We start from the raw sequence: 72,089 nt of genomic DNA on the forward strand, positions 1-72,089 counted from the left end.
GCATTTCTGGCTGAATTAGGAAAGTATTTCTTATAGAACTCTGTCCGGAAAACCTCCCAAGGAATCGCAGCACCATCGGGCTGCAGGATACGTCGTGTTCCCTGCCACCAAGATTGAGCTTCACCTTGCAACTGATAAGTTCCAAATTCAACCCATTACTCCTCAGGAACCTGCTGAGCCTGCAACGCCCTTTCCATAACCTGAATCCAATTATCTGCATTAGTGGGATTTGAGGTTCCCCTAAAAGTCAGAGGGTGTACTTTCAGAAATGTAGCAAGTGTCATTGGACCATCCTCATCATTATTATTCCCATGATTACCCTGATTTATCTGATTTCCCAGTATCTCGGCTGTCCCCTGCATAGCTGCAGCCATATTTTCCAGGGTAGCCATAAAATCTACTAGATCAGTCCCTGTGGGGGCAGGAGTAATGGTGCCAATCCTATCTCCAACTCGCCCGCGACCACGTTCGCGAGTTGACATCTGGTCCCTATACACACCAAAAAAGTGATATTAAGTTGTCAGTCTCAATATCGCAGGTCTAATGCTTTAAGCTCCAAATGCATGCTCACAAACGTTTATGCCATATATATCAGTTAGATATCCTAATAGCACATAAATACATATACAGAGAATGCACAGAAGTACAATCAGTCTGTTTTTCAAGCTCTATAGGAACGAACTACTCTGATACCATAATGTAACACCCTACCACACTAAACTTTACGCTTAAGTCGTAAAACAGAGATGGTGTGGTATTACGACCTCTAAAATAAAATGAGTACATATAATAGTAGAGGAATTACAATATGCTAGGAGCATTGAAGAATAGAGGAAACAAAAATCACGAAATAAAAGCGCAACGCTCAAGGAACGAGTTAACTTGCGTGCTAAGAAAACCATAACTATTAAACATAAGATAAGAGAAGTAGGAATAGAGTGCCAAAGATAGAAAATAACAAGTTCCTAACTCAGCCTGCGAAGTCAGGACTAGCCGGAGAATATTTACACATATATACATACATATCCAAAACCCAAAAGTACATATACACAATCCTGCCTCTCCATAAACCTCTGAGAGAATCAAAAGGAACAAGTTATGCAGAGAAAAAGCTAAGTACATATATATACATCACTGTACAACAAAACTACCCAGTAACCACTCCGCTTCAAGAGTCCAGACGCCTAACGAGATGCCTCTCGACCTGTATCTGAAAAACAACAACATAGTATGGAATGAGAACCAGAGGTTCTCAGTATGGTAAAGGTGCCACACACATAATATATAAGGTCCTGGGAATGGCAGAGGCAATCCCAGAACGCCGACACTCAGATTATAGAGCTTAAAGTATTAAACAGGAGCCATAAAAGGTGGTTTTCTAAGAATATTTAAACCTAACTTAACTTAACCTTAAATCTAAATCCCATACTGCCATTCCTCCATACCTCCAACTCCATCATGCATTTCACAGACAGATAAACAGATAAAGGCAAGCACAAGAAGGTTACAAATACTGCAGGTAACAAATACACATTTAACATGGCAAGTACATTTAGGCACATCCAATTAAAGCACAAGCAAGTAATTCAAGCAATATGCATATGATGCATGCCTGTCCTATGGCTGATGAGGCTCATCTGTCGGTTATCCAGCCAACCCGACAAGTCTGAAAATACTTAGACTGTCCCCCGACGTGCATCCCCAAGAGTCTATGCATAGTTTTTTCTCAAATAATCAATATTGCTCAATGGGGGTTACATTCCTGGGAATTTATATAGTGCCTGGTCACACTTACGTCGTAAGGTCAACAGAGAATCAAGTTTTCTACCTGGTACACGTGGTGGCAAGCCACGTCACTTAATCCAGGGAACCTCGTATCTCAGATCATTAAATCATTCAAGCCAAATTTCATACATAATCTTTCATCAGAATATCCAGTCAAGCATCATATATGACTTATCCATAACATCTCATAATCAATTCATCACTTTTCAACTTTACTTCACCTTCAAGTTATCCTCATTTCCTAGCTTCATCTAATTATCAAGTTTAACACTATTATTTATGACCAATGGAATGGAAATAGAGGTTTAGTAATTTGAAATAGGTTTTAAAAACCTTAAAATCATGTTTGCTGGAAAAGGTGCCACGCGTACGCGTGGGATTGTAAAAATGCAGCTCGCGCGCGCGTCCCTCGTCATGCGTACGCGTAGGTGAAATCTTCATGTCACGCGTACGCACAGGGCTACTCTCGTCATGAAACCAAAATTTCCATTCCACGCGTACGCGTGGGCGTATTTCTTTAAAAAAAAACAACATCAGTTACACCAAAGAGCTGTAACCTTACAATTTTCAACTGCATCACCACATATTTGTCACCCAAACTTCCGACGAGCATAATTCAATCATTTTAAATCGTTTTCCTTCCATTCTTTGAACGGCATAAACTTCATGAATCTAATTTTCATTTTAAAATAAGTTGGAAGCAAATTGAGGGTCCAGAAGCCAAGTTATACCTCGCCGAATTTTGGCCAAAACCAACTTTTTGTAAAAAACTTGCAAAACCTCTTTTCTCATTCAAACAATTCTCATGCTCTCATTACATTCACCTGCACATACTAACATCAACAAATCCTATTTCCTCAACACCATATCCACCATAAACATCATACTTCACACCCACAATTATCACATATACACAAGCCAAAACCACCATCAACAATTGTATATATACAAGCCAAGTCTCACAACCAAACTAATAATAAAACTCAACCATTCATCAACCACTATATATATATATATATATATATATATATATATATATATATATATATATATATATATATATATATATATATCAGAAAAGTTTTCAGATTATATCCTTGATAAACCTCAGTTGCAGAGGTTCCTTGGATGCCTCAATTATGTTTCAGAATTCATCCCAAATCTTAACAACCTCATTAAGCCTCTTCATGATAGGCTTAAGAAAAATCCTCCACCTTGGACAGAAAAATATTCTGATATTATCAGGTTCCTTAAAACCAAAGTCCGCAATCTTCCTTGTCTTTACTTACCTATTCCTCATGCATTCAAAATAGTGAAAACAGATGCATCAGATTTAGGATATGGCGGTATCCTAAAACAAAAATTGCATGATAAAGAATGTATCATTGCATTTACATCCAAACATTGGAATAGTACTCAACAAAAATATTCCACTATCAAAAAAGAAATTTTAGCCATTGTTTTATGCATCACAAAATTTCAATCTGATTTACTCAATCAAAAATTTTTAGTCCGAGTTGATTGTAAATCGGCTAAAGATGTTTTACAAAATGATGTTAAAAATCTTGCATCAAAACAAGTTTTTGCCAGGTGGCAAGCTATTTTAAGCGTCTTTGATTTTGATATTGAGCACATCAAGGGCAACTCAAACTCTCTCCCTGACTTTCTCACACGCAGATGTCCCGATGTGGATCAAGGAGGGAAAGGGGAAGAAGGAGTGGACAAGGTTAGTATGGATGCAGTATGATAGATGCAAGAGCAGGAAAGTAAATATGAAGTTAGATGCGGCGGTAGTCCGCACGCATATGCTTGTTAGTATGAAGTTAGATGTGGCGGTAGTCCGCACACATATGCAGCTGCAGAAATGTAAATATGAAGACTCGAAAATAAAGAACTGATTGAAAGTTTTATTGAATGATTGAAATAAAAGAAGAGGGAAGAAGAAGAGCTGGAGAGCTTACAAGGGAACTTTCAGAGTCTCTCTCTCTAACTTCTCTCTATCATATGTAAACTGAAGGGTTCTTTTGGAGGAAACTCAGATCTAACTAAATTTCCATCTTTAACCTTCCAAGTTGAAATAACATTTGCTGTAAGCAAGTTTTCTTTGTTCTTAAAAGGATAAACAAGATTATTTTTTGATGGAATAAGCATGAAACCATTCAAAGAAGGGAATATGCATCTTAACTTCTTTTAGAAAATTGTAATATTTTTCTTTGAATAATGCAATTTGAGTAGCTGTATGCGTACGTAAATACCACTTTCTGTGGAGGTCATATTCCTCAGAATCGAGATTTTTACGTAAAGCTTCTCTGTCTATGATAAATTCTGTGCTACTCATTGGGAATTATTTACTGAAGAATATTGAGCACCCTACATAGATGAGTATGTTGGAGATTGAATGGAAGATTCTATCTCAACATCATCATCTGAATGCTTATCATCGGTTTGATAAACTGCTTGAGAAATGTTTGAATTATTTTGTAATCCAGAAATATTGATTTCAGAGTGTACAGGTCTTGAGAATTTTGAAAACTGAGATTGAGAAGTTACGGAAAAAGACCTTCTTGCTGAAGCAAAATCATTAGATGTCCCTGCTTCAGACCTAGAGGAAAAAGAATTTCGTCTGTCGAAGAAAATTTCTACTTTCCCTGATTCATCCTGTTTTATTTCTCGCAAGAGAGGTGCTTGTCTAGGTTGTGTAGGGATAGCTCTGTCAATAGACCATGACTGGGGGAGATCAATTTTATCCCACCTTATGAGCCTTGGAATCATGACATTTGCCTTTGTCATGTCAGTGACAAACAAAGTAGTTTCACAATCTTGGGATTTAAGAAGGACCCTAGAATTACAAGTATTCATAACCTTGTATTGAATCCTATAGATTAAAGCGGCCGGAATGGATCCTTCCTTCATGTTAAGACCATGAATTCGGATGTTCAGGAAGAGGGAGTCAAGGATGTTAGTGTCTAACAAGCTGACCGTTTTGTTAGGAAAATAGTTGAAATAAACTGGACCATGTCCAAGACTTGTTTCAACTGTTCCAATAAGGGAGTCTTGGAAATCATTGTGTCTAATATCTCGAAGACACATGAGGATGGAAGCATTCAAGCCTTCTCGGATGAGAGGTTTGACGGCAACTTGGACACACCCTATGTGAAGATATCTGTAGTGACGGGCATATTCTCTGACAGATGCTTTGGTTAAGAGATGGAATTCCTCACCGGAATCTGGTCCCAGAGGAATATTATTTTCAGCGGTTTTGATGATATAGTCTGATTTTCTTTTGTTGTCGTCAGGGACATAAAGCTCATCTTGGGGGATTTTGGGTATCTCTCAGTTATCGATGGCTTGATTGATATCTTCGAAGCAAACTTCTTCTTCAAAGATATTGTGTTTGGGAGAAAGTTCATCAGGCCTAGCCACTTTCTCAGTAAGGGGATTGGAGGAAGAATGGATTGGAGAGGTGGAGGAGGAAGATGGAGAAGAAAAAGAAAGTCGTCTAGAAAGAGAACGGAAGAGTTTAGACATATTTTCATAAAATCTGATATCATTGCCCTCCTTTGGTTCAGAAAGAACATAAACATTATCACTAAACTATCACTCAAATTTTTGGATCTGGGGTCTTAACTCTTTTTTTTTTTTTTTTTTTTGCAATCTCTAAATCCATAGCCACCAGGAGTTCTTACGTTTGGATCTTATCACTTTCGAGAACATCATCAAATTAGCTTTACTGCCCATCAACAAGGGTCTTACTGCTACAGTTCCTTTAAGTGATAAAATTAAACAGCCTATACTTCCAGATTTAAAGAGTGGTTGTTTTGACATATACAAGAAATATAAGAACATGAACAGTAAGAATAAGAACATGAACAGTAAAAAATGGTTTCCAGATCCATGAACCTCAGAGATAGTTTAATGATAATATTAATATTCCTACTTCCCCATCAGGCTCTGATACCAGATGTCCCGATGTGGATCAAGGAGGGAAAGGGGAAGAAGGAGTGGACAAGGTTAGTATGGATGCAGTATGATAGATGCAAGAGCAGGAAAGTAAATATGAAGTTAGATGCGGCGGTAGTCCGCACGCATATGCTTGTTAGTATGAAGTTAGATGTGGCGGTAGTCCGCACACATATGCAGCTGCAGAAATGTAAATATGAAGACTCGAAAATAAAGAACTGATTGAAAGTTTTATTGAATGATTGAAATAAAAGAAGAGGGAAGAAGAAGAGCTGGAGAGCTTACAAGGGAACTCTCAGAGTCTCTCTCTCTAACTTCTCTCTATCATATGTAAACTGAAGGGTGCCTCTCAATGAATGCAAGGCTTCCTTTTATAATTGGAGATTCTACTGTTTCTACAGTACATGTGCACATTACCGATACTATTTCTACAGTACAGGTTAACTATGGATTTTTTTTTTATTACATGGATTTTTGAAGATTAAAGACTAATCTTCTCCTAGGTCGATTCCAAAGCAGTCGTCTTCATTCTGGTTATAACTGCTTGAGGATTCTGCTGAGGAAGTGTGATCATCTTTGTGTTCTTTGTCTCCTTCAATCATCTGCATGATTTGCTGAAGATGTTTTGTTAGAGTTTCTTTCGATTGAGCTCCTGCGAGGGTTGCAGCAATTTGGGCTTTTTGATTGAGGAACAGGGCAGTTTCTGGATCTGAAATCTTTTGACTCTCAGGATTGGATTTGAACCATTCTCTGACCTTCTCTGGGTAGGCCATTGAGGCATCAAATTGAGACCACCATTTGACATAGCCATGCCTTTGTAGGATTGGAAATGATTTGGGGTGGTTTGGTTTTGCATATATATATATATATATATATATATATATATATATATATATATATATATATATATACACACAACAAAACCATCAAGCCTACAACCAATATGCATGTAATCTATAAAATCATCAACTTAACCATATCTCATTACTCATATCTCATTAAAATGTCCACATAATAACCATCTTTACTACACAATCAAACCACATCTTAGATATCAAGTATACTAAGCATTATACCATTCCGTTACAATTCAGCTTATCCTATGGTCATCTAGCCTAAGTTTTTACAAAATATTATATATTAAATGCAAGAAACCTAAACCATACCTTGGCAGATTTCCACGTAACGACCAAAGCTATTTATTCAAAATCAAGGCAGCCCCTCAAAATTCAACTAATCAGCTTCCTCTAAGTTCCAGTATTCACAATTTCAAGCTCCAAATATTTATTCACAACCTAATACACATTTATAACACATATATATCCAATTTAATGATCAAAGCTCAAATTCAATGAAATTAAAATAGAATTATCATATCCTCACCTTACCCAAGCTTCACATAAGCAAGAGTGAACGTTTTCCTCAAGCTAATTGGATGCTAAAACATCAGAAATCAAAGAAATTCAACCTTTCTATTCATAATTCAAAAATTGGGGAAAAGAAGAGGCTGAGGTGAAATAACAAGTTACCTATGAAATTGTTCCAGTAGAAACGTAGAACTCGACACAGTGAACACATGGCCGCAAACGGTGCGGCGATTGGAGCTCGGACGGAGAAGTTTCGGGAGTGTTTTCTTCTCCCTGGAGCTTTCACGCTGCTGCAGGTGAAATGAAGAAGAAATGGGCTTTCGGGCTCATTTAATGTGTCGGTCCGGTTGACTGGACTGACAGCCCGGTTTGGGTTCGGTTTAACCGGTTCGGTCCGTTCGGTCCAATCTTTGACCATTTTCTTCGAAATTAGTGTCAAAATTCTCGTTTCGATGAGTTCTATCCTAATTTGATATAATATTCACATTTCTAATCTTCCTTATTAAAAACTAATTTATTGACTAATTACCTAGTAATTTAACCGGGATTTACATTTTACCTGAAGTACAGAATAGAGAGGGAGAAAGGGATATATAAAATAATAAGATAATAAATTGAATTAATTAAGTTCAATTATTTCATTGCTTTATATATTATTTTTGAAATAATTTAATATTTATCTCGATCAAATTAAATAATAAATTAGTTATAATTAATTTGGTTTAATGAATAAAAAATTTTAAAATAATTTGATATTTACTCTAATTAAATTAAATATTTGAAGTTATAATTAATGTAATTTAATGAATCAAATAAAATATTAAATGATGAAATATTTATACTAATCAAATCAAATTACATAATTAATTAGTTATAATTAATACAATTGAATGAATCAAACATATTAAATTGAAAAATAATTTAGTTAATTTGTGTCTTAAGAACACATTTTAAAAATATTTATTTTTCAACAATTTTTATAAAATATTTTTTATAATATTTTTAACCTATGATCTAAAGACACAATTATAATAACCCATTAAAAAGTACTTAATTAATTAGTTAATACAAATAATTAGTGTAATTAATTTAGTTCAATAAATTAAAAGAAATAAATGTAAAAAGAAGAAATAAAGAGAAAGTGAAATTATAAAGAAATAAAGAGAAAGTGAAATTATAAAAATGTATAGTCATTAAAAAGCAATAAAAAAGTTTCTTTTAGTTTTTTATTTATTAATTATTAATTTATTATAATTAATTTCACAACATTTATTATACGTTATTCATCTTACAAATTAATACAATTATTTAATTGATATCAATTATCGATAATTAATTTTAATTGATATAACTCATTTCGCTATACTTTCTAAATAAATAATTAAAAATTCACGTCTCAATTTTTTGTTAAAGTATAATAATAAAATAAATTACATAAATTGAGTAGATACAAATCTGAAAATTATAAAATTTTATTAACAACTCAAATAAATTAGTACCATAAAACTAAATTTAATGTCTATTTTAAAAATAATTACTGACCTTTTATTCCTTTAATTATTAATAATTTAAATAAAGTAATACCCTGTAACTTATTTTATTATTTATTTTAAGTAATTACTAACATTCTATTTTTCTAATTATTTTCTTGTCTTATTTATCATTTATGCTTTCAATAAATTATATTAATAAACAAATAAACTAAACTAACTCCGGTTAAACTTGGACTATTCAACAATTCAACATAATATTTTTAATTTGCGATTAACTACTAACGATAGAAAATAAAAAATTTAGAGTAATTCAATATTATGAATATTGTAAGACCTAGAAATTTTAGAAGATCTTATTAAGAGCTAATTTGGACTTATTTATCATTAAGTATTTTAATCCTAAAATTATTCTATTAAAGATAATTAAAACAAATTCTGATTAATTGAGTTTAAAATAATTTAAGGTTTTATCTGATTTTATAATTATTGAATTATTTTCTATATTTAAATTATAAAATTTAGCAAATGTAAAATAATAAGAATTTTATATGAATTATTTTAAATAATTTAGATTTTTGGAATTTAATACTTTAATTTTTATAAACAAAGAAAATTAATTATATTACCTTATATTTTAAATTAGCATACTTAATTAAAAGCAAGTTAACAAATTGAAAATTAAATAATATTTTTAAAATAATTTAAAGGAATTAATTTAGAAGTTAATTTAATACAATATCTCTTAGTTTTATTAAAATTTAACAAAATCTTAATTTACCTAAAAATTCATAATTTCATATTTGTCCCAAATTAAACCATAATCCTAAAATCAAACACACAAAACCCTAACCCCTTCTAACCCAACCCTCCACCGCCACACTCCTAGCTTTCCCCAATACTCTCCAGTACTCAACGTAGCTTCACAAGAAAAACCAAAAGAAAAAAAAGAAAGGGAAAAAGAGGAAAGGGGTTGCGATCAGAAGAAGGGAAGGGAGAAGGGAACGTTGCTGCCGTTTAGCCTGTCCCTGCCGCCGTCGTGCTGCCACCGGACCGCCGATCACGTCGCGCAGTGTTTAAGAAGAGAGAGAGACAAGCGCCATGAGGGAGCTGCCGCCGTGGAGAAGCCGTCACGTTTCTGCCGCTGGGAACACCTCTGCCGCCCGAGATCCGCTGCCGTCGCCGGAAAAAGCACTGCCGGTAAGGGTTTTAAGCTTGGCTTCTATTCTTTTGGATTCCGGGAACCTTTATCTTCACTGCATGTTTATTTCAGTAATCTGCCGCCGCTGCTTGTTGTTCTGAACTGTTGCACCATCATTACCGCCGTTCGGGTCACTGGGAACGTGGCAGTGATCACCGAAACCACCATCGGAGTTACCATTATTTCAGTTCAGTCGTTTGCCCTTGTTTGGGTAAGAAATGCGTCCCAAAACCTATAAATTAGTATTTCTGTTTTAATTTAGTTGAGGATCTGAGGTCTTGGTGTCATAGGATCGAGTTACGGGTCTTGATTGCTGAGTTCTATGGCTGTTGCATACAACATTAAGGTGCTGCGTCATCATCGGAGCTGCTATTGCTCTGTTTTCTCAATTATTCGTAAGCCCAGTAAGTCGTTTCATGTTCCAAACTCTTTTAGTTGCTGTTCTGTTATAGATTATTGAGTTTTACACGACATTAATGTTTTGGGATTGAGCTAAGGCTGTGGCTGCTGCGGGGACGGTCGATATTAATGTTGTTGCTATGGGATAAGAATAAAAATGCAGTTTGTCACGTAGTTGAATTGCAAACGAGGTAGGGGTTTTCTTAAAATTCATTTTATCTTACAGAGTTGTTATAAATAGATATTAATGTGAGAAACATATGTCTGTGATTATGATTGTCTTATAAATGTGGTTGTTTGCTGGACTGAATGACTGATTGCTTGATTGCTTGAGTAGTTTGTGATTGCTGAAAAGAAATTAGTTTGAAAGGTTATTTAGTTGATTATTATGAAAAATGGCTTTCTTGGTTTTGAAGCTATTTTTGATAATGTAAACGAATCGGCTTTGGAAATGATTTAGAATATGAAACTGAATTAATTTTGGAAATGGTTTAATTTTGAGTTAATCTGACTTTATAAATGACTTTATAAATGATTTAGTATTTGAGCTGGTTTGATTTTAAAAAGAGATTTATTATTGGCACTGATTCGCTTTGAAAACAATTTGATATTGGAACTAGTTGAATTTTGGAAATGGTTGAGAAAAGGTTTGAGAAATGTTTGGATGGGACCCGAAAAGGGTGGCAGAATCCGAGTTTTAGAGGAGATGCTGCCGAAATTTTATAAAATTAGAAGTTTCATTTGAAGTAGTTATTTTAAAAGGTTTAATTTTAAGCATTATATGATTTAAGATTACTTCATTTATCAAAGGAAAAGTTATGTTTTGGATTGAGAATTGTTAGTGAACGAAATGGAAAGAAGGATGATGAGGATTTCTTTGAAATATGGCTTTTGAATGAATTTGGAAATGAGATTTGGATTGATGAATGATTATGATGTTGAGAATATTGAGATATGATCTTTGAATTATTCATATGGCTTATGGATTTTGAAATATCTGAGATACGAGGTTCCCTGGATTAAGTGTCGTGGCTTGCCACCACGTGTACTAGGTTGAAAACTCGATACTCTGTTGACCCTACGACGTAAGTGTGACCGGGCACTATATAAATTCTCGGAAATGTTACCCCCATTGAGCAATATTGATTATTTGAGAAAAAACTATGCATAGACTCTTGGAGATGCACGTCGGGGGACAGTCTAAGGATAATTCAGACTTGTCGGGTTGGCTGGATAACCGACAGATGAGCCTCATCAGCCATAGGACAGGCATGCATCATATGCATTTGTATGCTTTGCTTGGGTTTGAACTTGTTTTGGTTTGCCTAATTGCTAAACTGTTCTTAACTGCTACTTGAACTATTTGCTGTAACTGCTACCTACTTGTGCTTTCCTTGTCTGTCTTGCTTGTGTTTGTCCTGGCGTGCTACATTTGAGAATGAACTTTGGTGCTGAATTAATGATTGTGTTGTTTGATTGCGTGGTTAGTTTCTGATTGAGATTTTCTTATAAGAAAGGAAAGGTTTCGGATTTCTGAAAGATTAAACATTGTTTCTTTGAAAAGGTTTTTGAATGATTTCCTATTGGTTTTTTTTAAAAGATTCATAAGGCTATGATAATCACTGAGCTTGAAAATAGTTTTCTTATTAAATATCTTCTTATGACAACTTTGAAACTCCGTGGTGAGACCGTGTGGTTAGGTTCTCACCCCCCTACAGCTTTACTTTTTCAGGAACCAGATGAGAAAGCATTATGGAGAGTTATACTGCGTTTGTTTTATATATGTTGTTGTATTAATTAGATTATTTTCTTCCCTCGTCTTTGTTATTACAAGTTTGTAAGAGGGATAGGAGTTGTATGTTTTATATGTATATTATATTATGAGTTATCATGTAAGGAGTCTTGTATATGAATCTATGCCTGCTTGTATTTTCTTAAAATAAAGTATTTATTTTCGGTTTTAAAAGAAATCAGCGATACAGTGTCGAGTCACAGGCTCCTATTTAAGTATTTAGTATGTAAAGTAGTCGTTATACTTCTTGTTATCAGAGTAGCGCATCCGGAAGCGTGACTTCTGATAGTGAGGGTGTTACATTATGGTATCAGAGTGGTCTTTCATATAGAGCCTGGGGAAGGGACTGATTATGCTTCAATTGCATACTCTGAGAGTCTGTCATGTAGTAGGTCTTGTTTGAATAACAAGAATTAGAGCTTTATGCACATGACGGTCTATTGATTAATGCCATTAGTCTTGCATTGCATAATTCCTGGTATTAAGTTTGGCCGGATTAACACTAGTGAATTATGTATATGTAAGCATTAATGGGTTATCATATGTGATATGCGAGTCATAGATAATGCGAGTTGCGGGTTTTGGGAACGCTAGAAACTAAGTTCTAGAGATTAGTTCCATTTCGACGTATAATCTTTATTCGTGTTTGACATTATCTTTTTTTTATCAGTTATATTGGAATCCCTAGTTCTTGATTCTTTTCTTGAAATATGTTTTGGATATTTTTCTTCCATATCTTGTCATTCATATATATCCTTGCTTGATTATGTTCCTAATTGTTGCTTGAATCTTTAAGGAACATTCAACCTTAACATTATTCATAAATTTGGTATTTGTTGATTTGATCTCGAATTAGTTTTGGTGTAACGTATGATCCTTGATTCCTAAATCGTTTGAAATCTTAAGAGTCGCGATTTGTAGTAAACTAATTATGCGATTTAGTTCTCCTGTTTCGTGTTCTGCAACTATTGTGTGATTATAATCTTTGGTTTTGTGTTTCTTCGTAAAAATGATAAAAGCTGACCTTGTTTTGATAAAATGTATCAATTCTAGTAGTTTTCTTCTACAACTCTTATCTTGGAATCTCTTTTGAAAATAGTTCTATTTTAGTCCTTTTCTGTTTGATTCTGATTGTAACCATTATCTGAATTCTAAATACACAACCTTTGATTTTATAAATACTTCCTCACAAAAATGAATAATTTCTTTATATAGTTACAACATGTTTCTATCTAAAAGTACTACTTAGTCTTTATTTATTTTTACAAGAATACCTTACCTTAGATTTTCTCATTTGAATATAATTTGATCCTTTTTGCAACATTATTCGAATTTTTATGCATATATATACTTAATTACGTATTTACGAACTCTTCAAACCTTCTAAAGCAAGATTTCTGCTTTTATTCCAATTAATTTTCATTTAATAAACTTCATATAAATTATTTTAATTTGAATTTGATTTAGCATAACATAATATTTACCTTTGTTTAGTTTTTTTTTTTGAAAAATATTGTATTTATATACTTTCTTTAGAAAAAGATAAACCAATTCCTTTAGGTTCAATTTGAAGTTGTTCTAAATTGTTGTACACTCTTTCCTATTATTGTCGATGTTGAAACTCCTTTACGAGAAATAAAACAGGATGAATCAGGGAAAGTAGAGATTTTCTTTGATAGACGAAACTCTTTTTCCTCTAGATCTGAAGCAGGAACATCTAACGATTTTGCTTCAGCAAGAAGATCTTTTTCAGTGACTTCTCAATCCCAGTTTTCAAAAATCTCGAGACCCATAAATTCTGAAATTCATATTTCGGGATTACAAAATAATTCAAACATTTCTCAAGCCGTTTACCAAACCGATGATGATGATGTTGAAATACAATCTTCTCATCAATCTCCAACATACTCTTCTATGAATGATGGTACCCATGAGTAGCACAGAATTTGTTATAAATAGAGAAGCTTTACGTAAAACCCTTTACTCTGAGGAGTATGACCTCCCCAGATAATGATATTTACGTACTTAACCTCAGACGGGATAATACCCTATGATGAGTTAAGTTATGGTCAATTCATTTCTTTCATCCAAAAAGTTGCTTTGAAGATTTGTCAAGATGATAAAATACAAAGGCAACTTGCTCATGAGAAAACCCAAAATCGTATTGGTCTAGAAACTTTTTGTGAACAATTTGGTCTTCCTGCTTGTCATCCAAGAAAACCTAAAAGACCATCCAATTGAAAAGTTTTTAAACCTAATCCTGAGAAGAATTTCAGAAAAAACAGAAAAGGTTTCCAAAACCCCAAAAATGAGAAAAGTTTTCAAAATAATTTTCAAAAATACCCACAGAAAAATCCTATTATTTGCTATACATGTAAAAAACCAGGACATGTTAGCAAATATTGTAGGTTAAAAAGAAAGATTAATAATCTGAACCTTGATCCTCATATTGAAGATCAGATTAACAATATTTTAATTGAAAGTTCTGATGATGACTCTGGACGAGAATCCTCGGATGATATCAACAATATCCAGGTAGATGATATTGAATCATCCCCAGATTCTGATGTCAAGCAGATTAGTGTCTTATCCAAAGATCAAGATCTCTTGTTTGATGCTATAGAGGCTATTGGCGATCCAGAACAAAAGAAAAATTTTCTTTTGAAATTAAAAAGATCTTTACAAAAGGAGAAAAAACCCAAAAATTTGGTCCTTAGCAACAAATATGATGTCAAACCCATTTTCAAAAAATTAGAAAAACAAGTTATTCGTCCCATAACCATTCAGGACCTCCAGACTGAGGTTAACAATCTTAAAAGGGAAATCCAGGAAATCAAAAGAAATCAAGACAATCATCAACTCATTCTCTCGTAATTAATACAAGAGGAAGAATCTGGTGATGAAGAACTTGATTCTCTTTTAAACCAGACTAAGTGTTCTAAGGAACAAGAAAATAGAATCTCTAACAACAACGAGGGAAAAGAAATTTTGAGAATAATAAATGTATTCTCTTTTATAAAGCATCGTGTCCATATCCGAGTTGTTGTTAAAGATTTTGTTTTCAACACTATTGCACTCTTTGACTCAAGTGCATATTCAAACTGTATTAAGGAAGGTCTGATCCCCACAAAATATTTCAAAAAGTCTACTGAACGCCTTAGCTCAATAACGGGTGAAAGGCTAAGAATCAATTTCAAACTAACCGATGTTTTTGTAGAAAAGGGTAATCTCCGAATTCCCACCGAATTTATCATAGCAAAGAATATAAAAAATGATGTAGTCTTGGGGACACCTTTCATAATCCTTTTGTTTCCTTATCTGGCAGATTTTCCTGGACTAACCTCTTTTGTGGGAGGACAAATAACTTTCTTTGAGTTCCTAGACTCGCCAAAGCAGAGATCTCTAAACCTAATTGAATCCAAAACCAAACAGATCTGCTTTTTAAAAGAAGAAATCTCTTTCAAAACCCTTGAATCAACGCTTTCTCAACCAAAGATTCAAGATAAGATAAAAAATCTTTCATATCAAATTGAAAAGTCTATCTGTTCTGATTTGCCTCATGCCTTCTGGAATAGGAAAGAACACATTGTTGATCTTCCCTATGAAAAAGATTTCAAGGAATCAAAAATCCCTACAAAAGCTCACCCTATTCAGATGAATGAGCAGCTTTTGCAGCATTGTCAAAAAGAAATTAAAGATCTTTTGGATAAAGGATTGATTCGTCCTAGCAAGAGTCCATGGTCCTGTTCTGCATTTTATGTTAATAAACAAGTTGAAATAGAATGATGAACTCCTAGACTTGTCATCAATTACAAACCTTTGAACCAAGCTTTGCAATTGATTCGTTATCCTATCCCAAACAAAAAGGATTTGCTTAATAGATTAAACTCAGCAAATATTTTTTCAAAATTTGATATGAAATCCGATTTTTGGAAGATCCAAATCACAGAATCAGACCGATATAAAATAGTATTTACAGTTCCATTTGGTCAATATGAATAGAATGTAATGCCTTTTGGTCTGAAAAATGCCCCATCTAAATTTCAAAAAATTATGAACGATATTTTTAACCCATACTCAAACTTTGCAATCGTTTATATTGATGATGTTTTAATCTTTTTCCAAACTTTACATGAACATTTCAAGCATGTTAAAACTTTTTTGTACATCATCCAAAAAAATCGTCTTGCTGTCTCTAAGTCAAAAATTGTTCTCTTCCAAACAAAAATCCATTTTCTTGGTCATATGATTTTTCAAGGAACTATAACCCCAATTGAAAGATCAATTTTGTTTGCAGAAAAGTTTTCAGATTATATCCTTGATAAACCTCAGCTCCAGAGGTTCCTAGGATGTCTCAATTATGTCTCAGATTTCATCCCAAATCTTAACAATCTCATTAAGTCTCTCCATGATAGGCCTAAGAAAAATCCTCCACCATGAACAGACAAACATTCTGATATTATCAGATTTCTTAAAACCAAAGTCCACAATCTTCCTTGTCTTTACTTACATGTTCCTCATGCATTCAAGATAGTGGAAACAGATGCATCAGATTTAGGATATGGGGGTATCCTAAAACAAAAATTGCATGATAAAAAATGTATCATTGTATTTACATCCAAACATTGGAATAGTACTCAACAAAAATATTCCACTGTCAAAAAAGAAATTTTAGCCATTGTTTTATGCATCACAAAATTTTAATCTGACTTACTCAATCAAAATTTTTAGTCCGAGTTGACTGTAAATCGGCCAAAGATATTTTACAAAATGATGTCAAAAATCTTGCATCAAAACAAGTGTTTGCCAGGTGGCAAGCTATATTAAGCGTTTTTTTATTTTGATTGAGCTCCTACAAGGGCTGCAGCTATTTGAGCTTTCTGATTCAAAAACGAAGCTGTTTCTGGATCTGAAATCTTCTGACTATGTGGATTGGTTTTGAACCATTCTCTGATCTTATCTAGATAGGCCATTGATGAATCAAATTGAGACCACCATTTTACGTAACCATGCCTTTGTAGGATTGGAAGTGATTTGCAGTGGTCTGATTTTGCATATTTGTATTGCCAGGAAAATACCCATGCCAGTGAAAATATTGAGAAAAATTTTAACATTACTTTAACACATGTTTCCTGACTGTTAAATTTTGATTGAAAAAGTTTAAACCCTTCATCTGTTGGTGAGGGTAGAATTTCTGGAATTGGCCCAAAGAAGTCCCACCATTGGTAGAACCAATTTGGAAAAATATAATTGGTTTTTCTTTTAAAATAGATTAACCATGAATGTCTGTACTAAATATTTTGAAACCAAAATACTTTAGTCCAGGCTTCCATGTAGTCCCAATAATTAAAACATATTGGGTCATAATTTTGAGAAAATTTTTGAATTTTGTTTAGATTGTTCCCAAATTATTTTGGGGACAAAATTCTGAGGATTTGGATAGTTGAAGGGGTTATAAATGCAGGATTGGTTTTGTCCTTGTAGTGTTTAATAGATACTGAGTCAGTATCTATTAAGATGAATTCGTAAAATTAGCGGATTTTGTTGGGTGCCAAAGGCCTGAATGAAATCCAGTAGGGAAAATCTTTGGGATGGCTTTGTTTGATGAGCTATCCCAGAATTTAGGCTCCATATGGATAATGTTTGAGGTTTTGTTTGTGGACATGTAATTAGTTTGGGCTTTTTGTGTTTTGGTAGTGGTTGAGGATGTTTGGGGTGTTTGGACAATAGCCTTTTCTTTTCCTAGTTGTATGACTGTTTTATGATTGGCCATTTGGGATATCAGTTGAGCTAAGTCAATTTCTTCATTTGACTCACTACAAATGTCAGCCCAAAATTTTTTGTTGAGTTTAGTGAGACCCTAGTCTTGTAAGGCCAAGATGGTTTCGATTGGGAAGGCATAGTCTGCCTTAGTTTGTTTGGCTTGGTTGTTTGTTGGTTCAATGGATTGTTAAGTGGGTTGTTGGGTAGATGACCCAGATTGTTGAGTAGGCTGTTGGGTAGATGACCCTGTTGGGGTGCTGGACCCAGATCTTCTGATTGGCCCGGGTAGGGCTAGGCGAACGCCTCTGCCTCTTGCTGAGGCTAAAGTTGCCTTTTTAGGCATCGTCTTTTTGCTTGTCTCCATGCAAATATTCACGTGTGAGAAAGTCAGAGAGAGAGTTTGAGTTGCTCTTGATGTGCTCAATATCAAAATAAAGAATGCTTAATATAGCTTGCCACCTGGAAAACACTTGTTTTGATGCAAGATTTTTGACATCATTTTGTAAAACATCTTTGGCCGATTTACAGTCAACTCGGACTAAAAATTTTTTAATGAGTAAGTCAGATTGAAATTTTGTGATGCATAAAACAATGGCTAAAATTTATTTTTTTTGACAGTGGAATATTTTTGTTGACTACTATTCCAATATTTGGATGTAAATACAATGATACATTCTTTATCATGCAATTTTTGTTTTAGGATACCCCCATATCCTAAATCTGATGCATCTGTTTCCACTATCTTGAATGCATGAGGAACAGGTAAGTAAAGACAAGGAAGATTACGGACTTTGGTTTTAAGAAATCTGATAATATCAGAATGTTTGTCTGTCCATGGTGGAGGATTTTTCTTAAGCCTATCATGGAGAGGCTTAATGAGATTGTTAAGATTTGGGATGAAATCCGAGACATAATTGAGACATCCTAGGAACCTCTGGAGCTGAGGTTTATCAAGGATATGATCTGAAAACTTTTCTGCAAACAAAATTGATCTTTCAATTGGGGTTATAGTTCCTTGGAAAATCATATGACCAAGAAAACGGATTTTTATTTGGAAGAGAACAATTTTTGACTTAGAGACAGCAAGACCATTTTTTGGATGATGTACATAAAAGTTTTAACATGCTTGAAATGTTCATGTAAAGTTTGGGAAAAGATTAAAACATCATCAATATAAACGATTGCAAAGTTTGAGTATGGGTTGAAAATATCGTTCATAATTTTTTGAAATTCAGATGGGGCATTTTTCAGACCAAAAGGCATTACATTCCATTCATATTGACCAAATAGAACTGTAAATGCTATTTTATATCGGTCTGATTCTGTAATTTGGATCTGCCAAAAACCGGATTTCATATCAAATTTTGAAAAAATATTTGCTGAGTTTAATCTATTAAGCAAATCCTTTTTGTTTGGGATATGATAACGAATCCATTGCAAAGCTTGGTTCAAAGGTTTGTAATTGATGACAAGTCTAGGAGTTCTTCGTTCTATTTCAGCTTGTTTATTAACATAAAACGCAGAACAGGACCATGGACTCTTGCTAGGACGAATCAATCCTTTATCCAAAAGATCTTTAATTTCTTTTTGACAATGCTGCAAAAGCTGCTTATTCATCTGAATAGGACGAGCTTTTGTAGGAATTTTTGATTCCTTGAAATCTTTTTCATAGGGAAGATCGACAATGTGTTCTTTCCTATTCCAGAAGGCATGAGGCAAATCAGAACAGATAGACTTTTCAATTTGATTTGAAAGATTTTTTATCTTATCTTGAATCTTTGGTTGAGAAAGCTGTGATTCAAGGGTTTTGAAAGAGATTTCTTCTTTTAAAAAGCAGATCTGTTTGGTTTTGGATTCAATTAGGTTTAGGGATCTCTACTTTGGCGAGTCTAGGAACTCAAAGAAAGTTACTTGTCCTCCCACAAAAGAGGTTAGTCCAGGAAAATCTGCCAAATAAGGAAACAAAAGGATTATGAAAGGTGTCCCCAAGACTACATTATTTTTGATATTCTTTGCTATGATAAATTCGGTGGGAACTCGGAGATTACCCTTTTCTGCAAAAATATCGGTTAGTTTGAAATTGATACTTAGCCTTTCACCCGTTATTGAGCTAAGGCGTTCAGTAGACTTTTCGAAATACTTTGTGGGGATCAAATCTTTCTTAATACAATTTGAATCTGCACCTGAGTCAAAGAGTGCAATGGTGTTGAAAACAAAATATTTAACGACAATTCAGATATGGACACAATGCTTCATAAAAGAGAATACATTTATTATTCTCAAAATTTCTTTTCCCTCGTTGTCGTTAGAGATTTTATTTTCTTGTTTCTTAGAACACTCAGTCTGGTTTAAAAGAGAATCAAGTTCTTTATCACCAGATTCTTCCTCTTGTATTAATTGCGAGAGAATGAGTTTATGATTGTCTTGATTTCTTTTGATTTCCTGGATTTCCCTTTTAAGACTGTTAACCTCAGTCTGGAGGTCCTGAATGGTTATGGGATGAATAACTTGTTTTTCTAATTTTTTGAAAATAGGTTTGACATCATATTTGTTGCTAAGGACCAAATTTTTGGGTTTTTTCTCTTTTTGTAAAGATATTTTTAATTTCAAAAGAAAATTTTTCTTTTATTCTGGATCGCCAATAGCCTCTATAGCATCAAACAAGAGATCTTGATCTTTGGATAAGACACTAATCTACTTGACATCGGAATCTGAGGATGATTCAATATCATCTACTTGGATATTGTCTTGATCTTTGGATAAGACACTAATCTGCTTGACATCGGAATCTGAGGATAATTCAATATCATCTACTTGGATATTGTTGATATCATCCGAGGATTCTCGTCCAGAGTCATCATCAGAGCTTTCAATTAAAAGATTGTTAATCTGATCTTCAATCTGAGGATCAAGGTTCAGATTATTAATCTTTCTTTTTAACCTACAATATTTGCTAACATGTCATGGTTTTTTACATGTATAGCAAATAATGGGGTTTTTATGTGGGTATTTTTGAAAATTATTTTGAAAACTTTTCTCATTTTTGGGTTTTTGGAAACCTTTTCTGTTTTTTCTAAAATTCTTCTCAGGATTAGGTTTAAAAACTTTTCGATTGGATGGTCTTTTAGATTTCCTTGGATGACAAGCAGGAAGACCAAATTGTTCACAAAAAGTTTCCAAATCAATACGATTTTGGGTTTTCTCACGAGCAAGTTGCCTTTGTATTTTATCATCTAGACAAATCTTCAAAGCAACCTTTTGGATGAAAGAAATGAGTTGACCATAACTTAACTCATCATAGGGTATTATCCCGTCTGGGGTTAAGCTACGAATTTTGTCCCTCACTTTATCTCCCAGGGATTTGGGGAGTCCAGCAAGAAATTTTTCTTTCCAAAAAGGTTGTTGACTATCTTCTTTGGTATAGACTCTAGTAAGAAAGGTGTCCTTATACCATCGAAAGTCAGACAAAGTTTTGCACCGAAGATTGGAAAGCAGCTCAGCAGATCGGTCTTTCTAAAGAGATGGATCCCCTATGAAGTGGCTTGCTATGGTAAAGATTAAGGTGTTGACGGCATCAGGGATAGGTTCCCCGTTATCTCCAATGATGGGTTCGTTTTGGTCATTGAGTTTTATGGCTGAAAAGATAGACTATTTTTGGCCATCAGAAAGGTAGTTATCCCACCATCCTTTGAGTTGGCCGGAGAAACCCGAAACAATAACATTAGCTATTGCTTCCTCTGAGGTCTCATGGGCAGCTTGATAGGTTGTACCTACCATGGTCATATGTTGAAGCATGCTCATGATGTTGTATTCTATTTTACCGTCTATATTCCATTCATAGATGTTATTGGCGTTGAAGTTGACAAAACCTAGTTCTCTTTCTTCGAGAGCTAGATCTGGGGCGGAGACATGATTATAACCATATGCAGAGGGTTTGGTTAGACCCTTCCATTTTGTTAAAGAGTTGGTCATGATTGGGCTGACTTTAAGGGATGATTTGTCCGAATCGTCACTTTGACAAGAGGAAGAATCATTGGAATCATGACCAATGGCATTAATGGCCTTGGATGAGCGGGTCTGAATACGAGATGTAGATTCACTAGAGTTTGTAGGAGTCTCAGGGACGGTATTGAAACGATTTAAAAGTTGGTCAATCTTTTGCATGACTTCTAAATCGCTAGATTGTTATTTTAAAATAGAGGTTTTAAGACTCTGTTTTGCCCTGTTACTCATTTTGAAAGGTTTCAAAAGGGGTTTCTCAATACTTTTAGAAGTAGAGGCTTCAGAAATATTTTTCAAAGAAAAAGTAGATCCTGAGGATGAAAGGTTGTCACCCAAGCATTGTAAAAATCTATTGGTATAATTTGATTGCTCAATGATATTTTTAATATCTTTTGGGGCGACAGCTTCATCTATATTTTTTGATTTAAAAGGAGAGGCCATAATAGGGTTATGTCCTTCCGTATTTGAAATAACAAAAGCTCCTTTTGGGGGAAACACAGATCTGACTAAGTTCCCATCTTTGACTTTCCAAGTTGAAATAATATTTGCTGAAAGCGAAGTTTGTTTACTTTTGAAAGGGTAATCAATATCATTTTTGATGGAATAAGCATGAACCATTCAAAGAAAGGAATATGTATTTTAACCTCATTTAGAAAATTGTAGTATTTTTCTTTGAATGATGAGATTTGAGCAGCTGTATAAGTACGTAAATACCATTCTCTGGGGAGGTCATACTCCTCAAAGTAAAGATTTTTACGTAAAGCTTCTCTATTTATAACAAATTATGTGCTACTCATGGGTACCATCATTCATAGAAGAGTATATTGGATATTGATGAGAAGATTGTATTTCAACATCATCATCACCGGTTTGGTAAACTGCTTGAGAAATGTTTGAATTATTTTGTAATCCTGAAATATGAATTTCAGAATTTATGGGTCTCAAGATTTTTGAAAACTGGGATTGGAAAGTCACTGAAAAGAAACCTTGAGAGAAGTTAGAGAGAGAAGCCCTGAGAGTTTCCTTGTAAGCTCTCCAGCTCTTCTTTTGATTGAGCTCCTGCAAGGGCTGCAGCTATTTGAGCTTTCTGATTCAGAAACGAAGCCATTTCCGGATCTGAAATCTTCTGACTATGTGGATTGGTTTTGAACCATTCTATGACATTATCTGGATAGGCCATTGATGAATCAAATTGAGACCACCATTTTACGTAACCATGCCTTTGTAGGATTGGAAGTATGCGCCTAATAATAAGCGATTAAAATAAAAAAATCTTAAAAAAATAAAAAAATAAAATGTATAAATAAAGATAAAAAATAAAAAATAAATAAATTATGAAAATTGTACCTTAAGCACGAGAGAGAGAGAAAGAGAGGAAGAGAGGGAGGGAGGGAGAGAGAGAGAAAAGAGAGCGAATGAATAAAAAATATTTGATCTTGTATAAATAGATGGTATTGAGAAAAATAAACTAATTAAATTAATTCATATATTTTGTTATCATATTTATTATTTATTAAATAATTTGATATTTACTCTAATGAAATCAAATAATTAATATAATTCACTAAATTAATTAATTGATATAATTAATTATAATTAATCAATTCATATAAATTATAATAAATGGTGATATTTGAATGTCTTATCAAATTAATTAATTGATTTAATTAATTAATTATAATTGATTTGCTTTAACGAATTAAATGAAATAAATAAGGAAATACCTCAAGAGCATGCCACATCAGTTTCATCATTAAGTGTGAAAATTCAATTTTCATATAATAGAAAAAATAAATAGAATAGATAGATAATAAAGATATTTTCTTAAATTAGTATAATTATGCATTATTCATTAAATATTAATTGTAATATTGTAATATAATTATAATAAAGATATTTTTTCAAAATAAATTTACTCACAGAAATATAAATTGGTTATTAATAACCAGTGCCATTATCATATAATTATCATATTATTATTATTATTATTATTATTATTATTATTATTATTATTATTATTATTATTATTATTATTATTATTATTATTATTATTATTTCCGATTGATAATTGATAAGTAGTTTAATAATGTATTAAATATTAATTTTATATAAATATAATAAAGATATTTTTCTAAATTAGTATAATTATAATAAAGATATTTTTATAAAATAAACTTAGAAGAGAAAATAGTGCGTGCATTCATTTTGGCGGGAAAATGGATTCATAAGAAATGGACACCTCACTTCCATTAGTTGGAGGAAAACTCAGTTTTAGCATATTAAGTAGATCATATTTACAGAAAAGAGATCCTAGGATTTGGAATCGAGAAGAGTACCAACGCTTGGAAAACGTTTCATTCTCCGTTTAACAATCTGCCGAATGATGTTTCAAAGAAGGAATTATTTCACTTATTCCATTGGACAGGATGAATCAATGACATCTATTTGGCTCGGAAGCTGAAAAATAGAATTGTGTACATGTTTGCGTTCATACGATATACGACAAAAGGGGGAGCGATGAAGGCCATAACTGAAATGCATCATACAAGAATCAGGGGAAAGATTATCTATGTAGGTGAGGCCAAGTACAGAAGGGCTATGGGAGGCAAGAACACCGGGGTACGTAAGGGAGACCTTGCAAGAACTGAGATGAGAGTAGACAACTTCAGAAGGGTGAAAGCTCTACAAGAATGGAAGAAACTAAGAAGGTAACACACGTAAAGGACACCCAAGGAAATGGTTGGACAAAGAAAGTTGAAGTGCCAGTAGCAAAAGAGAATTTTGATTGGCTGTTGAGGAGTTTAGTAGACGGAACGACAAGAGCCATTGACTTCAAATCACTACGGAGAGCCATTGTTAAGAACTTTCCTCAGGTTGTTGAGGTTAGGGAGCTTGGAGCTTACAAAGTCCTACTAGTGTTTGATTCTATGAAGAATGCGGAGGAAGCGTTTACCTTCAAAATGAATAGCTTCCTACAATTCTTTTACAGTGTCTAGAGATGGGAGGAATCCGAACGTAGTGAGACTAGAAGAGTTTGGTTAGAATGTCATGGAGTGCCTTTACATGTTTGGTCAGTGGAGATGTTTAATATGATCGGCGGCCTATGGGGAGAAGTAGTCAAGTATGACGATGTGATGAAGTCTGCTTTATCTTTCAGTGCTGGCCGAGTGTTAATCGATACATGTGTCTTTGACGTGATTAAGGAATGGATTCATATCACGATGGGCACCAGTGGATTCGATGTATTTGTGAAGGAAATAGGATGTGAAATATATAGAGATGAATGCTTTCTGGAAGATGCAAGTTTAAAATCGATATGTGAAAACGCTAGCTCACATGTCGGCGGAATGGGGTTGACGGCGGTGGTTTGGGATCCGGCGGCTAACCTAATCAGGACAGGAGCCAATGACGGTGGTGACAATAAGGGTACAATGGTCATAACAGACATTTTTTTGAATGAATGCAATCAAAATAATTTAATGGCATTGCAGAGGCAGCTGTTAACGGATCCATCCAAAATTAATGAAATTAATGAGAAGGCTTATTTTGGGGGATTTGATGATTGTTTAGAATGTAAATCTGAGAGGACTGTTATAGAGGTGTGCTTTGACAAAGGAAGTGGGGCCAAACAATTAGAGATACGAGTTCATGATGGGGATGAGACGAAAATGAATGTATAAAAGAGGGAGGCCCATAAAATGTGCAACAAAGCTAGCCATCTATTGGGCCATCTAACTAACGGGCCTGTGGAAGAATGTGGGCTTGAGGGACTGCTGGGTGAGATCCACACGCATGAACAGCGCGCTCTACAGGGTCACGTGCGGTACAGCGGATCAAGTGAGGGCCCTTGTTGCAGCGGATCAGCTCGACCTGGGCCGGGTCAGGTGCGTTCCAGCGGATCTGGGTCTGGGAAGCAGCATGTCCACTCCATCAAGGTAGCACTCTGCGAGCAAAGCAGCGCGACTACTCCTTCAGCAAACATATTAGAGAACCTGGATACGCTTGGTGCAGGTGACTCGCATCCATATACGTTGAGGAGAGCTGCGGAGCGTCGGGCAGGCAGGGAGGTGGAGAAACGAAGCAATGCTTTGGTACTGTGCAACGGTGAAGTAGCGAGCACGGTGGTACGGAATACGACAGGAGGTGTTGATGATGAACTGGAAATGGAGGGATTTATTGGTGAAGCTAGCGGCCGGGCTAAACATGAAGATTAACACATGCTGTGTCAGAAAAAGGGGAGAGCTTTGGCAGATATAGAAGGTGAAGAAGAAGGTGCGGGTCAGGACAATGAGATTTAACGGGTTACAAAGGGTACTGGATCCGAGACAGAAATTGAAAACGCAAAACCAGATGCTGATCTGAGGGTTACGCAGGAAGGGCAGTTAATAGAGAATAAGGAAACGTGGAAGTTAGCAGTGGAGTCAGGTGCGGTTTTTTATGACAATGAAGAAGATATTATAGCAATTATGCAAAGTCAAAATGAAGCTATCGCAACAAAAAGAAAGTTGGCAAAGCATAAGGAGAAAGCTAGGAGGAGCAGGCCCAAACAACATAACAAGGTGTGTAGAAATTTTTTAAAATGATTTATAGTTGCTGGAATATTAAAGGCCTAGGAGAGTATGGAAAGTTGAGTATGGTGAAAGAGTTGAAGAAGAAGTACAGATTGAATATGCTAGGTTTGATTGAAACTAAGAGGGAGGTGGTTACTAAGTTTGATGTAGCACGCTTGTGGGGTTGTGATACGGTAGGTTAGAAATTTGTGGAATCAGTTGGTGCCTCTGGCGGTTTATTTTTAATGTGGGATAATTTATTGTTTAAACAATCGAAATGCTATAAAGGGGATAGTTGGCTGTGTGTTGAAGGCTTGCTGACAAAAAATAATTTTAAATGTGCTTTCTGCTTGGTGTATGGTGCACATGTTCGGAGTGAGAAGCTGGTGATATGGGAGGAATTAAGCTACATTGTGGGTTTATGTCAGGTTCCATTTTGTTTCATGGAAGACTTTAACGAGATAATAAGGTTGGAAGAAAGGAAAGGAGCTGTTAGTTTACCGGCATCTGCGGAGGATTTTAAGGAATGGGTGCAAGATTTACAGCTAGTTGATTTACCGTTAACTGATCGGAAATTCACATGGTTTCGAGGTCGTTCTTGTAGCCGCATCAACAGGATCTTGGTCAGTTTGGAGTGGCTTGAGGAATTCCCAGATACTCGTTTGAAAGGAGGACCAAGAGGCCTATCTGATCATTGCCCATTGATATTAGAAGATTCTAGACTTTGTACGAGTCCGAGACCTTTTCGTACTTTGGATTCCTGGTTTACACATAAAGGGTTTCTGAAGTTGGTGAAGGATGAGTGGAGGAACTTGGGAGATGATATGTTCACAAACAAGCTGAAGGCTTTGACAGTACCGCTAAGGAGATGACATAAGGATAATTTTGGGGACATGGACAGCAGAATTAAGAAATTTAAGGAAGAGATTAAGAAGATTGATGATATGGTTAGTGCTGGTAGTTATGACGGAACAATGGAAGCTAGACGGAAGGCTCTGGTGACTTGTTGTGCGAAGTGGTATGTCAGAAAAGAGATTCATTGGAAGCAGATGTCCCGATCCCAACATGCTAGAGATATGGATAAAAACACTAGGTACTTCCATAACCTAGCGTCGGCGAGAAGGAGGAACAACAAAATTGATTCTCTAGTGATTAATGGAAGATTGGTACGGAATCAGGCCCGAATAAAGACTGCGATTACGGGTTTTTATAAAGAAATGTATAGGCAGGAGTATGCTTCTTTGATTGGGATCCGTGATGGGCTGGTTAAGCAGATTGATGACGAAGAGGCAGCAGTGCTAGAGGAAATGCCATCAACTGAGGAAGTACGAGAGGCAGTTTGGGATTGTGAGTCCAGTAAAGTTCCAGGTAGTGATGGTTATAATATGAACTTCATAAAGAAATGTTGGGGTGAGCTTGGTCAGGAGTTTACTGCAGCTGTGTTGGGTTTTTTTCCGAATGCGAAGCTACCAATAGATACTAATGTTACTTGGGTGGCACTAGCTCCAAAATTTGAGGGGGCCAAGGAAATCAAAGACCTAAGACCGATTAGTATGGTTGGCTATGTGTATAAGGTGATATCCAAAGTGCTGGTAAGAAGAATGCGGTTAGTGATGCCACACCTAGTAGGGGAGACTCAGACTGCGTTTGTAAAGGGCCGCAAAATACATGATGGTGCTCTCATTGCTTGTGAGACAGTCCAATAGTTGAAGCTGCGAAAGAAGCAGGCGGCAATTGTTAAACTAGATTTTCAGAAAGCCTATGACAAAGTGAGATGGAGCTTTGTGGATATAGTGCTACAGAAGATGGGCTTTGGTGTTAGATGGAGGACTTGGGTGAAGGAATGTATGACTATAGCGTCTATGTCGGTGTTGATCATGGGTCACTATCCAAGCCGTTCAAGATGGAGAGAGGGCTCAGACAAGGAGACCCTCTCTCCCCTTTCCCGTTTGTTCTTGTTGTTGACGTTCTGCACAGGATGGTGGGGGAGGCGGTAAGGAATGGACAAATTTCTCCACTGCTGGTGGGAAGGGACAATATAGAATTGTCGCATCTCCAATTTATGGATGACACAATCTTATTCTGTCCGTAGAAAACAGAGACGCTAGTGAATTATAAGAGGCTCCTACGTTGTTTTGAGCTAATGTCTGGTCTGAGTATCAATTTTGATAACTCGAGCCTGATTCCAGTCAATTTTGTTGGGATGTGCCGAGGCGGTATTACCTGTCAGATACTTAGGAATTTCTCTTGGCGCTAATCCTCGACTGATGAAGACCTGGAAACCAATCATAGACAAGGTGGAAGACAAGCTGAGCTTATGAAAAGCTAGATCTCTCAACAAAGCGGGTAAGTTGGTCCTAATAAAATCCATTCTCAATAACCTGTCGGTCTACTACTTGAGCTTGTATAAGATGCCAAGAGCGGTTGCAGAAAAGATAATTGGACTACAGAGAAGGTTCTTGTGGAGTAAAGAAGATGAGAATAATGGTATACCACTGGTAAAATGGGAGGTAGTTCAAGCTCCGAAAAAGCTAGGTGGCTTGGGGGTGTGTGATGCTTTAATTAGAAATGCGTCGCTTCTGTTCAAGTGGTGGTGGCGTTTCTCAAAGGAGGACTGCCCGCGGTGGAAGAAGGTTGTATGCTCTTGTAATCAGTTGGACCCAACTGTAATGTTGTCAAACCAACCTTTGCCATCAAGAGGGGGCCCTTGGAAAGACATTTGCCAGCTTAATATTAAGGAGCAACAGGTAAGAGATATGATGATCAGTGGTTTGTCTATGGAGGTGGAAAACGGCAAGAGCACTCGTTTTTGGGAGGATGCTTGATTACAAGGTGGCTCATTGAAAGATAGTTTTTTGAAACTCTTCTCTGTTTCAAATTAACAAGGATTCGTAAGAGGGGACTGTGGGTTTTAGGATGGGCTAGAGTGGGTATGAAACTTCCAGTGGAGGAGAGAACTACTCCAATGGGAGTTAGAGTTGCTCAATCAACTTCACGACCGGTTACGGGTTGTAAGATTATCGAGTGATAGAGAGGACTCAGTTGTATGGAAATTTGATAAAAAAAAAAAAAGTATTTTTCTACTGATTCTTTTGTGCAGGTGTTGCAGAAATAGACTCTCTCAGAGGATATCACAAATTACAGTTTTACTAGTTCGATTTGGAGAGGCTTGGTTCCTCCAACAGTTGAAAACTATTTGCATGGTTTGTTTTAATAGGCAGGGTCAACACGAAGGAGAGGCTCAGTAGACTTGGCATTATTAATCATAATGACAATATATGTGTATTGTGTAAAAATGCTATAGAATTTGTACATCATTTATTTTTTGCCTGTGAGTTTACGTGGCAGGTGTGGTGTGTTTGGTTGACGTATGCTGATAGAGCATGGGCCATTCCGGGGACAGTTAAAGAGTTCTTTGAGAGTTTGACTGGAGTACCAAGCGAAAAGTCGGAGCAAAAGAAATGGCTGATAGGCTTCTTTGCGGTTATTTGAAATATTTGGTTAGAACGGAATAACATAGTATTTCAAAGCTCAGAGACAAGTGTTGAAGGTGTAAAGATTATGTCATTTTTGAGTTATAAGGAATGGTGTGGAGTTGATCCGTTTGGTTGTTGATAGCAATGCCGGGGAGATGACAACGGATTATACTTTTATTTGTGTTTATGTCTTCTTTTATTGTGCTTAGATCCTTGCTGCTCCACTTTATTGTGTTGAGCTCCCTTTGTTAAAAAAAATATATCATATTTACAATGGGATTTGGATCTTCTAAATTTTGAATTTCACTTTAGAGAGTAAAGTGTGATCTCTCACTATTTATTTCATAGGTGGGACCAAGAATAAATATGAGAGAAAAATCATTCAAGGGTAGAAAATCACACTTTATCTTCTAAAGTACAAATTCAAAATTTAGAGGATCTAAATCCAACTGCATTATTTATATATAGATTTTTTGACCACCTCTATATAGTTTTTAACAAAAACAATTCATGTAAACATCTCATTTCTTAAACAAGAAATTCAATCAATTCTCATTATTCTGGAATTGTTGAGGGTTAACATCACTCATCGTGGGTGATAATTAATCATTTTAAAAGCTTGGAAAATTCTTCTTCTCCCTCATGGTACTTCAATTTCTAATTGCACTTTTCGAAAATTGCCAATATATGTGTCGTTTCAATTTCAATCATGTAACCGTGCAAATTGCATGAGAAAATGAAAGAATCATCAATCAATAAGAAGAGAAAATCATTATAGCCAATATAATTTGATGTAAGAATTACGTATGATTATTCCTACTTGATTATTATGGAATCTGATCTTTGCTTTGTGGTTTCTAAGCTATATATGGAACCCTCAAGAAAATTAGTTAAATGTCCTAGCCAATATGGAATCTCTACGCAAGCCACTAATTTATGAATTACATTCAGTTAGAGATTATATATATATCGAAAAATTTCAGATTTCAATTAAAATTTAATTTTCACAAGACAAATATCCAATCGTGTATTAACATATGAGTAAAAATAAAACCAACTTAAATTGGTCGAATAATCAGTTTATTCGTCTGCTTAAATAAATATTAGATGTTCAAATTCTGCCTTATATATACAACAATTTATTGGCCAACGACAGACTCCTCAATGGATTCAGATCTACGACGAATTAATTTTTGACCTGTCGAGATGAGGAATACCGTTGACAAAAAAAAATATCAATAAAAATAACTAATTTTTTTAATTTATTACTTAAAAGAATATTTAAAAACATAAATTTGATTCAATCATCAAATAAACTCTTTATACTATCAACCTATTAAAATTAAACTTTTCTGATTCTCATATAAAATAAATTTTGGACAGAATCAATGCCCCTAGGTCCTAGAGATTATTATTAGAATCGCAAAATGGATATTCATTCATTTGATCATCCCTATAATTCACTTCATTTCTATTTTCATTCCTTCAAGAAAGTATTTTTTGTTTTTAATTAATATATATACAAAAATAATCAGGCTAACTTAAAAAAAAAAGCATTACGACACTTTTATACATTGAAAATCCTCCTTAATCAATAAACATTCTTGATTATATCAGTATTTTTTTCGATTATTGAGTTAGACCCAAAAAAAATGAAACGTACAAAAACTAATCTTTAATTAATTAAAATCCTTTTCAGTATTGCCGTCAACGATAAATAATCAATTAAAATCAATCAAGTCAAAATCAAACACAAAAAATCCTTATCAACAATAAAGTAAGGCCTAGAAGATTATAAAAATACTCAAAAAGAGTACAACTAAATGTTCACTCTTGAGACATCAACATAGTTAGACTTTCACTTTCCAAAAGGTTCATAGACTTTCAATAATAAGTAGCAAACCAAATATTCATACCTCACCTTTCTGCAGAAATTAACACTCATAATAATTGAGGCTTTTTACATCAAGTGCATTATCTCCTCTTTAACACCTTCTAATGACAATTTCTTTTTGAAAAATTCTCCACATACAAGTGTTTTCACATACAAGTCATACAAGTCATTTATTTCTTTTTTTTTTCTTTTTCCATGCCTCCTCTTTTTCTTCTCCTTCTTCTTCTTTTTCCGTGCTTCTTCTTCTTCTTTGTTTTTGAAGTGTTTCATCTTCATCGTCGTGTTTCTCTTCGTTCTTCTTAACTGCACGTTTTTATCTTCTTCCTCCTCATCTTCTGCACCTTCTTCTTCTTCTTCTTGTTGCACATTCTTCTTCCTCTTCCTCTTCTTTTTCTTCTTTTCTTTCGTTTCTTGCATTCTCTTTCTCCTTCTTCATTTACGTGCTTTTCTCTCTGTTTTCTTTCTTTGTTATTCTCGATTTTGAAGAAGAAGAAGCAGCAGAAAATGAGGAGAAAGAGAAAGAGTTCTGAATTATGCATAAGGTGTACTTCAACGAATTTTGGGTGTATTTCTTAAATCTTTTGGGTGTATTTCTGTAACCGTTTGGGTGTATTTCTGTAATCATTTGGGTGTATTTCTGAAATTCCATTATCTTCAAAACGATTTCAAAACTTGATTTCAGAAACCATGAAAATCTAAAAAAAAACGAAGCAAGAATACCAGTGATAAACGCAGATAAAACAACGAATGAAAAGACAAAGAGAGAACGCACGAAGGAGATCAAATTTGGCAAGAAACTCGTTTTTATGGAGGAAGAAGAAGAAGAGTAGAAGAAAAATGAGAAGAAGAAGAAGAAGGAAGAGTAGGAGGAGGAGAAGGAGGAGCACGCCATGGAAATCGTATATGGGTTAGCGTGCTTTTTGTTAAGTCTCAACTTGTATAATGACTTGTAAACCAAATGACTTGTACGTGTAGCACTCCTTTTTTTTTTTTTACTAACACCAAACAACACCCAGACCCGTCCTCATGTATATAAGCCACTATTCTATACACTTCTGCCGAATAGTGTACCTAATTGCAGACTCATGATTTCAAGTTGAGAGTAGTTAAACATCTCATTTTATATAACAGAAAATAACAATCCTAGTTTATATTCCTTCAATTTCATCCATGTATACTACCTTTTTTGATAAAATTAAACAAGATAAATCTATGAAAATTATCTTATTATAAAAAAATTATTTCACATCGTGAGAAATAAAAAAATAGAATAACCTTTTATATATATGCAATCCTAAAAATAACATTTAAGACAACCCTAACAAATGACATTCAATAAACAATTTTAATTAAAAAAAATTCATTGAGACGGCAGTTAATCACTTCAATATAAATATCTTGAAATTTGAACATGTCGACAAAATGTATCACAATACATATTGCAAGAAAAAAAAAACATACATCAGAATTTGGCACATTTTGTACCAAGATCGCTAGTAATATTACAATAGTATTTGATAGGATTAATTTTATCTTATTTTGGTAATTTTTATTTCACATAAAAATTGAAAATCATAAAAATAAATGTAACACTTGTTTTGAAGCTGGATATTTCACATTAATTAATGAAAATTTGAAATAAAGGTAGAATAGGAATAGGCACCTTAATTAAATTAAACTGAATTGGACAACCTTAGTTGTTGCAATAAGAAGCATACTATTTACGTGTAATTGCCACAGCACAGAGATGATATAGTATATACTACTAATTCATATATACATGCATTTATTTATTTACAATGTGTATTAACACTTCCAATATAACAATACTTCATTTTCAGCACACGCCTTAACGAACAAATGAGAAAGCAAACACCCCAAGAATCTTGCATCACTTCAAAACAAACTTCCAATCTTGGAATCAGTCTTCGTGTTGCAGAGATAAATGTTGGAAAATGCCATGTGGCATGAGATTTGAGCAGAAAGGTGCCATCATTTCTTAACCTGAAAATTTCCATGCTAAGCTAGCTTGTATATATACTTAAGAATTCTAGTTGCTAAAATAAATCCATGCATGAAATCAGGCAAAAAGATGATTGATATAGAATGGAAAATTCTTAAACAGGAACATCAAATTTATTTTCAAATGCAGACATAACTGCTTTGTCTTATGTTGATGTTTTTAATTTAGTTATGAAGATTGAGAGCGTTAGTAGTCCAATAGATATAAATTTTCATTGGATAACTTTGATTTTTCCCAAGGTTATGTTTATAAAATACATTTTATAAAATACAAAGATACCGAGTGTCACATAATTTCATATCAAGGAATGTTAGAAGAGTTGGAAACTGATATAACTAAATCAAACAAAGGTAGAATGATTGCTCTAGAGAACAATCCCAAATTTACAAGATTTAATGATATGTTTCCCAATGTTAAAGTTCTTTATAACAATTTCATAGCATGCTTTTCTATAGTGCAATCTCTTAGCTTAGCTACTTATTAAGACTGAACAACAACACCAGGGATCTTAATTAGGATTCAATCATTAAATAATATCTTTCGAAATAAGTTAATATCTAATGATTTTACAAACTTACATTGTTCTTCTCTGTGTCTGCAGGTATGCTATGATCTTGGGCACCAGATTCTTGTTCAAGTTCCCTGTAATAACACATACTCTAATTAGAGGTATAGACAATAGTAATATAGTCCTCCTAAGATTTGGCCATCAATTTAGTTCATCAATGTTTACAATAAACATCTAGTTCTCTTTCTCCAACTTATAACCGAACATGATTTTGATCGTAAATTGATGGTTATTTTATCAAAGAAGGACTAACTCAATCCGAAAGTGTAGAACTAATTTGACATCTCATATCTTTCGAGGATCAATTTGAGCTTTCTTTTTCCTTTTTCATTTCAAGACTTCTTTAAAAAACTCTTCTACATTGGTATGAAATCCAATCGAATGCAACCATATAGACAAAAACATCTGACTTCTGCTACCTCAAAAGAAACCATTTTTGTTTAGGTGGCACCACTTGATTGGATGTTAGTGTGATAACCAAAGTATTTAGAAATTAAGCATCTTTTGTTGACACTGTATAAATGGACTGTATACTATTGAGTACCTTTCATTTATGGTCATTTGTGGATGAGACAAAGATGTGCTCGATTCAGGAACATCAAACTCAAAAAACCTCTGACCCTTTTGGTTCAAGTTCAATCGTTCCCTGTTATAAATAGTTAGCATCAAGTTCTCTATTGTTCATGATGTCACTTCACTAAAGATAACTCTTAAGAAAAATTTGCTTTAACAGCACAAAGTCACAAACTCACATCCGAAGTATCTTTGATCCACCTGATAGCTTTATCCGAAAGAACGCTGATATACTTCTCCATTGCAGCATCCGGAGTCATGTTTCCCAGCTTTTGCCAAGCATTCCTTGCACAATGTAATCACTACTTTCGATTACTCATACAAAGCAGCTCTCAACCCTGTTATTATAACTAGCAATCAAGCTACGCCGTGTAACTTGTACAGCACGGCCTTTTACGTGTTCAGTTTATGTTCATTCGCCCGGCTTGAGTGCTCTAAACATGGATTTGGCTCCGCTAAATTCATGGTGTGCTCTAGAGATAAATTATACTATTTGAATCATGGATGAGAAAATCAAGAGTTTTCTGATTTAATAAGATAAAAAAAAAAAACTACATTCATAACTACTCATATAATCTAAAACTGGGGTTCAGGAGCTGCACTTTATTCTCGAACGAGCCAAATCCTGTGAAACAACTTTATTTTCTCTTGTATAATCTAGGAGTCACTTTTAGATATTCCCTTATAAATTGCCCAATTTTGGTTCACTCCCCCAGTTGATTACTTTCTTACAACAGCACTACTTAACCCTTAAAAGGCTAAAGGAGATTGTACCTAAAGAAATTTTAAGGGGGACATTCTACTAAGTTAAGCAGCTATGATTAAGCCAATAACATTTTCTAACCTCACCCACGGATTCCAACCTATAACCTTATTATGTCACTTCTTGAATCAAGTGCTAATGCGCTTATTCAAAAATAATAGTGGATGAAGGTGTCATGTAAACTTCTAAAAATTGCTTAGATCCCCATCTAAATAAAGCCAACACATTTATGAAATGATCCATTTTAGAGAAGGACAGTATACACTTTGCAAATGCAATTCTAATTAAAAGCAAAACAAAATCATCCCACATGGAGTAACCAAAAAAAGCAAGGCAATGCAAGTTAGGCAAATCTAACTAACAAACCAACCAAACACTCGTACATTCCAAACAAGCGCAATAGTTGGGGAGAAAGTATTTTATTAAATTAAAATTGATACCACTTTGCACGTGCATTGAGCTTGAGAGGCATTGGTTGAGGTTCATGACAAGGACCCTCTGTTGCAACTTTGTGAAGACCATACAACTCCATTAGCACATCCCTTCCTAAACCATTACCACCTCCACCAACCACGAATTCGGAAGCCGATATGAACTCCTTCTCCAATTCACTCCTTTCAATCCCTTCCCAACCATCATCATCATCGAACGGTTCGACCGTGATTCCCTCTGTTTTCCTCTGTTCTTCACAATCTTTGTGAAGAGTACCAATAATATAGGGCCTAAAACTGATGCAATCAAGGAGTAGTTAGGGCCTCACCTTTCTTGAACTTAGTTCTTGTAATATAACCCTCTGATGTATCTATATATATAACACTCTTGGTTACTAAAAGTGATAACAAGAATCAATTACATTTTCTCTCTACTCTTTGATTCTCTATTCTCTAATTCTCTAGTCACACATCACTGCTGCATAATCTCACAATCTTCGGAACAATCTTTCTGTTCTTCACAACACTCTGTTTCTCTCTGTTCTTCACAAACTTGCAAGCATTCTTCTTCTCTCTGCTCCTCACAATCCTCTGTTTCTATTTGCTCTTCAGAATCTTTCACAGGTTCTGTTTCTTTCTGTTCTTCAAAATCCTCCACTGGTTCTGTTTTCCTCTGTTCCATAGAATCCTCAACTGCTTCACGAGGATCAAATTCTTCACTGTCTCCATTGGTCTCAATGACCTCTCCTTCTTCTACTTCTGCCGCCTCCGCCAACGCCACGTGTTCCTCGCTCAACTCAGCAATGGTTTATAAGGCTTCAACGTCAAAATCAACAACTCTGGACTCACTTTCAATCTTAGACTCTTCTTCCCTGTTCCGAGCTGTTTCGACATTCGTCGAAATCTGAATTGGACTCAGAAACTCCACCTTTCTCTCACTATGAGGCTTGCGAACCGTTAACCGTTCCTGCTGCAGAGTCACAAGGGTTTCTTGTTGTTGTTGATGATGTGAATTGCGAGTGTTAGGATCAGAAGCCATGGCCATGGAAACAAGCTTGGCAACAAGAAGAGAGAGAAGCAGCGCTAAGGAATCAGTTACAAAAAGATCGCTTGCAGTTACAAGCTCCATAACTAACTAACTAACAAACGAACAAGTTTACGCTGAATTTTGATCGATGATAATGGAGAAGTAAGAGGTTAAGAATAGGGATTAGAATAAGAAAGTGTGATTAGAGAGAGAATGTTTGGAAGAAGAAGAAGAAGAAGAAAGGAAGAAAAGCGGTGAAGGAAGAGAGGAAAAGGATAATTTGATGAGCAGAGAAAAGCACATTCTGCGGTTTTTTTCAACTTTATGCTTTGCCTTTGTCTTCCCCCTTCTAATAATCATACATTTTTATTTATTTATTTATTTATTTTCACTTTGATGTTGTTTTCATTAATGATATTGTTTTTACTATAACTAGTGTATTAATATATTCTGGTACAATGTGTGGCGATAACGAATTCGAAATTAGTTAAAATAAGTAGCATAATACTACACACTTAAATTTTTTTAATGATTCAAGTCCAACTAAATTAAATAATAAGACTTAAAATAATATTAATTATAACTAATTTTTATTATGTTAAACTAATTTGAGATGTTGTGAAGTGCAAAAATAATTTTTTGTATTAAATTTGATGTTATTTAAAGAAATAATGATAAAAGATTTATATAAGTAGTTCAAATAGTATGAAATTTAAATATTTGTAACGTAAAATTTATTATGATTAATAGATTATTAAGACATTTGTAATATGGATGTTTATCACATTTAATAAATTATTTATAAAAATTAATAAATTAATTATTAGAATTATAAATTTATTGTATTGTTTATAATAGTAAAATAAAATAAATATAGGATATAGATTCTTATAGTTTACAAATTTGGTTAGACACTATTAATTACTAATTATTATCGTTGATAATTTTGTAGCCTAATTTACATATATTTTTATTATTTGTATATTTTTTTGTATATTTTATTTTTTTTGCTGATTTAAAAATAATAGTTAATTTGGCAAAAATTGAGTGGTTGATTTTAAAATTTTGTCAAATAAGCGATGTTGCAGATGTCTTAAAAATAATGTGAATAAACTTATTCATCTAGTTTTATATATTAAGGATAGATATTGACAAACTCATTTTTAAAATAAACACACATAAATTACTTCATATATCAAAATACTATAACTCCAAACCAAAATATATTTTTCTTTTAACATTCTTTTCCCAGAGACCATGCCAAGAGGATGGATGCCAAACTTATGTTTAACTGCTCTAAAATCCAAATTAGCACTGATAAATATGCAAAATTAAATAAGAGAAAATCAAAATTAACTGGTAAACTATCCTGGCTATATGGATTGAACTCAGTTAATAATACACATGTTTGAGGAGAACTTTTGATTTTTGCTGGTAAGCATGATAAGAAAATCAGTGGTAAAAATTCAAGTCTGTAATTCTACTTCACTCAGGTTGAGCATCAGAATGAATCTTCTCGTACAAGCAATGAATGAGCGACGATTTCGACATCTGTGGCTCTATTTCGAGCACAGCAATTACATCCTTGACAGAGATGCTTCGGGCAATCTTAGTTTGAGTCACAAGGGAATTATTTCTCCCATGTTTTCTGATAGCCCCTGTTTGGAAGAGTCAATAGAGCGAAAACAGAATTATTTAAAAATAATGTAGGACAAACAATCAAACAACAATAATGTTTGTTACAACAATTTCAACCACAAAATTAATGGACTATCAAACAAGATTAGTTATCACATTCCATGCAAGATAATATAATTCTATTAGAGTTCAATCCAACAACAAAGCCGCATTTTCATCCACAACTTAAGATATAGTTTTATGGATGTCAGTTTGGTGAATACTGAATACTATAGATATAAAGTTTACATCCATCTAGAGGTTGAATTATTTGACAACTGAAGTGACCGAAAGAAACAGCTTAAAAGAAAACTCACCTGAAGTTACAAAATTAGTAGAACCTTTTTTATCCCCTTCGTGATTATCCTTGGTACTTTTTCCAGATGCTGAAGATTTGCAACTTACATCTTTAGCTGGTTGAGAACCAGATGATGTGTCCCTCATGCCTTCACGTTTCTGCCTGGCTTGCTCGGCCATAAGTTGCCATTTTGAGAGCATGTCGTCTCCCCCAACAGCAGCACGGGCAGCAACATTTGCTGCATTTGTCCTCATCTTGTCATCCTCTTCCTTGTTCACCTGCAGCTTACTAAATATTAATGAAAAGAGTTTCCATGTAAATAATGGAGAAATATAAGAATGGGATAAAAAAAAAACCTTTGATGATTTATTACGACCCTCGTCCTTGTCCTTGTCACCATCAGCTCCAGCATTACCATCAACCTATATTTTAAAATGGACTGAAATTAAGAAATAGGCACAGGTTTCAAATGCTGATAAGTGCAAAATACTCACGTCATTTTGTTTCCGAAGCTTCTCTGCTTCTGCCTGTCTTTTCTCCCACTCCTCTCTTACTTTCCTATTTATTGTCATGATTTGCTGCTGAACATCTGAGGTGACAACAGTCCAATGTCTTGTCTTCTCAAAATCAACCCGCTAGTAGGAAAATTCTTGAAAGTAAGAAATTCTATTGAATTATGAGAGAATATTCCTGCAAGCAGGTAGAGAACAACTAACCTGTTTTGACATTCTAATCAGGTTACTTATCAGTCCACGCATTCTTTCCTCCACACACTGAAAACATAGTTTGAATAAGTAAGATTACATGCAAACCTACTGTTATGAAAATTGAAATCTTGGTTGAATCTCACCAGTGACAAGCATCTCTCCACATCATTGCTCACACCCTTCAAGCCATACTTAAACACTGACAGTAATAACACAAAACAACTGTCTGTAAGGCCTGGTGTGGCTAGTTTGTATCCAGATAAGCTCAAAAGGAAAAATTAAAATATATGGAGATAACATATGAAAAAGACACTTACTAATCTCAAACATTTTTTTCTGGAGTGGAATTTTCTGCAAAATCAGCCTTTCCTCCTCTTCTTGCACAGCTCTTCGAGTTGCTTCTAAAACCCGACTGTCCTCCTTGGGGCCTGAAAATAACTGCTCTTCCTCTTCCTGTAAAAGATGCAAAAAATGGCCTTAGATTTTGAAATGAGAGTAGACATCCCTTATTATTGAGCTATAAAGCTTAGTTCAACATAACAGAGAATTTTACCCTCAAATCGACTCCACTAACAGCAGTGACATCATTAAGCTGGTCAATGCTTTGTTCAACGGATCCCCCAGATCCCTTTTGCTTCTTACTGGAGGATATGAGCACAAGATGCATGCATCAAAATGAGTTAGAACTTAGAAAAGAAAGAACAACTCCAAGAGTGAAGCATGTTGCAGCCAAATAAGACAGATCACCTTGGAGGAGGAGGAGGTGAGGAACCAAGTGCTTCAAGTGGTTTCTTCTGGCCAACAGAAGGCTTTTTCACAGGTGCCCTCACGGTAATTCCAGAAGTGTTTGATGGCACCTGGGTAAATAGCATGAGAGGCATCTCAATAAATGCTTGTTATTCTTCACTGCAACTTAAATACATAAATAGCATGAGAGGCATCTCAATAAATGCATAGGGTAAAATAATCAAAATGTTTCAAAGCACTACTCCTAGCACGGAATTAATGAAAATAACAAAGTTTGCAGCATACTAATCCAAACTAAAAGCATTGTGGTCTATGCCACCAAAAACAAAAAACAGAAAGGACAGAAAATAAAAAAATAAAAGAGGAAGGAGAAATAAAAAAAAATGCTTGTTTCTTAAAACTGAATTACAAGATTCATAAAGTTATAAGGACAGAAAATAAATCATAAGCTATAGACAATTTAACTCTTGAATATGCATCTATAAAAGAACAAATATTTTGTATATATACATCTAATATAAACATCGGTACTGTACGACAGGTGCATACCATGTATCAAGACAATCACATTTGGACAATATTTGATCCACAATACTTTAGCCACTATATTAGACAAGATCAAATATATCACTTGCAAACTTACTGAGACACTAGGATCTAGTTGGGCCATTCCAGAAGGAGAAGCAGAATTGAGTGATGTCAAGCCAGTAGATGTAGGTGCCATACTTGTGGATACTGGAAGGCCCCTTGAGAACTCATCCTTCATAGTTCCTTGATTGGCACTTGCCTGTTCGATTTGTGCAAAATTAGCCGATGGCAGTCCATGGATTTTAGAAATATTCTGCCTATGTTGCTGCTCAGTAGGCATGTCGCTAGGTTCCTTTTTGACATAAGAACCAGATGACAAGAAGCCTGAATTTTGATCTTTGTTTGATGGTGGTTGCCATGCATTTGGAGTTTGCTGGGATGCCGAATTGTTTAATAGAGCAACAGAGCCACCCGGCAGACTCTTGGGATCATTCAAAGAGTTCTGCTGTTCAAGTTTTGGCATACCAATGAAGCCGTGTGTTGCCCCACCTAAGTGATTGGGACCAGTGCTTTGATGTGGAATTTGACTCATATGTGACACATGTGGTGGTGGTCTGATAGATGAAGCAGAACTACTAGCTGGCCCTGAAAAAGGCCTATAATTACCACCACTACTGCCATATGCTGATGGGAAATGTAGATGCTGAGGCTGCGGCTGCTTATTAAGCCCGTGTACGTGAACAGATAATCTTTCTGCTTCCTGACTAACAGTGATGGAATTGGAAGATGACAATTGGCTCGGTTGCAAATCCTGAGTTTCCATTCTAGCATCCAATTCCTGAGATTTTCTAGCATTGTTCTCCATAGTTTGGACAGCTGAAGAAGTCATACGAGATTGGTCTGCAGCTGCATTCATACTTCTCTGATGAAGCTGAGCTAAAGCATGGGGATCATTTAATTGTCTTGCACCTAAGCCAACAGTGGGCATCCGAACAGGTTGCTGCTGCCCCACAGGTCCTTGGTTGGGTCTCGTCTATAACAGTAGAAAAGAAGAATGAATCTTAGCATGATGTTGATATATATATATTAAACTTGTTCTCAACCTACCTGTGCTTGTAGCTGAGCTTGTACTTTTGACCATGCTAATTTAAGCATCTGGTCCCCTACAATACCTTTCATAAGCCGTACAAAACTGTCTTTTGCTATTTCGTCTTTCTATAACACAAACAATAAATTCACAAAACAGAAAGTGAGTAGCATGGGATATCTATTCCTAAGTTGATCATATCCTATCAATACAAAACTGACTTTAGCAAAGAAAAGAGACAAGGTTCCCACTACCAAAGGACCAGGTAGTGAGATTATTTTGAGAAACCCACCTTCAATTTACTAAATAGAGTTTGAAGTTGCATGGCTCGGTCTTTGGGAAGTTGAGGTATCAAGATAGGTAGCAACATGCCAAATGGTACCTGTTTTTGACGATTAATTTGGCCTCCTGGCTGCTCATTGACTGTAGCCTGTTGATTACTTATTTGCTGCAACTTTGCATACTGCTGAGATTCGCTGCTGGGATTAAGTGTTTTGGCTACCTCATTATTAGGAGCAGGATCTTTTCCCAAATTTTGAATTCCAACTGTCTGAGAATTTTGAAGAGAAGCTTGTACAGGCTGTGGTTGATGACCTTCATCTTGAGTCTGCTTTTGTGATAAAGCAGGATTACTTACATTCTGAGAAGCAACATGCTGTGGCAAAGGAGGATTATTTACATTCTGGGAACCAACATGCTGTGGCAAAGGAGGATTATTTACACTCTGAGAACCAACATGCTGTGGTAGAGGAGGATTATTTACGTCCAAGGAAGCAACATGCTGTGGTAAAGGAGGATTATTTACGTCCTGGGAAGCAACATGCTGTACTTGTTCAGCAAGAGATCCATGTTGCTTTTGCTCCACCTCAGATGAAGGCTGCTCTCGTTGCTGTGCAGTTTCAGGCTCTTGATTTTGAACTTGGGTTTGGTTTTCATGGCTAGGAGTTGGCCAATGTGGCATTGACTGAGTCAATGTATTGTTGCTTCCTTGAGACAAAACTGCAGAGAGTATAGAAGCACAAAGCATGTGCAATTCATAAATTACCAAGCAAATATAAAAAATCACACGACTCAACAATCAATTAGAAGGAAAATAAAAACAAACAAGAAAACTAACATCTGAAAACACAGATATTATGCTGTAGAAAATACATCAGGATAATTTGATATTAGTACAGAAATTCATTTAGAAAAATATATTTCATTTGCGAAAATATCAACCAAAGCTTTGTAACCTCTACTGGTCAAATTTGATACTTAAAGTTAGAGGTCATTGTGCTACATTTATTTGATTGTATTCTACTAAATAAGTAAGATCATCTAAGTTCTCAAAGATGTTGTCCTCTACCACTGTGTTGATGAAACTTTTTAGTTTGTTCAACTGCATTCCTTGATCTCTGCTTCAAGAGATCTTTTAAATGTGGTGCCTCTACTATTGTTTCTAGATACCAAAAATCAGAAAGAACACCTTGAGGAAAAATACCTGATAAAATATATAATAATCATTTTGGCTAGGGGGTACATTGTCCCTTAGATAAATTACAGCACTTACATTACAGCCAGATTTTAAAGGATTTGTGTAGTTCCTTCCCATTTATGAACACTAGAGTATAGTCAAACATTTATATCCGTATAATAGATTTTCCTTTTATCGCTCAGAATAATTAATCCAAACTCACTTTTCTAACACCATCCCCAATCATAAAACAACTCTTTCAAAATCAATTATTTTGATTGCAATCTGACCAAATCTCGACCAAACAAGCTCATAAACAATAATCTAAAGTCTAAACACTGTTTATGCAGCCGTGTATTCAAATGGCATAACAAGCGACCAAAAACAAACAAACCAGAGAGAATTTAACTATTTCAACTCAGAAAAACATTAGGAATTAAAAAGCATAGTTGGGGTACCTGGGTCTGAACCAGAAGTGGAAGCAGATCCTCCTATGTCTCTGTTTAGTGCAGCTTGGAAGGCTTCAACATCCACCCCTGAATGCATTGTTTCATCCTGAAGTACACATTCAAACATAGTGGTTCAGTAACACCCCAAACAAATAAATAACAAAAGAAAACCATAGGAAAAAGGGGGGGGAAAACCTCGTCATCTTCGAGGAGCTTCATAATAGAAGGATCCATGGCAATGGCAATTCCAATCCCAACTCTGATTACCCAACAGAAGTTTAAGAGTTATTCGAACATACAGTATAATCTCTCTCTTTTTATGTTTCACTGAGTAAATTCATCAAACACCTGTAGGGCAGGTACCCAGTTGAAAAATGGAACAAAGGGGAAAATGAATGGGGATAATTAATGGTAAAATACAATGTTTTGAAAACCGGACCGGTCATCAAACCGCTTTAGTCACTGGTTCATTGGTTCAACCGGTCCAGCCGGTGATTCAACCGGAAAACCGTTTTAAAATAAAATAATAAATAAATTACAAAGGACCAAAGATGAGGGTACTCCAAGAACTCCTATTAGATGCAACAGCATTCAACATTATCACATGTTCTCACACACATACAAAGTCTTAACTCAAAGAACAACCATAGCAAGTGACTTGGAAAGAAAATGTAAACACCGAAACAATAACAAGCATACACAACATGTGAATATTTTTATAGCAAACATAATAATAAAATAACTCTTCTAATGCGTCTCCGAAAATATCCCAAATCAAGAAAACTACATAATCTGATCCACTTGAGTCAGAAAGCTACATATATTAGAAAAATTAAGAATCAACTAAAAGAAAAAGAAAAGGAAGGCCAGGTTGATTCGATTCAATTGCCTGAGAAGAAGAATCAAACAGGGCTGAGAAGCTGAAAGTTTAAATGTTAAACCTCAATATTCAAATAACATGACTCCATTATTGTTATTATTACACCCTTCTAATGTCACAAACTCAATATATATTATAGTCCGTTGACACTTGTGCATTCACAACTTGGCCTCATCATTCTAATTCATACCTTAAGTAGAAGAAAAAGTCCCAATCAGCTTTCGTTACAATTTTATCCAAAGAGTTGGGATTTTGGTTCGGAGTTCATGCCGATGATGATGACAAGAGGGATGAATCCGTGAATCAGTAACATAGGCAGTGCAAATTTTAACAAAGCTCATCACAATGATTAACAACAACAAAAACACTGAAGGAATAGTGAATCAGTAATATAGGCAGTGCAAATTTTAACAAAGCTCATCACAATGATTAACAACAAAAAGCACTGAAAGAACAGTGAATCAGTAACATAGGCAGTGCAAATTTAATATTTAAAAGTTATCAATTTAAAAAATTTATCATCAAATCAAGGTTCTGAGAACCGGACCGGTCATCGAACCGTTTTACTCACTGGTTCACTGGTCCAACCGTAATTCAATCGGAAAAACCGTTTTAAAATAAAATAATAAATAAATTATAGAACAACTCTCATCAACACAATAAAAAACAATCAATAAATCATCAACACAATAAAAATTATAGAATATGTGTATTGCTATAATATAAAATTACAGAACATGTCTACTGGCATGTTACTTATTATTATGACTGCCTCTATCACCAGTTCATTGTGCTGATGGTTTTCAATGCTGCAAGCTACTCCACTCCTAACTTTGAGCTGCTCCCTAATAAAGTTTCAAGTAGAAATTTCAAAACATTTTAATACTATGGCTCAAAACATATTCAAGCTTGAGGTGTATGCATGTATTCAATGAAATCAAAGCAAAACTAACTGTGAGAAGAACATTAAATTACTCGTGGTTTTTATAGAAAACATTCCATTTGTTTTACAAGTTTCAAATATAAACAGCTCAAATGCTCATCAATAAAATATGAAAATTATGTAGATGCTTTTCCTCTCTAAAATGAATAGTCCAATTGTTAAGTTATTCCAGTTGTCAATATCATTGTTAGAAGAAAATCTCAGCTTGAAATCAACCTATTATACATCAAACTCCAAAAGATTATCAATTTTAACCCAATTTTAACAAGATCAGGGATCAGCACAATGATTAACAACAAAAAAAAGCACCGAGTGAGGTAATGAGCACAAAATCAAGAAACTTTAATAAAATCTAACATCAGAAAAAAAGCAAGAACAAGCCAATAACAGTTTATCAGTACCAATTTAGCATCAATCAATAAGCCAGTAACAGAGTTCATTAATCAAGAACAGGCTAGAACAAGCCAGAGTAGTGAGCAAAGCCAATCAAGTTTTTAACATAGTTTTCACAAGGTTAACACAAAAATTAACATGCTTTAACAAAGATTAACAAAGTTTTTAACCCAATTTTAACAAGCTCAGCACAATGATTAACAACAAAAAAAAAGTCCTAAATGAGGTAATGAGCACAAAATCAAGAAACTTTAACAAAATTTAACAACAGATAAAAAAAAGCCAAGAACAAGCCAGTAACAGTTTATCAGTACCAATTTAGCATCAATCAATAAGCCAATGATTAACAAGCTCAGCACAATGATTAACAAAAAAAAAAAAAGCACTGAATGAGGTAATGAGCACAAAATCAAGAAACTTTAACAAAATTTAACAACAGACAAAAAAGCCAAGAACAAGCCAGTAACAGTTTATCTGTACCAATTTAGCATCAATCAATAAGCCAGTAACAGAGTTAATTAATCAAGAATAGGCTAGAACAAGCCAGAGTAGTGAGCAAAGCCAATCAACCAAGAACAAGCACTAAGCACTGACAGAGCATCCAATTAACTCGAGCACAAAGTAAAAAAACAAAACAGCAACACATCACTTAATCAATAATCATCAATCAATGAAAAACAAAACACCAACAGTGAGTATTAAAAAACGACGATCACTAACCATCGAAGAACAGGCATGAAGAGGGTTTGGTTTCTGAACAGACAATAAAAAAAACACGAAGAACAAGCACTAGCAGTGAGCATTGACCTTCGACGGACGACGGAGAGCGGTTGAGCGCAACGGACGACGGCGAACAGGCGACTGATGAGAGCGAAAAGGGGATGGAGAGCGAACAGGGGATGGTGAGAGCGAAGTAACGAACGCCGATAGCACGAAGACGGAAGTTCTTGAGTGCGACGGAGGCGGCAGCAGCAGTCTCTCACTCCGACAGACGGCGACAAGATTGGTGGAGGCTAGGGTTTGCTTTCTTTGGTGGAGGCTAGGGCATTTTGCTGATTACTAAGGAAGGAGTTGGAGAAGGGAGCCAAACGTGCAATTTGACCGGCCGGTTCAGCGGTTTGTATCCGGTTTCCAGAACAACGGTTTTTGCTAATAAATCAAACCGCCTAAGTTATTGGTTCGCAGTCAGACCGGTTTGACCGGTCGGTCCAGTTCGATTTTCAAAGCATTACATCAAATATAATCAGTGAGCAAAGCCAATCAATCAAGCACTGACTGAGCATTCTGTTTTGATTCTGTGACTGGTCAGCAACAAATTCAAGTTACAGCAACAAATTTAACAAATCTTAGTAAAGTTCCGATTTAGAGCAAAAAGACAAATTTATTGATTACCAATTTAGCAACATGCAAAAATACAGTCTGAAGAAAAATCTGAAAAAGAGAGAACACTAAACCAAAACATTAACCAATAATCACAAAACACTAAACCTTCACCCATCAATTACAAACAAAACCAGCAATTACAAACATTAGCACATTATAAAACATTCCAAAACACTAAAGCAAAACCAGCAACTACAAACAAAGCCATCAGTAAATTTGAACAAAAAAATTAAGAGCCATCATCAACTAACAGAGTCATCGAGTCATAGAGCCATCAGTAACAGAGCAAAGAATTGAAAGCAACAGACTAACAGAGCCATCAAGCCATCAATAAATTTGAAAAAAATTTGACAGTCGTTAGCAACCAGCAAATACAATACAGATCCATCAGCAGCAGGCAATTACAATTTACAAAACATTACAAGAAAAATGGAACAAAAATTGAACAACAATTTCAGAACTTCAAACGAAGAAGAAGACCGAACATTTAGAAATTAAAAGGAAGAAGCGGAGGCGAAGAATGAAAGCAGGGCCACTAACCTGGATTCCGTGCCGAGAAGCCAGCGAAGATGAAAACGACGTGCCGAGCTACCTGGGGAAGAGGAAGATGAAAACGACACGGGAAAGAGGAAGCAACGGCAGCGCTGAGGACCTGGGGACGGCGGCGGCGATGAAGGGCTAGGGTTTTGCTTTGCTTTAGAGGTCTCTAGGGAGTGCACAAATGATTGGGGGAAGAAAGAGAGGGGGGTTTGGTTCATGAATGGTTCTGCTTGTTTTTTTTTTCCAAATAAACAAAACGATGTCGTTTTATTCGAACCGGTCAGCTACCGATCCGGTCCAATCGACTGGTTCAACAGTTTTCAAGCAATTTTCTCTCTCGCAGTTATAAATAGTGGACTGGACCGTTTTTATTGTCGGGTCCTGGTTGAACCAGTTTGATTGGCCGGTTCGATCCGATTTTCAGAACCATGATAAAATAGGGTATTAGCTACAACGAGTAAGATAACAACGGACCAAAATAGGAAAAAGAATAAAAAAGGAAAAAAATAGAACAGAAAAAAGGAGAAAACGGATCAAAGGAGAGAAGTGAAGAATTCCTTTCAACAAGAACCAACACCAAAACACGCGAAGTATTGAACAGTGGCGTTCACACAGAGAAGATGCAAAAGCATGGCATCGACCTTCTTCTTTTGTTGAGTTTAATCAGTTTATAATATTTTTCGAGTTTAACAGATTCTCTCGGTTCTTTCTTGTGTTAACGAGTACGATTTTTTATTAAAAATACAAAAATTTAGAATTTTAATTCATTTGTTTTGTATTTATTAAAAAAATATTTAAAATTATTTACTACTCCTATATTAGCTAAATCTTAAAAAAATATAGAATAGTAAATATAATGATTATAAAAGCTAGCTATTTATAAAAAAGTTTAAAATCTTACAAAACTATTTTTAAGGTGTTTAGTTTCATATGTGAGGTTTTTTTTAAGTATTAATCTCCTAAAACTCATAATATAGCTTTTTCGTTAAAACTTGATATTTCGATAATATTGGATTATTAGCTCTTTACTACTGGGCTTTTGGAATGAGAACATAGGCCTAAGAATCGCAAATAAGGCCCACAAAATGGGTGACCAAAAAAAGTCCCACAAAATGGTCTTATTATTGCTTTGGTGCTGATCGTTTTTCATTGCGCGCCCTAAACAACACAAGTTCAAAGAAATGGCTCCAATTTACAGCTCTGTACGGAAAAAACCGAACTCATTTCGTTGTAAGATGAAACGAAATGAGGCTCCAATCCCAACAAGATTAAAGCTTCATCGGAGAGAGAGAGAGAGTGTGTGTGTGTGTCCTTCTTAGCTATGAAGTTAGGTTTGAAGCTTTGTGTAGCACTGTGGCTTCTTCCTTCTTTGTGGTTTCTGCGAATTTGAGCTCTTCGAAAGTTTCCATCGGTTCCTCACATTATTACTTACACAGGTTAGTTGCGACTACTCACTCCATTCATGTTGCTATTGTCATTTCCCATTTTGATTTTCACTCAACCTGGTTCGAGTTTTGCAACTGGGTATTATGCTCTCTATGTGTTCGATGAATTTTCTCAGTGACACTTAGGCTCTTTTGCGTATTAATCAAATATCTCTATGTTAGACATGCTATTACTAGTATATCAATAGGCACGTTTTTGAAAAATAATAAATTTTGAAATTAGTTGAGATGAAACCTGTTTATAACTTAACTAAGGGGTCTTGGTTCATGTCTTGAAAATAGCCAAAAAAATATATTTTTTATGGATTATATATAATAAAAGGTATTTTAGTAAAACAAGTTGTGCATCAACTCAATAGATTGTTATTATTGAATTTAAAAAAAAAAAAAAAAACTTTTTTGTGCAAAATTAGTAGAAATGATCGAATTGCATTCTTCTATTAGGGCAGTTAGGTAAAAGTTCCATGGGTTTGTGGTTGGAATTTACTTCATCAAATTATTATAAAATCTGAAGCAGGCCTCATTCCCTCATTCAAGCCACACACAATCATCCAAAATTGGAAAAGATCTTGAGTTACAGATGGCTTGTTCAGACATGTTTGTACTTGTTCATCTCAATGGAAATATAAAAGACACTGTAGGTGGTGCAACCTTTCAAAGTTGGGACCTTTTTTTGATGAATGTTGATACTGATCATCAAAAGTCTCTGCTTGAGTTGAAGAATCTGATATTGGCGAACATGGATGAACTTGGAAGAAAGAAGATATCTCATATGGCATATAAGTTGCATGGTATAATAGGTCCCCAAATTTTCAGGTGTTCTCTTTGACTTTGGTTCTTCATTATTTGTGGTTGTGAAAACATTGTATTTTGAATTTAGTTATAACTGTTTTAGTTTTAGTTTAGGTCTTGTTGGTTCACTGATTCTTAGTCCTAATCCCAAACAACTATTTATAATTTAACATGTAAGGCCCGTTTGGAAATTCTAGAAGTAGCTTTTTTTTTTAACTTTTGACTTATAAAAGGTAGTAGTATTAATGTCTGGTGCAATTTTCAAAACTAAATTGCAACTTTCTAAGAAGCTATTTTGGAGTTTATAGAGAAATTAAAAAAATGACTTTTCTCATAATGCTTTTATTTTTCATTACATTTCTATAAAATAAGCACTTTTAGAGTTAAAAATCCAAACACAAAATAACTTATTTATAAGTTACTTTTAACAGAGTCATTTATTGTTTAAGTTATTTTATGGAGTTTAATTAAGTTGGTTACCCAAAAACTGCATAATGATTTAACATGGTTCCAATTAAAATATTTATAGACGATAACCACCATGAACATTCAGCAATAATGAAATCATGTTGTCCATGGAAATCTGAAAAAAACGATTAGGAACAATACAATCTTCTTGGTGCTTGACTTCATTGTTGAGTATATGTTATTATTCGAGTTCAAATTAAACTCCTTTTTTTTCTCCATTGCCAGAAGCTACATTTTATTTATTAGAGTAAAGTATCGTTTATATTAGAGTAAAGTATCGTTTTTGTTCTCAACATTTGGGATAAATTTTAAAATTGTTCCTAACGTTTAAATTGTCCTATTTAAGTCCCTAACGTTTTAAAATTGACTCAATGTTGTCTTGCCGTCGTTAGAGAACTGTTAACAGAATTGACGGCAGGACAAAATTGAAACAATTTTGAAACGTTAGGGACTTAAATAAGAAGAAAACGTTGGGAACAAACACAATACATAGAAATAAATTTTAGTTTTATCCTTCAATAATATCAATTTTTTACGGTACATAGTTATTCAATTATTTTTTAGTCACATCTAAGTAAATTACACTTAATCACATTACTTTTATTTTAAATAATTTTTTTTATATAATTTTACTTTTAAAGATTTTTACTCATCATGAAATGTTTGTAGAATGACTAATACATAAACTTGTGGGAAAAAAATGATACATATACGATAAAGTAATGTGATTCTAGTCCCCAGCCCTTTTACGAATATTTAATCCTTCTACAAATATTTCACGATGAGTAAAAATCTTTAAGAGTAAAATTATAAAAAAATAAATTTATTTAGAATGAGAGTAATGTTATTAAGTGTAATTTACTTAGATGTGATTAAAAATAATTGAATAACTATGTACCGTAAAAGATTGATATTATTGAAGGATAAAACTAAAATTTATTTCTATGTATCGTTTTTGTCCCCAACGTTTTCGTCCTATTTAAGTCCCTAACATTTTAAGATCGTCTTAATTTTGTCCCGTCGTCAATTTTGTTAACAAATCCCTAACAGTAGAACAACATTGAGTCAATGTTGAAATATTAGAGACTTAAATAGGACGATTTAAACATTAAAGATAATTTTAGGATTTATCCCAAACATTAAAGAAAAAAATGATATTTTACTCTATTTTGATTAAAACATCATATATACTCTTTTATTATAAGTAATCCTGCCGGAGCAGCCAAGCCAATAATTAAGATTATTTTGGTGATAAATTAAAACTCTTTTTTTCATATGGCATCTACTTCAAACCAGGAAAATTCGTTGCAAATTTAAACTGTTATTAACCAATGGATAATTGTATGGTATTTAAATTTCTATATTTAAAATTTTGGGGCGAAAAAAAATATAATAAAATTTAGGTAAATGGATATACTTTTTTGGATTTTCACAATATCCAACAAATTAAAAACTAATTCGTTATGAATTTGAATTTTATTTAAGAGGTTTACAATTGGCTAATGAGTTGCTACATATACGAGATAAAATTTGAATTCACAACACTTGCTTAAGCAGACGACAAAGCTAATCACTGACCAACCCAAATTGGTTTAGATACATTTAAAATTTTAAATTATAACTATCTATATATATTGATAAAAACTAGAAATATACACACAATCACTTATTATATAGTATTCAAAATAATAAGAAAAATAATTTTACACACAATATAATATTCAAAATAATAAAAATAATAATTTATATTGGCTTTCTTTTTATTTTTAGTATAACAATATTATTTTTTTATATATGTTCTTAAACAATTATTTTATTTTTTATTATCTCATATTTAATTGTTAAGTCTATTTATTATAGTCTTTATGATATAAATAAATTTTTTAACTAAAATAATTACTATAATCAAGACCATTTTAATAATGAATATTAATACAATATATTAATATATAATTAATATATTTTTATCTTAAATAATTTTTAAAAAATTACTAATAATTTAAGTTGTATTTAATTAAAAAACTAAGTTTCAATTTAATTATCACTATTTTTGAGTTTATTTATTTATTTATTATTATTATACTAACTCAAATTTAATAATAATATTATTATTATTATTATATGTTAAGTTTAACAAAAAAAATTTAACATAAAATACAAAAATTATTTATATTTTATTTTAGAATAAACATAATATAACAAGTATATATATATAAGTATTAGTATTTTTTTTTAAAAAAAAATTGTGGGGGCAAAGTGCCCCTCTTCATTACATGTAGGTCCTTCCTTGGGGATAAGTGAGTTGTCCACTCACTCGATCAATTCAAGTTGATTAATTATTTTATATTATTAAACAATACTAAAAGCGGTTTAATAGAATTTATTAGTTTTTACCTATAGTTAATCAATAATATTTAAAAATATAAATTAAAAATATATTGTTAAATTGTTAAACTAAAAAAATTGAATTGATAATTAAAAATGCTAAAAAAAAATAATAAATTATACTCATCTTTCAATTTTTCTCCATATTATTATAGAACTAACTATCTATAATTAAAAGATCTCACCTACTAACTAACAACAGGAGCTAATTAAATAATAGTTTCTTGTAATATTATCTTGTTGTTCAAGCCAAAACTATTGACATTCCATAGGCTGCATTTGTTTCTCAGAATAAGATAGGACAAGACACTAAAAATAAGATAGGACAAGACACTAATGGACAGAGACACAAATTTTTGTGTTCTTGTATTTTGTTTGGTAATAGACTAGAACAAACTATAAAAATCTAATTTATTCTCATTTTTTTCATTCAAAAAATTTGAGATGAAAAATATAATAATAAAAGATATAATTATGAAAAATTAACAAGAATAATAAAAAAAATGAAAAATAAGTTGTGTCCCTTATTAGTGTCTCCGTGTCCTTCCTGTCAGGATGGACACAAAATACACTAATTCAGTGTCTTTGACACATTGTCTCTGTCCATGCCTCTTCTGACAAACATGATTTTGTGTCCATGCCTAAGGCTACATTTGTTTACAGAGACAGGACACTGAGACACAAAATCGTGTTTAGCAGAGGAGACATAGACAGAGACAATGTGTCTAGAGACACTGAATTAGTGTATTTTGTGTCCATTCTGACAGGAAGGACACGAAGACACTAATAAGGGACACAACTTATTTTTTATTTTTTCTTTCATTATTCTTGTTAATTTTTTATAATTATATTTTTTATTGTTATATTTTTCATCTCAAATTTTTTAAATGAAAAAAAATGAGAATAAATTAAATTTTCATAATTTGTTCTAGTTTATCACCAAATAGAATACAAGAATACAAAATTGTGTCTCTGTCCATCAGTGTCTTGTCCTGTCTTGTTCTCAGTGTCTTGTCATGTCCTGTTCTTAGAAACAAACGCAGCCTTAGTATTTGACGAGTGCAAATTGATACTTGTATCATGGATATGATCAATGAATGGGTCCTTATCACAATAGGTATCAGTGGATTTGATGTGCTAGTGAAAGAAGTGGGACGGGAGGCTTTTGGATTGAATTGTTATGAAGAAGCTAATGAAAAAAGTGACTATAGTTGTGAACAACGAAGAACAGTTGCGAAAAGGGAGTGTATGTGTACGAGCTTAAGGAGTGCACAGACTACAAAATCGGCGATTTTCAATGACCAGGCTGCCGATGTGGTGATGGGGGAGCTGAGGGAAGATGGAGAAGATAAGGGCATGTTGGTAGTTCCTGAAATTATTTTAAATGAGTGGATTAATGATCATTCAAAACAAAATCAGGTAAAAATGGTAACATATCAACCAATTTATGAAGGAATTGAAAGGAGAGCGGATTGTGTGTGATGTGATCATATTAATTATGAAGCTGATTCTGAAGATACAGTAACATGGATTTATGAAGGTAACTTTAATGGATTAGAAAGAAGGGCAAAAGGAATAAGAAAAAGAAGGTTCTTTGTAGGCTTGGTGCTAGGCCCAACAATTTAAAGATGTCCAAAAAAGATAGAGAAAGATCTTTGGACCCGACTTCCTCAATCAACCGGGTCGGTGATGTTGGGTTGGGTCTAGAATCTGAGTCAGGCTTGATGGAAATAGAGCACGGTTTTCACAATAGGGATGGGCACGCTAGAGAAGGGTCTACGACAAGTGTGCAGGAAGCTGCATCTACAAAACTTGCGCTAGAAACCGGCGCGGAGAAAATCGAGGGAGACCGAATCGTTGTTGAAGGAGGAAAGCCAAAGACTGGCCACGGTAAAGGAGGTTCAATGTGGCAAGGGAAATGCGCAACCCTGACGCCACCTATGTTGGGTCATGAGATCGAGGAAGAGTTGATGGTGGAAAACCAAGCCGCTACTCTCCGGGTAGTGACATTGAATGGAGGGACTGGTGGGTCGGGTGTGTATGTTGATGATGGTGGTGCAGAAGACGTTGATAAAGACATGCGTGATAGGGATGACATTGTGAATAATAGTGGCATGGGTTTTCGCACAAAGGGAACAACATTGACAAAGAGACAGAGAGAGCTATCGGAACATGATGAAGAAGTAGTTGGGAAGAGAGTGGTTGATGATGGTGGTTCGGATAAGAATGAAGGAAGGAAGGGAAACAGAAATAATATTTTGGAGGAGCAGATGCTTGAAAATAGAAAAACTTAGGACCTAGCGTTGAAATCAGGTGCAATTTTATACAATGAAAAAGATGATATTATGGCTATTCTCCAAGCACAGAATGAAGAAATTGCTCAGAAAAGAAGATTGGCAAAACAGAAAGAGAAAGCAAGACGCTGCAGGCCCAAAAATAAAAAAAAAGTGTGTAATAATTTATTAAAATAATTTATTCTTGGAATGGTAGGGGGTTAATGGGTGATGAAAAATTGAGCATGGTCAAAAACCTCAAGAAAAAATTTAAATTGAATACATTGGACTTGTTTGAGATTAAGTGACGGGTAGTGACGAAATTTGATGTAATAAGAATTCGGGAGAGTGATACTGCGGGATGAAAATATGTTGAGTTGGAGGGTGCCTCAAGTGGTTTACTATTAATTTGGGATGAAATAATGTTTAAAATGAGTAGTTGTTATAAAGGGGAGTTTTGGTTGTGTGTTGAAGGGTCTTACTAAAAATAATTTTAATTATGCTTTTTGTGGTGTATGGAGTTCATACAAGAGAAGAGAAATTTGTTGTGTGGGAGAAATTGAGTTATATTGCAGAGTTATGTCAGCTTTTATGGGAGACTTCAACGAGATTGTGCAGGTAGAGGGGAGAAAGGATGCTGTCAGATTAACAGAGTTTTAGTAAAAATTAATAAAAGAAGATATGCAACTGGTGGACTTTTGCTTAGCGATCTTACAATTGGATTGACAGAGTTTTAATAAGATTGGAGTGGTTGAAGATGTTTTCACGAGTACAAAATTAGGAGTACAAAATCAGGAGTACACTATAAGAAGGAGGAGCACAAAAAATAGTTGACGAGTTTCTTTGTAATTATTTTTTTCTTTTTTAACTTTTCTATTTGCTTGTTGTTATTCTTACTCCACTTAGGGCTGACAATGGGTAGGGTAGGGTAGGGTTTGGACTCTACCCTAACCCTATCCGCGGGTTGAAAACTTTCTTCAAATTCTACCCTACCCTACTCGTGGGTTGAGAATCTCGCAACCTTAACCCTACCCGCACCCTAAAGTTCTAAACCCTACCCTACTCGATCCTACCCGTAAAAAAATAAAAAATTTTCAAACAAATATAAAATTCAACTATTCCAAATTTTATACATATTAATAAAATAAAAAATAAAAAACTAAGTTCAAATTAAAATTCAAAACAATAAAATCTTAAAAAAATCTAACATAAAATTACAAATAATATGATGATCAACTAGCTTAGTGGTTATTTCAAGTTTTTATAAAAGGAAGATTGTGAGTTCAACACTCACTTTCTTCACTATATATATATATATATATATATATTAGAGATGCGGGTAGGGTATACCCTAAACCCGTACCCTACCCTACCCACAGACAAATTCGTACCCTACCCTACCCTACTCGAACGGGTTGGTCCGGGTTGGATACCCGCGGATAGGGTATATATTGCCAGCCCTAGCTCCACTTATGGTGTTGAGCTTTCTTGTTCCAAAAAAAAAATAGTGAACTTCTGATCTGATCTTAATCAACAATTTAGCATATGTTATGACTTTTGATTTGGCCAATGCTACTGTGCTGAAGGAAAATTTTTTTCTCAGCTGCTGAAATCATGTGGATACGCGAAGGGATTGACGCGTGTTGTGATGCTGCCAATCATTCTACAAAGTGCTGCTCCATACACAGAATTTGTAGAAATTGTCCACGAAATTGTCGGTAGTGTTGATGGATGATTAATTGGTAATTCTATGAGTAATCTTTTGGGCTTTTTTGTTCGTTGTTCCGAAAAAATTTTTTGGTCTATAGTGTTCGGTTTTAGTTTTGTTGGTATGGTTTAAATGCTGTGTGATCGAAACGATATGATGCCAATAATGTTGTGCAGGAAGAATAAAATATGATATGGTCCTAAGGAATAATAGTAACAATAACAAAAAAATTATTACCCAAAAAAAAAAAATAATGACAAAAAAAACACGAGAAGCAAGTGTGTGGTAGGGTATGAACTATAATGCTAGTAAATTGAGTTGGGTGAGATGGGTATTAATTGTTTTTATTTTTATTTTTTAATTAATTTATATTTATAAAAAATTTAATTTAAAATTTAATAGATATAATTTAAGTCAACAATTTTATTTAATTTGGATAAACTAATCTTTTAAATAAAAAAAGCATATTTTTATTATTTTTAAATTAATGATGTCCGAAAAATAAAGATGTAAAAAAAAACCGGGTGGCAATGGCTCATCCATTGTGGCATTATCTAAGGTGAATTTTGATTGTTTGCCATAGGAGTATTATATTTTTTGTTTCGCTGAATACTGAACAATGGGATGTGTATGATTAAATACATACAGCTGCTAATTGAAATAAAATAAAATTTAGGGATATTTTTAAAATTTTTATCAAATTTTTGGGATAAGAAATATACTTTATTTTTAGAAAAATCATTAAAAATTTAAAAATAATTAGATTTTATATTTTTTAATTTTAAAAGTATTTAAAAATAAAGGTTGCAAAAACATATTAAAATAATTTTATCTAGCATGACCCAATTTTTTTCGCACCTGTGCTGAATATTTATTTAGATATATAATTTTTCAAGTTTAATTTTTAAATTAAATGAATTAAAAATGTTAAATAGTAGTATTTTGAGTTTAAATATAACTGTTGAAAGTTTATGTTAAATCGAAAAACTATGTTTAAATTAAAAAAATTTTAAAAATAAGTTTTTTATGAATTTATTTAAATAGATATAATTCAAGTTATAAAATTTTAAATTTTGATATTTGCATTAAAGAATTTGTTTAATAATTTAGATGGGATATTATCTAATTTTTAGTTAAGTAATATTTAATTAATTATTACTTTGTTTTAAGAATAAATAATAGTTTGTGAATAATGGTTGATGTTAAGGTCACGTAGTTATAGAAAGAAAATTTTGAACTCTTTTTAAGTTGTTCTTTTTGTTGTTTAACACCAATAGGGCGGGAAGTGAGCGTTTGTAAGCTGAGGTTGATCAAGTCCAAGCTTGGCTCACGAAAATTGAGCTTGGCTGACAGCTAGAGTCGTTAACAATGAAGCCGAATTCTTAAACTGAAAGTCGACCCACCGAAAGCTCAGAAGCTGACTCAAACTCACGAGCTGGCTCAAATATATAATAAGAAGTTAACCGATAATTCTATATGAATAAATTATAAGTTATATATTTTAAAGACATTTAAAAAAGAATAAATTTATATATTATTTATCTTATGGAGCAAGCTTGGCTGAGGAGCCCACGAGTTTAAGTTATGGAGCTAACTAATGAGTCGAGCTGGAGGTGGCTCATGAGCTGGCTTGAGTCACTTCCAACCCTAAAAACCGGTGGAGAGAATCCAAAGAATAACAGCTATCTGCTCCGTTATGGGGAGTTGTAGTGGAAAAGCTTTTTGACAAATGAGGCCTAAAATGATTGATAATTTTTTCATAAAGCTTTATCATTTAAACGCTACATTTTTCGATTCCACATGTGTCCAAAGAATGTTATGTTTGTGTGTAAGTTGTTTTGAAGTACTTTTTTACCAGCGTATTTTATTTCTCTCGTTCATTACAATATGCAGTAATAATTTTTTGTAAAACTACCTTTTGCATCCTAAATCCTAAAAAATTTCGTTTCAGCCCCTTAGTATCGACCTAGTTTATTTGGACATTTTCTATTCTTACATGATACTATAGTAGAGTTTCTCCTAAGGCCAATACTTTGGTGCTGAAAGGGAATTTTTTTTCTGCATGTAATGAAATTAGATGGTCGTAGGGGAGTGCGACGCGTGTTAGTGAGCGAGATCCACACGGAGACTACTTCTGCTGCAGCAGCGGGTGGAGCGGAGGTTGATTTGTTGCGATATGTGTTTATGGGACTTTGTTAGATGTTGATAAAAAATAATTAAGGTAATGGGCTGAGAGATTTGTGTTGGATAAAGTGTTTGTTGGTCCCGATTGTTGGCTTCTCGTTATCAACGGTTTCCGTCCGTCCTACATGAAAATCAGTTGGGGATATGAGAAAAGCTTCATGCAACCATAGTTGGATGGATACGAAATAGGATTTGAACTGGCAGGAACCGAGTAATAGTAATGACGGGGGCATAGTTGTTAGAATCGAACTGGAGATCGAACCAATCAGATTATTTGGTCACTGGCTCGTTGGTTTAACCAGCAGCTCACTGAGCCATTGACTCGGTACTACATAACTAAAAATTAAAAATAGTAAAAAATATAAAATTAAAATGTGAAATACATATTTTGACTAATTTTTTAAAAATATCGAGTTATTTTAAAATAATATAAATCAGGAATAATAAGTATGTTATTATTTTTATTATATTTTAAATATTTTTTATATTAAAATAAGAATCGTTTATAAATTTCAATGATTTATTAATTCAGATATATAAATCACAGTATTATATATTACACGTATTTATCGAAAAATAATATTAATAGATATTATGTAATGATGAAGTGGAAAAAATTAGTGAGTTTATAATTGTTGTTTAATAAAAATATAAATAATTTATTTTGGAATGAGAAAATAAAAATATAATTAATGTAATAATGAGAGAAATTATAATTAAAATAAAAATAAATTAGAGAGAAGTAAAGTATTCGATAAAAGATATCTATGTATATGTTATACTTTGCAGATATGTTAATAAGAATGATGACATGCTGGTGGCTTTGAATGGCTCTATTTTTATAGAGTGCAGGGTTCGAACATGTTTTTTTGGTTCATTTCGTGTTTGAGCGGTTCACATCGGTTTTTTTACTTTATGCCGTCCAAATATCAGACCAGAGCGGTGTAAGGTCCGATTTACGAGTTTTTTAGTCGAACCGACCAATCTGGTCCCGTTTTAATAACACTATGGTACGGCACTTGCCCGGTGTGTTTTTAAGTTTTCGTTTCTCCAATAAAAAATAGTTTTATATTACATGTGTACTCGCTTCAAACTTTAAATGACTCCATTAGAAATCAATATCATTCAATCGGACAAAGTTTTAAATTTACGACCATTATTTAAACTAATAGAATTTAATTTTTATGTCGTCACTTGTTTATTTCCTTGAAATCTCTAATTTTTACGTTTTTAGCCTTCTGTTGTTATTCTTTGTGTAGTAGTCATCTTCGTTTCTTCTGAAGGTAAATTCTAAATCCACCACATTTGTTTACTTAGCTCAGTATATCTTCCAATTTTATTGTTTCTCTTTTTTATTTTTTCTATTACCAATTTTAATTCAAACAATCGTACTTTACTTATAAATCTAATGCTTTACTCTCTCGATGACTTTGTGTATTTTATTCTATTCTAAAATAATTCATATTTATTACTTGATTTTTAGTTTTTGTTGTATTATAGTTGCATATAAAATTTTAAAATGAGTTGATTAATTTATTAATTTAGAATATATTTTATATTTTTGGAAATAGTAACCACAAAAGATTTTCATTACAACACATAGTTAAATAAACGGTTAACCACAAAAAATGCGCTCGAATTATTTAAACGCTGGCTGAAATGCATCTGAATTTTACCCTCGAGATAAATGCGTTTAAATAATTTGAAAACATAACAACAATACCAACGGTCATTATATATATTTTTCAAAAAATGCCTCAGAAATTGAATGTTGATGCTATTTTTTACAACGATATTCCAAAAAAAAATGAGATATTGTTATTTTTGAAATTTGTTAATTTGCTTATGAGTATATAGTTTCTTGTGGTTTGTAAAAAGTGTTATTAGTTGTTAACCAAAAAAATTAGAAAAAAAATATGTACTCCACAAAAAATGACCAAATTTTATGAATAATAATATTTTATTTTTTTAATCATGTTTGTAACAAATTGTATGAAAATTAAATTTTTAATGTATTTTTGTAGAAATACATACTTAAATCTCGAACATGTGTTAAAAAAATTTTAAAAATTCGGAGTACACAAATTAGATGGTCAATTCACTTTATAATTGCGTCCTACACTAATTTTGTTCAAGCAATCAACTTTAACAATTAATCATTTAACAATGCTTCAAGCAATCAGCACCAAAAAATTCATCACTTAAAGATATATCTTAGTACATTAATATATATAGTTTCAGATGCAAAAAATCATCTTGTTGTATGAAAGGCCTATTTTTTCACTTTTATGGATACCCCATCTTTGGTCACCAGACATGCCTTTTTCTGATAGAACAAACTCATCCTCTGCTAAGTGCAAAACAAGAACCTAGCTAAATTATATATATATATTAAGGCACTACTATAACAATTAATCATGCTTCAAGCAATCAGCTTTAATAATTAATCATTTAACAATGCTTCAAGCAGTCAGAACCAAAAAATTAATCATTTAATCATGCTTCAAGAAATTAGTTTCAACAATTGATCACTTAATAGTTAATAATGCTTTAAGCAATCAGCAACAAAAAATTAATCTACAACCAGCACCAAAGAATTAATCAACGCTCTTGAACAATATTTGTTTAAATATATTGAATTTATCTATATTGAACAGATTAGTAAAGACTACCACATCATTGTCTACCACAGCAATATCGGGGAGAAAAATACTGATTCTTGGGATCCACCAAAAAACTCCGTAGTCCAACTATCTGAAGCTATCACAGCCTGTGCTCGGATTCATGCTTCAAACAATCAATAGCAACGTTTACCACCAACAATTAATCATGCTTCGACAATTATTATTACAAAAAATTAGATTTATACCTAGGGTTAGTGGAAGACAGGGAAGAATGCAGACCTGGTGGCGACAGAGCCAACGGCTGGGGTAGAAGGGTCGAACAGGGCTGGCGCCGGCGGGAACACAGTGCGCGACAGCAAGGAGTGGTGGCGGTGGCTGCGATTTCCACGAATGACTTCGCGACAGAAAGGGCTGCTCGAATCTCCAAGCTGGCTCCAGGAACTTGCGATGGCGAGTGACTTCCACGGAAGGTGGCTTCGAAGGTTGCGATGCCTGCTACGCAATGGAGGCTTCGTAGGTTGCGCGACGGAGGCTTCGAATGTTGCGATGACTGCTGCGTGATGAAGGCGAAGTGAGCGAGCATGAGGCGGTGGCTGTCGAAGGAACGACGACGGCAGCGGCACGAGGCGATGGCTTCAGATTGAGCTCGATGAGATTGAGACTTGAGATGCAGCCCTCCTCCCTGGACTGTGTCTGTGTGAGAGACGGAGAGGAGATCGATGAGGACCTAGGGCTTGCGCGATTGAGTAAGATCAGGGATTGCAGGTTCAGTGAGTGAAAAAAGGCGACGTTTACCTTATTTTTGTTCCATAACATAACAAAAAATAATGAGATCAAATATATACTAGGTCCTCAAAAATAGGCCCAATAACATAACTGCCATCATTAACAAAAGATTATTATCCTCTTATCCTATTTTTCAGCATACATCACCATCAACCTTGGCGTAGAAACTGTCGACACTTTGGAGATAACAGTACCATGCATCCTCTCTTTCACCATGCCACGCAATTTCAGCACCGACAGAAAAAATTTGTTTTTAGCACCATAGGATGACCCTTATGATTTTATATCCTTCCTTTACTTACAATGTTCTCAACCTGTTTAGTACTCTTTAGTCTTTAGTCTCTTAGTTCAATCAGGTCACTACTAATTATTTTCTCTTTATTAATTAGTTTCTTCCTTTGTGGATATGCTTTCAGCAAACTAAGTTATAGAGAAATTTTCAAAAGTGAAGAAGTGATGCTTAAATCGGTTAAAAATTTTGGGGAAAATTATATTAGAAGTTGATAAAAGAATATAATTGCTTTTACTATAATTATTGCTTTTGGGGTGTTTAGTCTATCACTATAAACAATGTATTTAGTAAAAAAATACTAATTATTTGTTCCTTAAAATATGATATTTATTTAGTCTCTAAAATTTGTGTGATATCAATTTACTACATAAATAATGTTATCCTTTGATTACTTACATGAATTTCTTAAATAGTTTTTATCCACATAAAATATTTGTTTTTTAATGAAGTTCTTATATATATATATATATTATTATTATTATTATTAATGTATTTTGTGAAGTATTAACATGACAAACTTAAATACTGATAAGTCAAGTATTCCAAGGATTATCTGAAACATCGATTTGAGCTTGAACGTGAGGTCCAGGTCCCTTGTGAAGGCAGCGTCTGACTTGTGATGCCGAGAGGCCGCCTGTCTGAGTTATTTGTGAGAAGATGGGGGGTGGTACTTGCAAAACACTCCGATGCTTAAGTCAGCATAGATTTTAGCAGGTTTAAGTGTATTGGAACTTAGTTATATCTGAGAGCATCAGTGTATTTATAGGGAATGAGTCAATAACGACCGTTGAAATAGTTTCACTTTTGGTGGTGGATAACCGTTTCTTTATCTTAAGATTGTTGTGATCTCTCTTCTAGAAGTGAATGAGAGATGTTAGGAGAAGTTATAACTCCTTAAAGGGGAGTTGTCATCGGGTAACGTTCTCATCCGACCTCTCATCGGTTGTACGGTAAATGTCTATTTGAGCTTTTGTATGCTTTTGGGCTTGACTTATGTTTTTGGATCAGGTATTAACAACAAGATATGTCACATTAATGTTTAATATCTTAATAAAATAAAAATTTAATTATTCAGTTCGTTTCTATAATTTTATCAAAATTTTAATTAGATTTTATATTTTTTTTCTTTTCAATTAAGTCTATACACTGTTTTTAATTTTGTAATTAGATTTTTTATAATGTAAAAAATGTTAGAGTTAACTGAATATTTTTCTACAAATTAAAAGTATCTATAATTAAGAATCTAATTAGATCTTTGATTATATATTTTTTGAAAGAAATATTATATTAATTTTAATATTTTTATATGAAAATGATCTAATTATAAAATTAAAAATAGTGTAAAAATCTAATTAAAAAAATATAAAAATCTAATTATAAATTTAATGAAATTATAAAGACTAAAAAAAATAAATCTAAAATAAAATAACAGCAAAGACTAATAGTGTATAGATAATATATAGAAAAAGAATTTTAAATGTGGCCATTATTATTTGGCAGTTATTTATTTTAAGGTGTTTGCTATGGTACGATGATAAATTTATACGTACCGATACGTTTAAAATATAGACAAATAATAACAATCCACGTGGAATTTATTTTTCATATCAACATTTAATTTTTGTTTTTTTAAATATATATTATATCACTACTTTTACTAATACACCCCTTTAATTAAACAAAAATAAAAAATATTGTTTATTTAATTTTATAAAAAGTCTTAAACATTCTTCTTTTATTTTATTAGACAAAAATATCCTTTTAAATTAACGAAATTTTAGAATTCAATTAATCCTAATTTTATAGTTTTAAATAATTTAAACAACAAAACAAAAACATATTAAAAAACAAAAAATCAAAAATTTTTTATCTTCTCTAATTTCTCTAATCATTCGTGTCCCCTCTAAGCAAAACATATCAAAAAAACAAAAAATCAATCGTTCTTCATCTTCTCCAATTAACCCTCTAAAGCAAAATAATGAAAATCCCAAACCAAAACCCTAGATTCTTTAATCTGCTCTAACTTCTTTCTCATTGCGACTATCCAGTGCTTTCTCGTACAGCTTGAAGAACTGATTTAAGTTGATTGAAGCATTTACATACCCATCAGAGTATGAGTTCATGCCAAAGTGATATTATTTTGAGTTCTCATGTTCAAGCTTCGGTTTGTATAACTTTGTTGTTTTGCTGGCAATTCTTTTTAAGTGTATTTGTTGTTTTTTGCTAGGATCCACATCCGCCACGAAGAATGGAACACCCAGTGAAGATTCCTACTTGTCTTGCATCACATCTGGGAGTGATTAAAATCAAAGGATCTATTGATGTCCATGATGGGTAACAACCAAAGCGATGGCATGAACTCATACTTTGATGGGTATGTAAATGCTTCAACCAACTTAAATCAGTTCTTCAAGCTGTACGAGAAAGTACTCGATAGTCGCAATGAGAAAGAAGTCAGAGCAGATTATGCAGCGGGGAAGAATAGGGTTTTGGTTTGGGATTTTTACTGTTTTGTTTTAGAGGGGTAATTGGAGAAGACGAAAAACGATTTATTTTTTGTTTTTTTGATATATTTTGTTTAGATAGGGCACGAATGATTAGAGAAATTGGAGAAGATGAAGAAATTTTGATTTTTTATTTTTTTAATATGTTTTTATTTTGTTGTTTAAATTATTTGAAACTATAAAATTAGGATTAATTGAATTCTAAAATTTCGTTAATTTAAAAGGATATTTTTGTCTAATCAAATAAAAGAAGAATGTTTAAGATTTTTTATAAAATTAAATAAAAAATATTTTTTATTTTTGTTTAATTAAAGGGGTGTATTAGTAAAAGTGGTGATATAATATATATTTAAAAAAATAAAAATTAAATGTTGATATGGAAAATAAATTCCACATGGATTGTTATTATTTGTCTATATTTTAAACGTATCGGTACGTATAAATTTATCATCGTACCGTAGCAAACACCTTATTTTAATCCAAAAACTGTATTAGTTTGTTTGAGGAATAGAATTACACTTAGTCTTTGCTAAATTATTTAAGTTACACAATGAAAGAGCTGCCTTTAGTAAATCTAGCATATTGATATATATGTTTTAAGCAGCAGACAAAGTTTGATGGGAATATGGGAAAAGTGATGTGATGATGCTTAACTAGACATCATGCTTAAATCGGTTAATAATGTTGGGGAAAATTAAATTAGAAGTTAATGAGAATTAAATAATATATAATTGTTTTTGTTACGTGTAGCAGTTTGTGGATACGTAATTAGTTAATATAAGTTAATTAGAAGATATATAAAGGCAGATAACAACTTAGGTTGTTAATTCATCATTAGCTAGCTATTTTGAAAAAATTGTGGTCTAGATTTGATTTTAGTAAAGAAAATAACATTGAAGTGGAAGAAGAAGACTCAAAGAGACTAGATTTATCATATGAATAAATACAAAAACCTAAAATTAAAAACGAACAAAATACACTATCAAAAAATTAACCTTACTAAAATCTAATTTAATATGGTAAATAAATTAACTATAATTATGAGGTAATTACTATTGCTAGCTTTAACCTATAATCAAAACAAACTTTTTTATCATTCTAATTAAAATTACAAAAATGAATACTATCAAAAAATTATTCAACCATAATCAGTTACAGCTTACTTTTGTGAGCCATTAGATACCATCTTAATATCATCTCCAACATCCTCCCTCAAGTTGAAACTGATTGAATTAGTTGCAAGTTCAGCAACATTATTATCATCCTCCCTTGAATTAAGAATTGTTTAAACCTTTGGCCTCTTATCATCAGAATATCCTCCCTCAAGTAGGGCGTGTAAATCTAGCATCCCAACTTGAAAAGTAAAGGTTCAAAGACACCCGGTGATAACGCTTTAGTAAGTAAATCAGCCGTTTGATGAGCTGATTTAATAGGTAGCAATTTTAGCACCCCTGTTTGAGACTTTTCACAAACAATGTGACAATCTACTTCAATGTGCTTGGTTCTTTCGTGAAAAACCGGATTAGCTGCAATGTACAACGTAGATTTATTGTCACAATAGAGATTGATTGGGTGAGGATGAGATACATGGCAGTCATTAAGAAGATAAAGAAGCCATTGACCTTCCCGAGTTGCTTGTGCCATGGCATGATATTCAGCTTATGAGGAAGAACATGCTACAGTTGTTTGCTTCTTACTCTTCCAAGACACTAATGAATAACCTAATAAAAAACAATACCTAGTTATTGATCGATAAGTATCGGAACAAGTTGCCCAATCCGAATCAACATAACCAGTCAATTTGAGATCATTATTTGAAGAAAAAAAAAGACCCTTAGAAGGAGATTTCTTGATGTATCGAAGAACATGTAGTGCTGCCTTGTAATGGTCATCAGTTGCACAATCCAAAAATTGGCTGAGCTTCACAACTGCAAAAGCAATGTCCGGACAAGTATTGGTGAGATATAGGAGTCGTCCGAGCAGTCTTCTATATTGTAATGGATCTGGTAATCTTGTGCCACTGTCCTTAGAAAGTTTCCTATTATACAGCATAGGAACTGAAGCACGTTTAGCTTCCAACATACCATATTCCTCAAGCAAATCAAGAGTGTACTTACGTTGATATAAAGTAATCCCTTCAGAACTACGAGCAACTTCTATTTCAAGAAAAAATTTCAACCAGCCTAAGTCCTTAATACTAAATTCAGCAGCAAGAGCCTTTTTAATAGCTTCAATTTCAAATAGATTATCTCCAGATAAAACAAGATCAACATAAATAATAATAATAGCCAAGCCAAGGTTAGTGTGTTTGGTGAACAAAGAGTGATCATGAGGAGACTTGATAAAGCCATGTTGCTGAAGAAAACCACTTAATCTTAAATTCTATTGACGGCTTGCATGTTTTAAGCCATATAAAGAACGATTCAAATTACAAACAGCACCATTTGGAACATCGAGACCTTGGAGCGGTTCATATAAACCTCTTCTTGCAACTCACCATGCAAGAATGCTGTATTAACGTCTAATTGGTGAAGTTTCCAGTCATGGACAACAGTAAGAGTAAGAATAAGTCATAAAGTGGTGATTTTTACAATCGGACTGAATGTATCAAAGTAATCATAGCCAACTCTTTGACGAAAACCTTGAGCCACAAGACGTGCTTTGTGGCGTTCAACACTACCATCTGGGTGAAACTTCACTTTAAAAACCCACTTGCATCCAATGAGGCACTTTCCAAGAGGCAAAGAAGTGATAGACCAAGTTTTATTCTTCTTAAGAGCAAGCAATTCTGCACTAACTGCATTTCTCCAGCATTCATGCTGCACAGCTTGTTCATAAGTCTTCGGTTCAACTGTTATGGTTATTGCTAGGGAAAAGGCTTTATGGGCAGGGGATAGCTTCCCATAATCCACCATGTGAGATAGACCGTACCGCTTGAAACATGATTGGTTACTAGAGCTTCCTGTTCTAAGTAACATACAATGATAATCTTGAAGATAAGAAGGTGGTTTATATGTATGAGTTGATCTTCTATGATCCTGATGATGCATGTTATCATTTGAATGGGAATTAGATGATGCACTAGTTGGTGGACTAGTAGAAACTACATGTGAATCAGTGAGTGAGGTAGAGTCCCTAGGATCATGAAAAGAATCAATATTTACATGAGAATGATGAAATGCATCTAAAGAATCATAAGTAAAAAGATCAAATTCATTAAAATTAGAATCAACAATAGGTAGAGAAGAAGCACTTATAAAATTTTTGGTCATGTCATTATGAAAGGATTTATAAGGAAAATAATGTTAATAAAACTCCAAATTTCGAGACAAAAATAGTTCTCTAGTGTGAATATCAAACAAAATATATTCTTTTGTGCCAAGTGGGTAACCAAGAAAAATACTCTTTCTTGCTCGTTTATCAAATTTTTTTCGTCCATGAATTAACGTTGAAGCAAAAGCCAAGCATCCAAACACTTTAAGGTTACTGATGTCTGCATCCTTGCCAAATAAGGTAGCATAAGGGATTTTATTTTTTAAAACTGGAGTCGGAAGTCTATTAATTAAATGAACAGCTAAACCAATAGCAAAATTCTAAAATTTTTTTGGCAAGAATGATTGAAACATTAATGCTCTTGCAATGTTAAGAATATGTTGGTGTTTCCGCTCAACAATACCATTTTATTGAGGTGTCTCAACACATGATGTTTGATACACTATACCCTGTGAATTATAAAAAATATAAAGTTTAAACTCAGGACCATTGTCAGTTCGAATAATCTTTACTTGAGAATTAAAACAAGTTTTTACATAGGCAACAAAATTCTGAACCAAACTACTGGCCTCTGACTTTAATTTCATGAAATAAATCCATACAAATCTGATTTTATCATCCACTATAGTTAAAAAATATTTATAACATTGTAGAGAAATAAGTGACATTGGCCCCCAGATATCGATATGTATTAAATTAAAACTATTTAAACTTGTTGTTTCACTAAGGGTATATGTTAATCGTTTTTTCTTGGCATAATGGCAAAAGTCACATGGTTTAGAGCAAGTAGATATAGAAAACTGCACACAAGGATATATTTATTTGATAATATCAAATTTGTTGTGGTACATGACCCAATCTAAAATTCCATAAATTCTCAATAGAAAAACATGAAATTTGTGTAACCAAATTTGTTGTCCTAAGATTAGAAGAAAGTAAAATATTGTCACTATGATTTTGCGGATCTAGAATCCTAGTACTCCTATTGTATGTCGTATTTTTCATATTGTCCTTATGTGCTAACTCTAATGCGGAAAAATCCATCATGTATAATCCATGCTTTGCTCTACCTGTGCCAATCATCTTCAAAGAGGTCCGATTCTGTATCTCACAAAGTTTGTCAGTAGAAACACATTCACAATGCAGGCCTTTTGTAAGTTTGAAAATAGATAAAAGATTGAAGTTGAAACTTGGTATGTACAGGCGGCGCTAGGGGTGGCAACGGGGCGGGTTTTTTCTCTACCCGACTCCACCTCGCCGTACAACAATCCGCATAGAATCCGCCACACTTTTACCCGCGGGTAGTAAAACCTTGAACCCTAACTCGCCTCTGCGGGTACCCGCCCCGCCCCGCCCCTACCTGCCCCTATAATTATTAAAATCTAATAAATAAAATTAAATTTCAAAATTTATATAACCATAATCACATACATAACATAAATTAAAGTAAAAATTTAAATATGATACAATATTATTAATCATTTACTAATTATTTTACATATATTATACATATTATATATTAAAATTATATATATTATATATATAGCGGGGCGGGTATTACCTAAACCTGACCCCGCCTCCGCCCCTCCCAAGAATCCGCCCTGCTAAAAACCCGCCCCAAGTGGGTAGGGGTGGGGTGGGTACCCGCGGGTTCGGGTAGTATTGCCATCCCTATGTACAGCACATCCGTGAGATAGAGTGTAGCTGAAAATACCACAGTTCCACTTATAGTTGCAATTGTGTGTGTTCCATCTGGTAATTTTACCAGAATCGGCCTAATATGTCTAAAATTTGTAAAAAAATGCAATGAGTGTGATACATGATCAGTAGCTCCTGTATCCATCACCCAAGAATTTGAGAAAAAGGTTTTTACTGACAATAATCGTGCAATATGAGTTCTCATACAAAGTGTATAAGTCTCTAAAGGTATACCTCCACTTCCTGCATTTGATTAATTGACATCTCTCACAGTTGCTCATTGAGAAGACTGTGCACACTCCTGCCGAAGAAAGGTAAGCAGTGCATCTCTCAAACTCTGATTGAATTGGGATTGACCATTGGCTTCCTTGTCCTGCTTGACATTGTTGGTATTGCTCTTTTCCATTCCAGCAACAATATGATTAGCTATAGCTCCGTTGCTAGTCTCTCGTGGCCATTTCTGCCTCTGTAGATGAGGTGAAAATCCATGTTTGTGGTAACAAGTATCCACAAGATGCCCTGCCTTGTGACAATAAGAACAGGTCTTAGGTGCCGAATTTCTTCCTCCTCTTCTACCTCTGCCTCCACGGGTTCCTGATCCTCTTCCTCTAGAAACACTGCTTGAATTATTGTTGAAATTATGAATTGAATTGGCCAAAACTGTAAAGTTTTGAGTCTCCAAATCTGATCCATTAAACTGTCTCTCTTGTTGAATAAGTAGAGAAAAAATTTCATTGATGTTTGGAAGAAGCTTCATCAGTATGATTTGGGATCTCACAGTCCCATACTGCTCATTCAATCCTCTTAAAAATCTCACTGCATAAGTTTCATCTCGATAATCTCTCATAGTTCCTAAGCCACAATCACATTTTTCATAGCATTCCTTACATTGTGGAACTGGTTTGAAACTGTCAATGTCTTCCCAAATAAACTTTAACTTGGTGAAATAATTTGTTATGCTTAGATTCCCTTGTTTCATAGCTGGTGCACGAATTGTGAATCACACTTTTCACAACTCGTACCACTAACCAGCAAGTGCACTGGGTCGTCCAAGTAATACCTTACGTGAGTAAGGGTCGAATCCCACAGAGATTGTTAGTTTGAAGCAATCTATGGTTATCTTGCAATTCTTAGTCAGGAAGTCAATTATATTTATTAGTTGAATTGCGAATAAACGAGAGAGCATGGGTTAAAGGTTACTTGTTATGCAGTAATGGAGAGTATGTTGGAGTTTTGGAGATGCTTTGTCTTCTGAATCTCTGCTTTCCTCTGTCTTCTGATTCATGCACGCACGTCCTTCTATGGAAAGCTGTGTGTTGGTGGATCACCGTTGTCAATGGCTACCATCCATCCTTCCAGTGAAAAGGGTCCAGGTGCGCTGTCACCGCACGGCTAATCATCTGCAGGTTCTCAGTCGTACCAGAATAGGATTTACTATCCTTTTGCGTCTGTCACTACGCCCAGCACTCGCGAGTTTGAAGTTCATCACAGTCATCCAATCCCAG

At 33.9% G+C, this 72,089-nt stretch overlaps 2 protein-coding genes and 1 long non-coding RNA gene across 12 annotated transcripts; 1 reads left to right on the forward strand and 2 right to left on the reverse strand.

Annotated features, from left to right (window-relative positions):
* Positions 1-36,033: 36,033 nt before the first annotated feature.
* Positions 36,034-37,166, reverse strand: LOC112786183 (uncharacterized). Its single transcript, XM_025829588.1, has 3 exons — positions 36,876-37,166; positions 36,591-36,833; positions 36,034-36,285 (listed from the first exon to the last, which is right to left on the reverse strand). Exons 1-3 carry the CDS (start codon positions 37,164-37,166, stop codon positions 36,034-36,036), a joined length of 786 nt encoding a protein of 261 aa, XP_025685373.1.
* A 1,058-nt stretch (positions 37,167-38,224) lies between these two features.
* On the reverse strand, positions 38,225-47,530 carry LOC112784343 (transcription initiation factor TFIID subunit 4b). Of its 10 annotated transcripts, none has more exons than XR_011879269.1 (17): positions 46,950-47,263; positions 45,650-45,738; positions 45,084-45,111; positions 44,209-44,272; positions 44,023-44,119; positions 42,401-43,107; positions 42,129-42,236; positions 41,137-42,054; positions 40,494-40,603; positions 40,300-40,387; positions 40,064-40,199; positions 39,890-39,945; positions 39,756-39,812; positions 39,534-39,674; positions 39,396-39,461; positions 39,059-39,327; positions 38,225-38,722 (listed from the first exon to the last, which is right to left on the reverse strand). XR_011879269.1 is itself a non-coding variant. In XM_072231572.1 (17 exons), the coding sequence occupies exons 4-17, from the start codon at positions 44,245-44,247 to the stop codon at positions 38,550-38,552; spliced, it is 2,955 nt and encodes a 984-aa protein (XP_072087673.1). In that variant the 5' UTR covers positions 44,248-44,272; positions 45,084-45,111; positions 45,650-45,738; positions 47,037-47,298; the 3' UTR covers positions 38,225-38,549. The 10 variants fall into 10 exon arrangements, 9 of the variants coding, with proteins under 9 accessions (XP_072087673.1, XP_072087672.1, XP_072087674.1 ...); XM_072231572.1 differs by having other exon boundaries at positions 39,059-39,317; positions 47,037-47,298; XM_072231571.1 differs by having other exon boundaries at positions 39,059-39,317; positions 46,950-47,287.
* A 1,698-nt stretch (positions 47,531-49,228) lies between these two features.
* On the forward strand, positions 49,229-50,605 carry LOC112786870 (uncharacterized). The gene is made up of 2 exons (XR_003194355.3): positions 49,229-49,588; positions 50,115-50,605. It is a non-coding gene; the product is annotated as an uncharacterized lncRNA (long non-coding RNA).
* The last annotated feature ends 21,484 nt before the right edge of the window (positions 50,606-72,089 follow it).

This window comes from Arachis hypogaea, chromosome 20 (genome assembly GCF_003086295.3).
Source record: "Arachis hypogaea cultivar Tifrunner chromosome 20, arahy.Tifrunner.gnm2.J5K5, whole genome shotgun sequence".
Classification (NCBI taxonomy): Eukaryota; Viridiplantae; Streptophyta; class Magnoliopsida; order Fabales; family Fabaceae; genus Arachis; species Arachis hypogaea.

Bases quoted from the DNA above. Each gene is read 5' to 3' on its own strand.
- LOC112786183 (XM_025829588.1), bottom strand. From the start codon at position 37,166: ATGGAGCTTGTAACTGCAAGCGATCTTTTTGTAACTGATTCCTTAGCG. The intron at 36,834-36,875 runs GTTGTTGATTTT...ACCATTGCTGAG, and splicing joins AGATTGAAAGTGAGTCCAGA to TTGAGCGAGGAACACGTGGC. The intron at 36,286-36,590 runs GTTTGTGAAGAA...TGTGAAGAACAG, and splicing joins GAGAAGAAGAATGCTTGCAA to AGGAAAACAGAGGGAATCAC.
- LOC112784343 (XM_072231571.1), bottom strand. From the start codon at position 47,032: ATGCTCACTGCTAGTGCTTGTTCTTCGTGTTTTTTTTATTGTCTGTTC. The intron at 39,675-39,755 runs GTTAGTTGTTCT...TTTTCCTACTAG, and splicing joins TGATTAGAATGTCAAAACAG to CGGGTTGATTTTGAGAAGAC. The intron at 39,462-39,533 runs GTGAGTATTTTG...TTTAAAATATAG, and splicing joins AGCTTCGGAAACAAAATGAC to GTTGATGGTAATGCTGGAGC.